Consider the following 70,587-nt stretch of genomic DNA (forward strand, 5'->3'; position numbering starts at 1 on the left):
AACTATTAACACGGCCACCCTGGAGTAACCCACATGAGCTCAGCATTGCATCGAATAGTTGGAGTGCAAGGCTACAACCAGAAACTTGTACCCCAGATTGAGTAGGAATCGTGGAACAAGGGATGTTCTCGTTGCCGAGGACGAAGATGGCCCTACCAAGCCGATCACCATCGCCTGCCCGTCGAAGACGGAGTTTGTGAACCATATGATTGTGAGAAAACTAGAATTGTATTCTGATTTCATTAAAAAAATAAGGATTACATTAAATTGTTTATATACACTTGTAATAATATAGCTATACAAATGACAGCTGTACAGTTTGTTAAAGCAAAGCTAAACAGAAATTAACAACTCTGTGATGAAAGGCTAGGATTAGATGTGGAGATATCTCTATCAGCCCCCCTCAAGCTGAAGGTAGTGTCACAAACGGAAAGCTTGGATCGAAGACACACAAATCGAGAGGAAGATAGAGACTTTGTAAAAATGTCAGCAAGCTGATTAGAAGAACAAACATAGTGAAGTCTGAGAGAACCATTTTGCACTAGTTCTCGTGTGAAGTGATAATCAACTTCCACGTTTTTTGTCCTGGCATGAAGCACAGGATTAGAAGCCAAAGAAATAGCAGATTGATTGTCCACCCATAGAAGAGGAGGAGTGCCTAGAAAGAAGCCAATGTCTCTAAACAGTTTAGCGATATAAACCAATTCAGCAGCAGCCAAAGCAACACTGCGATACTCAGCTTCAGTGGAGCTTCTAGCAACTGTAGTTTGCTTCTTAGCAGACCAAGAGAGAAGATTGGGGTCGAGGAAAACACAAAGACCACTTGTAGAAAGTCGATCAATAGGGCAACCTGCCCAATCTGCATCAGAAAAAGCTTGAAGAAGTGGCTGACCCTTTCTAATCCAAAGACCAAGATGAAGAGTGCCTTTAAGATACCGTAGGATCCTCTTTACAGCAGCTAAATGAGATTCTCTGGGGTTGTGCATGTGTTGACAGACCTGATTGACAGCAAAAGCTAAATCAGGTTTGGTCCAAGTAAGATACTGAAGTGCCCCAACGGTAGAACGATAAAAAGTGGGGTCAGAAAGCTCTGGACTATCAAGATCCAACTTAGAAGAACCCAAGGGCGTGGAACAAGGTTTGGCACCAAGAAAGTCAGTCCATTGAAGAAGATCATAGGCGTATTTTGTCTGAGAGAGAGCAAGACCTTGAGAGCTGCGATGAACTTCCAATCCCAAAAAGTAATGCACGGGGCCAAGATCTTTAACGGGAAAAAGAGATCTGAGCTGTTTAATCACTTGTTGACAAGCATGAGAAGAAGGACCAATGACCAAGATATCATCCACATAAACAAGGATAAAAACCAGAGAAGGATCACTTTTAATGAAAAGAGATGAATCTGCCTGTGAAGATCGAAAACCCAACTGCAGCAAAGAATGAAACAGTTCCTCATACCAAGCCCGGGGAGCTTGTTTTAAACCATAGAGAGACCTATTCAACTTGCAGACATAATGAGGTGTTGTAGAGTTAAGAAAACCTGGAGGTTGCTCCATAAAAACATCTTCCTTTAAAAAACCATGAAGGAAGGCATTGCTTACATCTAATTGGTTTAAAAACCAGTCAAATTGAACTGCCAGAGAAAGAAACAGTCTAATGGTTACTGGTTTAGCCACTGGACTAAAGGTTTCAGTGTAGTCCAAACCCTCTTGTTGATGAAATCCTTTCACAACCAGTCGAGCCTTATACCTTTCCACGGAACCATCAGCTGTATGTTTGATGCGATATACCCATTTGCAGCCAACAATATTTTGAGAAGAAGAAGGAGGAACCAAGGTCCATGTATTAGTCTTGAGCAAAGCATCAATTTCAGCTTGCATGGCATCTTGCCATACTTTAGATTTCACAGCCTATTTATATGTAGTAGGTGTGGTGGGTAAGAGAGAGAGATGATCAAGAGAGGAAGAAATAGGATGTTGAGTGGCAAAAAGAGCTTTTGGTTTGGTAATGCCATTTTTGGATCGTGTAACCATAGAATGAGTATTTTGGGGAGCTGGAGCAGTGGAAATTAAAGAGTCAATTGAAGAGGGTAAAGGAGAACCAGGTGGTGAAGGCAAAGAGGAGTTCAATTGTGGTGAGTTGGAAGAAGGAGAGACTGAAGGTAAAGAAGTACATACCTCCCTAGTTGGAGAAGAAGATTGTGGAAAAGTAAGCTCAATAGGAAATGTAAAAGGAGAGGAGGAAGAAGATGGTGGGGAGGAAGAAGAGACGGTAAAAGGAAAGTGGTCCTCATGAAAAATAACATGCCGCGAAGTGAAAACCCTCCCTGTTGCAAGATCTAAGCATCTGTAACCAGAATGATTCAAGCTATAACCAATAAAAATACAGAGTTTACTTTTAGGATGAAGTTTGGATGGAGCATAGGGTTGCAGCCATGGAAAACATGCACAGCCAAAAACCTTGAGGCTATGATAATTGGGAGGAGTTTTAAAGAGAAGCTGCCAAGGAGACATATGACTAGTAGTGTGAGGCAAGCGATTAATGAGATAAGTAGCAGTGAGAAAGGCATCCACCCAATATTTATGAGGGACTCCAGAGGCAGCTAAGAAGGTTCTTGCAAGTTCAACTATGTGGCAGTGTTTCCTCTTAGCACTCCCATTTTGTTGAGGAGTATGGGGACAACTAAATTGATGAATAATGCCTTGTTGGTTAAGGAAAGTTTGAAAACTAGTACTAAGATATTCACCACCTGAGTCACTGCGCAGATACTTAATCTTGGAATTTAAGACATTTTCCATTTTAGCCTTAAAAACTTTGAAAACCTCACAAACATCAGACTTGAATTTAAGAGGAAAAATCCAGCTGTACTTAGTGTAATCGTCCAAGAACAGTACATAGTATCTATAGCCAGTACATGAGTCAATCGGACTCGGTCCCCAAACATCAGAGTGCACCAACTCTAGAGGTGTAGTGGATACAGATGAAGAAGGTGTAAAAGGAAGCTTGGTAGCTTTGCCAAGAATACAATCAGTACAGTAGGGCTTAGAAAGGCTAGAACCCTCTAAGGGAAGTTTATTACTATTTACAACAGTCTTGAGCACAGCAGAATGAGGATGTCCTAACCTCTTGTGCCAAGTGTGAAGAGAAGCCTTACTGACTAAGAAAGCGGTAGGAGATGTGCCAGAGGAGAGAGGTGAAACTTTAACTGATGAGCTGCAGTAGATGGGATATAAACCTTGTTCACAAGGGCCCTGATAGAGCATCCTCTGTGTAGCATTGTCCTTAATAGATACACCAATTTCATCAAAAATCAGGGAACAGTGATTATCACTAACAAATTTGTGCACAAAGAGCAAATTATGAGCAACTTGAGGTACATGGAGAACATTGAGTAGATGAAACTTAGCATTTGAGGTATGCAAAATAGTAGATCCAGTATTAGAGATAGTTAAGGAATTACCATCACCAACACGGAGAGTCTCAGATCCTGTGTATGGAGAGGAGTGACTCAGATTGCTCTTATTGGAGGTAACATGATTCGAAGCACCAGAGTCGGCAAGCCAGAGATTATCAGTAGGCTGAGAAGCTGAGTGAGCATAGTGCGCTGAAGGAGCTTGAAATATGGCAGGAACCACATTAGCATTGTAAGAAAGATTCAACCTCTGGCGACATGTTAGAGCAGAATGACCCTTGCGCTCACAAATTTGACAAGTCATGGAACGATCAGCAGAGAATCCTGAAGAATTGTAGAAGAAACCAGTGGAGTTGGTACCATTGGAGGTGTTGCCAGAAAAAGAAGATGACGGCGTAGGTAAAAGGCCTCGTCCAGAGGAGTTGTTGGTGCCAGTGAAATGATGACCACGAGAATGAAATTGAGAACCAGAATTGGAATGGAACCGACCACGACCACGGCCGCCTCTGAAATTTGAGCGAGAAGAACCAGAAGTAGCAGCGTAAGCATGAAAAGGCTCAGTAGCAACCGCAGTGGTGGATCGAGTTCTGCGTTTGAGAATTGCAGTCTCACGGCTGAGGAGAAGAGCATGTAATTCATCGAGTGTAACAGGTGCAATTCTTGTCTCGATTGAAGTAATGAAAGAGTCATATTCATAGGCAACGAGATCTGATTCCGACAACGATTGACCAGCAGCTGCTAAGCCATCAGCAATTTCCTTCATAGATTGAAGATATGAATCCATAGACAGGTCGCCTTTAGAAATGCTTTGAAGACGAGAACGTAGTTGATGAATATTGGCTCGAGAGACACCAGAAAAACGCCTTTCAAGAAGATTCCACAAATCTTGAGCAGATTCAATACCCACAATATGTGAGAGAAGATCTTCAAAGAGAGTTGAAATAAGCCAGATCATGAGGCTTTGATCGCAATCATACTAGAGATCAAATTGTGGATTCGCAACAACAGCGCCTGTAGAAGAAACGATGGTACGCGGAGGAGAAGGTTCAACGCCATTGATAAGACCAAGAAGTCTGAATTTGCGTAGCACAGGAAGAAAAAGATTCTTCCACAGCAGATAATTTCCAGATTTCAGCTTGATTGGAACCATACCAGCGATGTTCTGAACAGTCACCGAGCTCACAGAGTTTGCAATGGTGAATCAGCAGAAAAATTGGGGGAAGAGGAAGAAGAGGGCGGCGGAAGAGGAGCCGCATCAGAATTGGTCAAAGGAGCCATGAGAAAGTGAAAAAGAAGAGAGAAAGTGATCGAAGAAAGGTGTTTGGCAAGTAAGAAAATCACAAGAAAATTTGTAGAGAGAGGTCGTTAGACTAGAGAGAGAAAAGTCGTTAGACTAGGGCTCGTGATACCATGTGAGAAAACTAGAATTGTATTCTGATTTCATTAAAAAAAAGTAATGATTACATTAAATTGGTTATATACACTTGTAATAATATAGCTGTACAAATGACAGCTGTACAGTTTGTTAAAGCAAAGCTAAACAGAAATTAATAACTCTGTGATGAAAGGCTAGGATTAGATGTGGAGATATCTCTATCAATGATCCTTGGTTCGCAAATGGAGCTGGCTGAGATAGAGGAACTTCCGAAGAGGCTTTTTCGCATCAACAGTTTCAATGCTAATACTTTGTTTATGGCTTAAACAAGGTCATTTGTAGGTTTTGGATTTGTGCAAGTAAAACAATTGAATCGAAGCATAAAAATGACCTTAGTTTCGGACATAAATCGGAAAATGCATAAATTATAAGCAGAGAATCACAACTCCAACCCTCTCCCCACTATAAAAGATGAGCTATAGGTACTGAAAATGCATATGGCTTATACTCATTTTGTTGTGAATTAATGACTAACTCACTGCCCTTAAAGATCTTGTTGTTGATGGACTTTAGACAAAGAACTCAATGATGGATGAGTCTTACACACACACACAGAAATTAACCAAGCACAAATGACACAAGTGTTTATAGAGGTTCAGCAAATTGCCTACATCCTCTTTGGTGATCACCTTGAGAAATTTCACAAATGAAGATAGGTTACAAATTTGGTTTACAAAGGAAACCCCCTTAGAACACTACCCTCACAATCTGTTTCTCTCACACCCTTGATCAACACCTTGATACACTTAGAGAACTCACTTGCTCTCCCCTTGGTTTTCCTGGAAACTCTCACAAGAAAAACTAATCTTGTTTCCAGCTTTTGCCACTACATATGTTCAACATGCTTTCTCCCTTGTGTTATCTTACTTCATCCCATTACCTACACAAGCCAATGGACAAGAGATAGGATATCTGATTGTCCTCCACGTTCTTTCCTTTTAGTCACCACTTAGACTAAGGGTCAGATCAGGTAGGTAATATAATCCCACTCAGCCACCTCCATTAAACCAGACAAATGGAGAGGAGATTATTCAAAATAAGATAACCAATTAGCCATGAGTGCTCTCCCACCTATCCAGCAAGTAGTCAACCCTCTTTTACCTCAGAAGTGACCCACTAAGCCTCTGAAATCTTGTGGAAAGCGATAGCCCTCGAAAACACAGTTGAAAACACGTAAGAAAACGTCACAGCACGACTCGGACGACCGGTCGCCAGTTCCTGGCGACCGGTTGCCAGAATTATTTTCCCTCTAGACTTTGAATCTGCTCTGGACGACCGGTCGCAAATGTCATGCGACCGGTCGCTTGTGCTTCCTGCGACCGGTCGCAAAGAACTAGCGACCGGTCGCTCTTCAGTTTTGCTCCCGACCTCGAATCTGCCAGAAACGACCGGTCGCAACTTCCCAGCGACCGGTCGCTTTTAGGCAGTTTCAAATTCTCTCTTTGAGCGCCAAAACCTTTGTATCCTTTAGGTGAGCCATTTTTTCCAACACATTTCTGTTTTCTGGTTTGTTGAAGTATCCAATAAATGCCAGGGTCCACAAATCCCAACTTTTCAGTTCTCATTTATATATTTTACTGTATGCAAGTGCGACTAAATAAATCAAGTTCAACATGTACTGTGTTTTTTCCTCGGGTTAACGCGGTTGAAGTTTTTTTTACATGTATGAATTTCTTTAGGGACAAGGGTATTTGCAGGCTCTTCTTTAATAAACAATGTAATTCTGTATGGTTTCATTTTATGGGTTGCTGCAAATTTACTTGCAGAGCTTACTTGTTGTAAGCAACTCTTCCTCAAACATTTTGGGAAAAATATTAATTTCATGAAAAGAAATAGTTACTAATTAGACCAACTTAAATCTAGCTTAGCTCAACTTAAATCGAATTCGCAGTGGCAATTACTGTTGTTAATATTATGTTAACTCGCAATTGTACGGGGCAATTAGTAGTATAGCAAGACAAGTACGAGGTCGTACCCACGAAGACTGAGAAGTTAAAACTAGTTATGTACTTAGATTACCAAATTCAAGAAAGTAGGAGGTTATGTCTAAAACAGAATTTAAAACAAGAGTGGTTGTGATTGTTGAACAAAAGAAGCAAAATGAAATTGCAAACAAAAACAAGTAAACAAATGTAACAAAGAGTGGTTTTAAGAGTTGGAAAACAGATTTTGAGACTAGGGCATTCGAATCACCATAACAATTCAATTCTGGGTTATAAAGATTCAAGTAACAAGTCTAATTCAGATTCAAAGATTGATTCTAGCTAAAGTATGATTAGGCCATGGTGTTTGGTCCTAACCTTGTGTTCCTAATTCCCTAATTTGATCATTTGTTGTCTAACCTAAAATTAAGCATTAGGAACCCATTAAGCATAGAAGAACATTTTAAACAACCAAGTATGTATCTAATCCCTGTTGTCGAATGTCCATACATACTCTTCCTATTCATAGTTCAATTCGAATTAAAGCATGGTGTATACTCTTAATTCAAACCAAGATAGTTAACAAACAAGTTCTAATGGTGATCAATCATTCAAACAAGCATGTTAACTTATAAGCATAATGAATAAGAACATGAATCATGAATCAAACTTGAAACTCCAAACTTATAAACCCAGAATATTCATGTTAGGTTACATCGAAGCCCTAGTTATGGATTTAGCTACTCATAATGGAAAAGAGACTTGAACAGAAATGAGAAAACATAATGAATACAATAAGAGTAGAAAAACCCTTTTTCTGAAGTTCTTGTGGTGTCCAAGGCTTCTCCAAGTGCTTCTCCACTTCTAATGCTTCTCCAAGAGCTTCCCCACTTCTAGAAAGATGTATGAAGGATATGGAGGTGATTTGGGATGAGTTTGAGTGAGTGGTGATGGCTAAGGAAGATGAAATTCGTAGGGAAATGGAAGAGAGGTTTGCTGGAGTTGTTTTGGTGATTGTTGGAGTGTTTGGGATTTTGAGAGTGTTTGAGGATGGTTGGAGTGAATTGTGGGGGTTGTGAATCTCAGGATTTGTTGTTTTTTTGAATGTGGAATGGATGTGGTATTTATAGGGAGAGGGGAGTGACAAATCTGAATTCAATATGGCTAATGCATACAACACTTGCATTATAAAAGATGAATTGGTTGATGCACTTCACTAATGCATACAACACTTGCATTATAAAATCTGAATTGGTTGATGCACTTCACCAATAGATCCCACCAGCAGCCCTAGCTCATCTTCATGTCACCATGACCAAGCTTCCAACCAGAAATGATAGCTCATACCTAGCTCACCATGACCAAGCATCCAACCAGCACATGCTGAGGTCAGCATAACCAGCAACTTCAAGGGCTTACAACTTGGGCTTCTCTTAATCAAATTAGGACTTTAAGCACTCGAAATTGAAGTTCAGAATGTCTTCTTTCCAGCCATATGTCATTTGGGCCAATCCAAGGTCGGAGGAGGAAGTTAAGGCCAAAACAAATTGCTAACTCATTTTGCGCGCTGATAAAATCCATCCTGAGCATGGCTCTGTGTTTGCTAGGTAACAGACTCCATATTTATCCAATGGGGCTGAATTTTGGATATGTTATAGTACACACCCATTGGAACAACTTTCATGAAGAATGCTGCCTCATCCGAGCTGTGTAGGTTGCTGAAACAAAGCTTGCAATATGACCTACGGAACTGGACTGGCAGGGGGCTGTAGCCAAAATGAGTTTGTCTTTTAAGCTCTTCTTCCATTCATCCAAATTAGGCCTTAACATGCTTGAATTGCATGAATTATGCTCTCTTGCTCTATTGGCCTACAAAACACACAAAGGGAGGGAAATAACTTAGAATTATAGGAACTAAGCAAAAGAAGTAAGTAAATTGGGCATGTATATGTATGAAATTATGAGCTTAACAATTACCAGTTAGACCAAGAAATCCAGAAAGTTTAAGATGATCGATTGTATGTCAGACAAAGACAATACTTGTGAAATGCATTGGATTTATTGACATGTTACAGTATATAGTGTGGAATAAACGAAAAATTGACACTTTTTGTTGCTTACGGGTACTTGTATTAACACATGAAGTTTTCCTCTGGCTCATATTGGCATTTTGCTCTGTTTATTTTTTATATTACGCTCCAAATTTGTATCAGTAGAACAAAAATGGTCATGTGCTTCTAATTTTATGGTCTCCAGACGCAGACATTGACAGTCATATTCTTATGTTCTTCATTTAAACCCAACTCATCATAGCTTGAGCAACTGCTTTCAATAACATCTCCTTACCTGCCATTCGGCAAAATGGCAAAATTATTTTTCTTTTATTTCAAAGAAGATACCATGCAAGTCCAAAAAAAATTTCAAATTTTCCATAAAAGAAAACCCTTCTATTTGATTACCTCAAATCTTGTGTACCTTATAAGAACTCTAATCACATTTCTATTTACTATCTTTTATAAATATAATAGAGAGAGAGAGACTAAGGGCCTGTTTCGTATCCTACTTAGATCCAATTTTATAAACTCAAAATCAGATTTTAAGTACAAAGCCACAAAAAACCGTTTGGTAGGTTGATTTTTAAAAACTCAAACCCAAGAAAAACTAAAAAACACCCCACTATTACAAACAAAACAAATGAGATTTATAGTTTTTTTTTTCCTCTCTCTCTCTCTCTCTCTCTCTCTCTCTCCTTTTCTTTTGTTAATTTCAATTTGGGAATCTAGGGTTTCGGATTTTCTGATTTTAATTTCTGTATTTTTTAGATCTTAAAAATAGTTTGGAGTTCAAATATAAAATTTATGTACTCAAAATACAGTAAAATAAATAAGGAATCCAAATATATAAGCGGCATCCAGACTTGGTACTCAGTCCGCAGTTTTTGTCAGGAATAGCATTGATTTACATTTTCAATGCTAATGCTATGTTTACATTTTCAGTTCTCACTAATTTGTTTTACTGTACCCAAATCAAGTTGAGCATGTACGGGTTTATTAAATTTTTTTTTTCTTAACGTACGTACGTGGTTTAAGTCTCATGAATGTAGTTGAATTTCTTCTGTGCACAAGGGTAAATTTGCAGCTTACTTGTTGGAAGCAACTCTTTCCTCAAAAACTTTGCGAAAATCTTAATTTGATGGAAATAAATAATTACGGATTAGACCAGCTTAATCTATGCAAGGCTCAACTTAAATCGAATTCGCAGTGGCAATTACCAGTTACACCAAGAAATCCAAAAAGTTTCAGATGATCAATTGTATATATGTCAGCCCAAGTATATATCTAGACAAAGACAATATTCTCAACCCAACTGAAAGCTCTTATAATAACTTGAGCTAAAATTCAGCCCCAATATCAGTTCAAAAACACTATAGAACTGTACTGCGGAGCATTAATTTGGTTTCGTTTTTGTCTTTGAGAACATAACGTTAACATTACTTTTGCTTAAATATGATGCATAGGTGAAACTTCCAAATATTTCAACCCTTGAAATCTATATTTGATATTTCACGATCTAACTTCTTTATGCCTACGAAGGATATGGCCAGTTGAGAGCTCAATCAATTTCAATGAACTAACTATCTTGGAATGGATTTGAAATGACTATATGCAATGAGTTACAGGGTCGACCTTGACTTTTGAATGACATATGCTAGAATTTAAAATGAGGCACATTTCCCTTTGTATACAATCACAATTTAACTATAAAAAAAAAAAAAAAAATCATGTACAGGTTCTTTTCTTTTGGCTTATATATGGTAGTTCCATTAAACTAAAACAAACAAAATACATGAATCATAAAACATCAAAAACCCCTAAGGCTAAGGCTGACCCTATTATTCATTTTGTTTTAACTGGAATCCATTTTGTTTTCATCATTTCCCTCTTATCTGGATTTTGGCATACATAGATTGTAGTAGTCTAAACAAAACAATTTAACCTTATAATATTATTTAAATCCTTAAATTTGGAATTACTTCATTCAAATCATGATGAATTACGTGACTCACATTCTTGATATTTTATATGAAAATTTCTCTTCAAGGATGCAAACTCTACTTTACATGTGCATCACATTATTGTTCTTATCGTACCACACTAGCTATCTTTTACATTCTTTTTAGTGAGAAAGAAACTATCCCAAGTATATTAGCCAGTCGTAATATTTATGGCATGCCAATCTTCATGATGAGCAAAACTTTCTCTTTTTATCTGATATGGAGACAAAAAGCTCTCATATTATTAGTGTACTTACTATAAAAATATACACCAATCTTCCCATTCATATAATAAAGTCATTCAACTGTACTTTCCTTCACTGACACTGTCAATATTGTGTCATATATATCCGAGCGTATCAGGCATCTTTCTTCTAAATTACGCTTCTATATTTTCTTCAAGCTCAAGTGATGAATTTCTATGGCGTGTTGTTATATATAGATTTGCATGCCATAACTAGAATTAGTATCTATAGCCACAGATCATTCAGGCCAAACTCTTTTTTTTCCCTTGCAGCACTTCAAAATTAAATGGCCCAGAAAAATGAAAATGTAGTTTCCACGGAGAAGGAGTTGTTTGTGAGGCAAGTCATCACAAGAAGAGGAGGTGGGCAAGTAAGCAGAGGATACCAAGACCAACCTGTAGAAATTGAGCAAACTTCACAGGTGAGTATTACAATCCATGAGGAGGCAATAAAAACTAGTCCTAAGTGTTAAAGATTTCAAAGGGACTGACTCTTGGCTCACCACTAGCAATATCGATATTGTCTCCAACTAAATCACTTATTTAAAAGGTGCGGGGTTTTATACAAAAGGGCTCGATGTTATTAGGAGTAGAGCCATTCGTTATATGAGATTTTCTATTTTGTTAAGTTTCCGATGTGGGACTGTAAGTATTCTTCAACAGGAGGAGAGACTCAACAAATTCAGGGATGCAGTAGCAGCAGCAGCAGAAAATTCAGCAACTCAGACTACCAGACCAAAGATCCAAAAGGTTCCCATCATGCTCCAAGATCACCCAAATTTCAAAAAATACTACGAGCCAAGGGTAGCTGCCATCGGTCCTTTCCACCATGGTAAACCGAAGTACGAGCAGGCAGAGAAAGTCAAGTTTCAATTAGCCGCAAAGTTTGTCATAGACAGTGAGCAGAATGAGACAAGTTTGCTCAAGAAGGTTGAGGAGAACATCAAGGATCTAAGGGAGTACTATGATGAGGAAGCAACAAAGGACCATGAGGATGATTCCCTAGCTTGGATTCTGTTCATTGATGGGTGTTCGACGCTGGAATTCATATACAAATATAAAGAGTTAGAATCTTTTGAGATCAAGAGAGACCAGGTGGCCTTTGCAGAACAGGACATGTTCTTGCTTGAGAACCAACTTCCTTATCAACTCCTCACGCTGTTGATGAGCTCCAGCAGCAAATACGAGGAAGTGAAGAAGTCAATTGAGAGCTTTGTTCAGATGCACGGTGTTACACCAGATGAGAAGCAGAAGCCACCACAACCGGCAGCAGGCGGAGCAAGTGGACACGTAACAATACCCATGGAACCAGAGCCAACTCATCTTCTTGAGCATCTTCTGACAAGAATGCTAGGATATCGACCTAAAAAAAGTGAGCCAAGTGTCAACCTTCATCTCCAATCTTTTCGCAATGTACAAGAGCTTCAGGCAGCCGGGATCCATTTTAGGCAGAGAACAGGGCCAAGCGTATTGGGCAACATATATTTTAAGAGCTATATATGCTGTGGGTTCCTTGATCTTCCCAAAATAAAAGTAGACGACTCGATGGGGCCTAAGTTCATGAATTTGATAGCCTACGAAATGTGTCCTGATTTTCAGAACGATTTCGGGGTCACCTCCTACATAAGCTTCCTCGATTCGCTCATCGATCATCCGGATGATGTGAAGCATCTGAGGAAAAAGCACATACTTCGAAACTTACTTGGGAGTGACGAGGAGGTGGCTCAACTCTTCAATGAGATAGGCACTGACTTGGTGCCTAACAATGCAATTTACAGCAAAGTTAAAAGCAAGATAGAAGATCACTACCAGACCATGTGGAAGAAATGGGTGGCTCAATTCTTTCATGAGCATTTCAGCAGCCCCTGGACTATCCTGGCTTTCACTGGTGCTCTCTTAGGGCTTTGGATGACCGCTGTTCAGACGTGGTACACCGTCAATTCTGATACCCCTCCATGTGAAGCCTTACTTGAGTACCTGAAAGCGCGCGGGCACTAAAAGACTACGAGCATGACAATTATAATGTAATATGCGTCCGTAAGTTTTTCAGGTACTAAAAATACATTTGCTGCTTTGCAATTTGTGTGTTGTATACGGTTCCGTACGTCCCCCCAATTACGAATTCTTCTAGAGGTTTTCACAAGTCATAGCTTCTCAAGGGTCCTCTTTCCATTTGGTATTTATACTGTCACTGTCAGCAGATGTGACTAAAATAAGGCAAGTTGAACATGTGTGCTTTTTTCTTAATTTGGTGGAACTTTTTGTTTGATTTTAGTTGAAGCTTATTGTAAGTGATCATTTGACAAAAAGCTCTCATATGATTAGTGTACTTACTAATAAAAACATATACCAATCTTCCCATTTACATAAAGTCATTCAAGTGTAAGTGAGGAATTTCTGTGGCATATACATCCAAACATCAAGCTGTCTTCTAAATAAAGCTTCTATTTTCTTGAAGCCCAAGTGATGAATTTCTGTGGCATGTTGTGCTGTATATAAATATGCATGGCATCCACAGATTATTCAGGCCAAACCAAAAAGAAAAAAAGAAAAGAAAAGAATATCCACAAATCTTCATTTCAACAAGCAGCAGTTTGAAATTAAATGGCCCAAACAAATGAAAATGTAGTTTCCATGGAGAAGGAGCTGCTTGTGAGGCAGCAGGTCACAAGAAGAGGAGGAGGCCAAGACCAACCTGCAGAAATTGAGCAAACTTCAAAGGTGAGTATTACAATCCAATAGGTATTCAAATTCCTTTAAGCAAAGCTTTACATTTAACTAAGCCTAAAGTCCAACTAATAACCCTCTCTCATTTCAGCCACCTGCCATGTTCTTCTTCTTCTCTCTCTCTCTCATATCAGCAGAGCATTAAAATGCCTGATTCTGTGGAGCAGGGAGTTAATAAACTGAGGGACGCAGAAAGAAGACTTGTTCCAGCTCCCGATGACAATTCAGCTAGAAGCTCAAGATCGAAGATCCAAAGTGTTCCTAGAATTGTCGGAAGTCACAGTAATTTGGATAAATACTTTAAGCCAAGAGTCCTAGCAATGGGTCCTATCCATCATGATAAGTGCATTGAAGCAGAGAAACTCAAATACGCATTGGCAGCAGACTTTATCAAGGATTCCGGCTGCACCTACGACCAGTTGTACAAGCAGATTCTGGACTGCATCGCTGAAATAAAGGACTGCTACAATGATGATGAGACACTCACCTGGATGTTGTTCATAGATGGATGTTCAACCTTGCAATTCATGCACAAAATTGATCGCTTGGAAGAGTTTGGGATGAACAGAACCCAAGCTGCCTTTGCACGGCTCGACTTGTTCCTGCTAGAGAACCAACTCCCTTATCAAGTCCTTGAGGAGTTGATGATCTCAGCCTCAAAAAACCAGGAGCTGTTCAGAAGTATACAGAGTTTTGTTGAACTGCAGATTATTGCAGCAGAAAAGCCACCGGACAGGCTATTATTGGAAGTGCAAGCCATCAGGGCCTATTTATATGAAGCAGCCGGTCATCATCTTCCTCGTTATGGTCACCCCACTTATCATCTTCTTGATTTTCTTCGGGAAAGAATGCTAGGTCCATCACCAGAGGTTCCCAAAGATGATCATCGCAAAGAAGACAATTCACCATCTTTTCGCAATGCACAGGAGCTTAAGGCAGCGGGGGTTCATTTTAGGCGCAGCAAAACTAGCTCCTTGTGGGACATATCTTTTACTTCTGTAGGCTTTGTAGGATTTCTTAATCTTCCTCCAATAAACGAAGACGCAATGCCTTTGTTCTTGAATTTGATAGCCTACGAAATGTGTCCTGATTTCCCAAATAATTTTGGTGTCACCTCTTACTTCAGCTTCCTCAGTTCACTCATTGCTCATCCCGACGATGCTAAGCAGTTACGGTCAGCCCGCATACTTTGCAACTTGCGTGGGAGCGACGAAGCCCTCGCCGACCTCTTTCATGAGATAGGCCCTGATTTGGTGCTTGCCCATCCCATGTACAACTTTATCAATGCCAAATTAGAAAAACACTACAAGACCAAGTGGAAGGCATGGTTCGCTCAATTTTTCGAAGATCATTTCAGTAGCCCCTGGGTCATGCTTGCTTTCATTGGAGCTCTAACAGCGCTTGTCTTAAGCGGCATCCAGACTTGGTACACAGTCCTCAGTTTTTATCAGAAATAGGGTTCCCTATTTACATTTTCAATCCTAATGATGTGTTTATGGCAGAGACAACGTCATTTTAAGGTTTAGGATTTCTCCTCCCTTCTAATCTGTACAAGAATCAAACCAATCTAGTATACATTTTTTTTATCCTCTGTTTCCTTCAAGCCCAGTTAATCCAATGAACAATCAAATATTTCATTAAAGCCAACAAGCAGCAAAACAGAGCAGGAAATCCACAAGCCACAAGCTGCACATTTTGTCAAACAAGTAATATGCATTCAACTATCTCACACTTCTCATACAAACCTTATCATTCCAAAATTCAGTACAACACCAGGAGATATCTCCAACAACGAACCACATAATCACATCAATGAACAATTTAAATTCTTAATTATGCAATTGCATATGAACCTTTTCATGATTGGGTCATGGTCTCCATGAAATCCTTTGGTGGGAAGTCCCAATATTGAATTCTCAAGTCCTCAAAATGGGCTATGGTATTCGTCCTTGGAGATAGTCAGCGAATAGAGATAGAGCACCAGAAGTGGTGTTGCATTGAAACTTAGGGCTTGAGAGTTCAGAGACGTGGTTGGGTAGGGCTTGAGAGTTGACAGGCGAGAGGATGCTCCAGATTATTTTGGAGTTTTTTATTTTTTATTTTTTTAAAGGAAAATAAAATAAGTTAACAGAGTTAATTTTCTGTTAAATGGTAGGACACGCGGCAAACATTTAAAAAGGGGAAATGGAGGGCACACAAAGGCAGCGGATCCGCTGCCCATTATGTCTGTTCAACTAGAAACTTACTGAAGATCCAGAATTCTCTCAAGTCACATACCTTATAGCATCTCCGTTGTTAAAGACCAAATTTTTCAACCCTTGAAATCTATATTTGATATTTCACGATCTAACTTCTTATGCCTACGAAGGATAGTATACGGCCAGTTGAGAGCTCAATCAATTTCAATGAACTAATCTGTTTTGGAAACTCTGATGAGAGAGAGAGGAGGGAGATGAGGTTTTTTCTATTTTATAAATAAATTTGGTTATTTCCCTTCAATTAAACTAATGAATTACATTTGTAATAAATTTGAAATGATAATATGCAAGGAATTACTTCAGGGACTGGGGTTGGGTTTGGTTGCCTTTTTTTATTCTTACGATCTTATTTTTATTACTAAATAATATAAAAGAAATAATATAAAAGTGAAGTAAAAAGAATTTAATGCAAAATAATGGTAAAATAGGAAAGAGAAAGAATAAAAAAGAATAAAATTCATTAAAAAGTATTAAAAAACAAAAGGGAGTGTAAGTGGAGAAAAGGGGAGTGGGAAAATTAGCTCCCATATAATATACATATACATATATTATAATTATAATATACCCCATTTTCTCAAAGAAAATGTTTACCGTATTTATAATATATTTTTCTTTGTATATATACATATATAATGTTTACAGTATTTATCATATATAATATTATTATAATATAAATGTATACATGTATATACACATATATGTTATATATATTTATATATATATGGTATATATATATATGGAAAAATATAAAAATCTAATCGTAGTCGTGCCAAGACAATCGTGTGTAACAAACGAGTTCTTGTATTCTTAAAGATTTGAAGTATTTTTATTTGGGCCCTTGTATTTTTAAACTCACAAGAAATGCCTTTTAATATGGGCCTAAGCAATTATATATATACATATGCAAAAAGTTTTGAGCGCCCCCTTGATCCGAGGCCCTGGGCAATCACCCTCGGAGCCTAGGCCTAAGGCCGGCCTTGAGGAGTTATTTGGAATCCATTTTGTTTTCGTCATTTCTTTTTTATTCAGATTTCAGCAATACATAAATTGTAATAGTCTAAACAAACAATTTAACCTTTGAATGTTATTCAAATCCCTAAATTTGGAATCACTTCATCCAAATCCTAATGACACTACTACAAAAAGGGCAAAAGACGACCAGTAAACAACGACGGTAGATCAAAAAACCGTCGTTGTTTTTTAAAAGACGACGGTAATAGAAACCCGTCGTAGAAACATACTTTAAACACCTAAAAAACGGCAAATGTATAGATATTTTGAAACCACGACGCACCAAATTAAAAAAGCGTCGTCTTATTACAAAGGTATTTTCAGAGTTAAAATCTGAACCTAAAAACAACGACTGCATCTATGAAATCACCGCCGTAGAAAGTAAAGACGACGATATAAAAATAAGACGCCGTGTTAATTAATTAATAAACACGACCCAATTTTCTTAGTCAGCGACGCATAAATTCAAAGGAATCTACGACGGTTAATTACAAAAAAAATCGCCGCTTTAAATTAAGTTACCACGACTGTAAATATAAATTTATCGACTTTTTAATTATAATATACTACGACGGTATCCATAACTCTACTGTCGCATAATTGTACTAACCACGACGGTTTGTTAAATTAACTACGTACAAATTTTATGCAATTATTCGTCTATCATTACCAGAATGAACTCTGTTCCTCATCATAATCGAACCAGAATGAACAAAGGCAATGTTTTAGAAGTGGATGATGTGCCAATTACTCTCACAAGGAGTTTGAGGGCAAGAAGCTTGTCTCAGCCGCCAAGGAAGGTCTCAAGCTTGATGAGAGTGAAGACGAGGCAAAGAAGAAGGAAGAGTTAAAGGAGAAGTTTGAGGGACTCTGCAAGGTTGTGAAGGATGTTTTGGGTGACAGAGTGGAGAAGGTTGTGGTGTCTGACCGTCTGACCGTGCTGGACTGCCAACATGGAAAGAATCATGAAGGCTCAGGCCTTGAGGGATAACAGAGCGGCTGGGTACATGCCGAGCAAGAAGACCATGGAGATCAACCCAGAGAACCCCATCATGGAGGAGCTGAGAAAGAGGGCTGATGCAGACCTTGTTCTCCTTCTGTGCAGAAAGACAATTTTTTAGATGATGTGTGCGTGTTTGTGTCTTTCAGATACACAAACGCGCCCACACATCAACATCCAAACTGAAAAATGAAAGCGAGATGAGACAGAGAGGTGATGTGCCTCCAGAGAATTGAGAAAAAGTTGAAACCCTAATTGAAAAATGAAGACGACAGAAAGACAGAAAACCCATTATTTATAAACAAATCTTATATACCACGTCGGTGTTTTAAAATATCGACGTTTATATATAACATACACGTCCTTTAAATTTAAAATAAGGTCGTATAAATTATTTAACAACGACGCTATATAAAAACGACGTTGTAATTTTTTGGAAAATTAATTTATTGTGTAATTAAAAAAATTACACGTCGGTATGAGTAATTAAAACGACGTGGTATTAATTTTTAACGTCGTTATTATTGAATATAAGGTCGTTTGGTAAATTGGAAAATGACGATTCATCTTTTTTGAAGAAACATGCGTCGTGTAATTCGATTTCAAAACGTCGTTTCATTAAAACATACCGTCGTTGAAAGTAATATTATAGGGCAGTGTTAACAATAGCGCCGTATAATGTATCATACTAGGGCGCATACTATTAATAGCGTCGTTGTTATGAAAAGGTTTTTTATTATTTTAAACTTTTCGCCCTCCTGACCCATACTTGCATTGGTTCCAAACCCGAGAAAAACTTTCAAGCTTTTCTCATTTTTCATTCTCCAAGAACTGTTTCAAACTTTCAAGCTTATCTCCTCTTCGTCTTCATCTCTGAACTGAAACACCAAACTCCAGAAGAAAGCTTTCATCGCAAGCAAAGGGTAAGCATTTCTGGAAGGATTTTTGTTCCTGTTTTGCATGCGCATATCATTTTCGTTTTTTTTAAATCTTTTTACATTTTTTCTTTCCAAGTTTGATAAAATTTGCAGACAAAGACGAAAAGTTTCCAAGTTTGAACACTACTCTGGTTCTTTTACTTCAACTAAATAAGACGACGGTGGCTTATTATTTACGTGGTTAGATTTATAGACCACGACGGTTCGTCAGTCACCCTAGCGTCGTGTGAAAGTGTTCGTCGTTGTTTTTTAAAATGATATCCTTTTTTTGTTTTTGATTTTTAAGGATATCATTTTAAGTTTCCAAGCTTTCATCGCATGTTTGATTTCTCTGAACAATGGTTTTTGTTTCGAAAATCTTTTTAATTATTTTTCTGCTGAAAATATTTTACGTTGTTCCTAATTTGTTTTTGTGGTATAGACGACGGTATATTAATATTTACGTCGTTTTATTTTCAATACCACGGCGAATGTTTATTATTAACGTCGTTGTAATATTTAATACTCTGTTTTTATTATATCATAAGACGTCGGTTGTTTATTATTGACGTCGTTGTAATATTTTATCACGTCGGTGATTAATTACCGTCGTGTAAATTTATTATTACGTCGTTTATTTTGTTCTTACGTCGTTTGAAATATTATAATACGTCGTAGTTTATAAATAATCGTCGTGGTTTTTCTTAATTTCACTGATATATTTTCACTTGCAGGTTTAATTTGTCTGTAACCATGGTTTCTCAATCCCAAAGTAAGGAGTCTGGTTTGAAAAAAAATGAATCCTCGAAGAAGGAGCTTAGAGTTGTAAATCCTCAAACCAAGGCCTCGAAGAAGATGAAGTTTGTTTCATCTTCTGAGACAGAACCAGCCAGCACGGCAACTATTTCTGAGGAGGCAAAGTCAGGTCGGGGTATGAGCACAATGCCCCGTGTTGTGCAGAGAAAAATTCAGAAAATCAAGCTTGTTGTTGAGTACAATGAAGAAGGGAAACCTTATGGCCGTGCACATAATGAGATGCAGTCCTACATTGGTGTGTTGGCACGCTCCAGAGTCCCACTTGTGGACAAGAAATGGGTTCAAATATCCAAGGATATAAAAGAGCAGATTTGGGAAGCCGTTGACATGGCTTTTGTGGTTGGTAAAGGGGGCAAGCAAATGGTGCTATCTTCTGCCGCCAAGAAATGGAAAGATTTCAAGTCCACACTAACGAGGTTTCATATCCTTCCATTCATCAAGGAGCAGGATAGATTAAGGCAGCCCCCTGAAACATACAAATTCATAGAGAAATCTCAATGGGATGCCTTTGTAGCTTCAAGGTTATCTAAAGAATTTGAGGCTGTGCATGAAGAACAATCACAGAGGAGGGAGAAACTCGAGTACAATCATCGATTGTCTCGAAAAGGATATGTTGGTTTTAAGGAGGACTTGAAGGAAATCATGCTTGGGGTAGATATTGATCGATCTACCTTATGGAAAAAAGCAAGGGAAGACAAACATGGTAACATCCCGGATCCAAAGACTGCAGAGAAAGCAAAATTAATTGTAAGCCTACTCACTCTGTTTTAAAATTTTTATTACGTCTGCTGTTATATTTTTCCGTCGTGTGAAAAGTTTTACTACGTCGAAATATTTTAAAAGGCGACGTTAAAGGTCTGAATCTGGAATCCATGCTCTGTTTTTTGTAATTATATCATAAGACGTCGGTGGATTATTATTGACGTCGTGTTAATATATTAATAACGTCGGTATTTAGTTAGCGTCGTCTTAAATATTATATTACGTCGATTGTTATGTTATTGAGTCGTGTGAAATATTATATTACGTCTATTTTTTATACATAACCGTCGTTTGTTTCCTTATTTTGACTTTTTATTATGTCTTTTTGTTAGGATGATTTGCAAAAGCAAGTCTCTGAAGGCACAATTTCTCTGTCAGGATCCAATGATGTTTTGACAATGGCTTTGGGTCCCGAGCATCCAGGAAGAGTTAGAGGTGTAGGGGCTGGGGTTTTCCCTAAGCAATACTTCAACTTACCTAGACAACAGAAGGTTAGGTTTGCTGATCAATTGAAGGAAAGTGTAAGACTTGTCCTTCAAGAAGAGACTTTGAAAATGGAGGCTAGATCAAGGGAAGAGAGTTTAAAGATGGAGGCTAGATCAAGGGAAGAGAGTTTAAAGATGGAGGCTAGGACGAAGCAATTGGTAGAAGCTGAGAGGGAAAATTTGCTGAGTCAGCTTTCAAAAATCATCCCCAATTTTGATCCAAGCCTGCTGAAACTGAATACATTGTCCCAAATCCAAGGGCAAAGTCCCAAAAATCCAATGTCTGACAAAGCAAGCTGTTCTGGGGCACTTGATGTTAGAGCCCTACAATTTGAGGAGGATACTGCCAAGAATGGGGAACAGCAGGAGGAAATGGTAACGTCTTTGAACTTTGAATTTTCTGTTTCTCTGTTTATATTTACCGCCGTGTTAAAGTTATACCACGACGCTCTTTATTAAACCGTCGTTTGATGTTATTCAGACTTCTGTAATTATTTCATATCGTCGTCTGTTAATGTTTACCACGACGGTTTATTTATTTGTTTTAATTTTTCTACAATGTCATTTATATATTTCTTTATTTCTTATAACAGAAATCAGGGGAAGTTGAAAAGAGAGTAGAAGGAAAGATACTTGAGATAGTTGAACAGGTAAATTCTCATAACTTTGCTTTTTTCAATAAAGGAATTACCACGACGTTTAATGAATGTTACACGTCTGCAATTATTTAATTGAATGTTTAAATTGTTGTACAAGCTTAGATACCGTCGTAGTATATGAAATACCACGACGTTTATTATTTACCGTCGTGTGATTAAATATACACGTCTGTAATTCTTAAATACCGTCGTTTGTTATTATTACCACGACAGTTTAATTTAATTTTTTTAATTTTTTTTTTTTGCCCTTTTTGTACTATGTCTTATAAATATTGAGTTTATTTCTTATAACAGAAATCTGGGGATCGTGAAAAGATTGAAGAAAAGAAAGATGAAAAGGTAAATTCTCTTAACTTTGCCTTTTTCATTTCTTTTTCAATTTTCAGACGTCTATATTTTCTTTCAACCGTCGTTTGTTTGAATTGAATGTTTAAATTATTGTACAATCTTTCTTATATATATATATATCTCTTTATTTATTAAAACAGCAATCCAGTGTTGGAGAAAAGAAAATTGAAAAGGTAAATTCATTAATTATGAATTTTGCATTTGAATTAGACGTCGGTTTTATTTAAACGACGTAATAAAGTATTCATTACGACGGTATTTTGTTACCGTCGTGTAACTCATTTTAAGACGACGTTTTGTTATTTAAACCGTCGTTGTTATTTATTTACCACGTCACTTATGTTGCTTTGTTTGTTCAAACAGAGTACTGAAGTACCAGATTATACAAAGCTGGAGTTGCCATCTTCTTTACAATCCCTTTGTAGTTATGTTGAATCGACACTAAAGCCTCAGGAGAAGGCTATGAGCTTTATGATTGAGAAGGAGGTGTTTGGCATAGATCGTAACACCTTCGTCTTGCATGAAGATATTACCCAATTTGCTGGCATGGAAGAAATTGGGGCTACTGTCGTTGCAATATATATGAGGTTTGTCCTTATCAAATATTCATTTGACACTCTCCTTTTGTTTAAAAAAAAAACACTCATGGTTTCAATTCATATATTTAGGTGCCTGTTTGATCATCTGAAAGCTGCAAATATGGTGAATATGGTTGGCTTTATAGACCCTGCTCTAGTTAGTGCTGACGCTGGTTCATTAACTGAAAGATCACGTCTCGTAGCCAATCGTCTTCAAAAAACAGATGGTGAACAGATTTTCCTGATGCCTTACAATCCAGGGTTAGTCTCCAAAACAAAAAACAGGATTTTGTTTGTATGATGCTCTGCATATAACACTATTTAACCTTTATATTTATTTTGTGCAGCCGTCATTGGGTCTTGATCATTGTAAGAGCAAAGAAGGAAACCGTATATTTTCTGGATCCACTGCCTGGAAATCGGTTTGTGGATGAGGACGGGAAAAACATTGTGAACTCTGCTCTAAAAATGCATAATACACACATAGGCAGAGTAGGCCGTAAAACACCTCTCTGGAAAACTCTGCCCGGCACTCCAAAGCAACCAAGCAGTGTAGAATGCGGGTATTATGTCATGCGCTTTATGAGAGACATCATAAAGGATACTTCCCTGTAATTTGAGAAGATGGTAAGAAGAAAATTTTCAGATTTATTTTTATGTGGGTTTTTATATTATCAACGACGGTAAATTAAAAATACCGTCGTTGAATATATATACTACGTCGGTAAATGAATAATAGCGTCGTCTGTGAGATTAATCTTTGTTTATGGACTGCAGTTTGCCAAAGGAAAGGATCAAGCGCCATACCCCCAAGCTGCCATTGAAGAAGTTAGGAAAGAATGGGCAGAGTTTGTGTGTGTTCATATGGAGTAGAGGAATTTTAGCATACTTAAACATTTTTATAAAATGTACAAATTTTGTTAGAATTAGACAAGTTTTTGTACAAAATTGGTTAGAATTCGCAAGTTTTTGTTGAAATCAACGTCCCTGTAAATTTGTTGAGGTTTTCATGTTGTGAAAAACCGTAGTTTGTTCAAAAAGACGTTGTATACACATAACAACGTCACAGTTTTTAAAAAAGCGACGTAAGAGGTTTTTCAAACGACGCTCTTGGTTCTATAGACGACGTTGTTTTTTTGATATTAGACGGCGAGAAGTTAAGAGTTGTGGTCGTGGAAAATGTTTTGTACGTCGTTTTATGTGCAAAAATGGTCGTGGTTTAGAATTTAAACGACATTTTATTTTAAAATTAAGTCGTTTATAATAATTTAAAACGTCGTTAATTTATTAACGCCGACGTGGTTTGTGGGTTTTATTCATAATATTTTATTCCATTTCATTCAAATATTCATAATAAATTGAAAATAAATCCAAAAAATGCAACGTCAACTCCTATGAAGTCATTGAGATATTTTCTTCCCCCTTAAGCTTTAAAAAATTAAGTTTGAGTTATACAAATTTAAAATTACCACCAAAAAGAAAAATGTTTTCATGAGTCACAACATCACTTATACTTTAATGGTTTAGGGTTTAGGGTTTAGGGTTTAGGGGGATGAAGGTTTATTTTTGGGGTTTAGGGTTTATGGTTAATATATATTAGGCCCTAAAACCATAAATCCTTTTCTATAATTATTTAAAAATATATATATAATTTATGGTTTATATTTTATGGTTTAGGGTTTAGGGTTTAGGGTATAGATGTCATATTTAACGACGGTTTTATTGTTTTCCGTCGATGATTTACGAAGAGCGCATTTCTAAACCTTGGTTTCTTTAAAATGACGTTGTACACACATAACAACGTCATAGTTTTTACCAAGCGACGTAAAAGGGTTTACAAACCGTCGTATTATAAATTTATAACGACGGTAAATAATTCATAACTGACGTAGTTATCACAACTGCCGAACGACTGTATTTTAATAAACCGACGTGGTTACTTTGGGGTTCTGAAAACGACGTCGTTCTCTTTTTAATACTCGCCAAGTAACTTTTGGATTTCCGATGTAGTTATGACGGCGCTTGTTTATCTAAACGGACGTTGATTATTAAAATATGACGTCGCTATGTATATTAGAACCGACGTTGTACTTATATAATTTGTTTAAATATGATTTTTTCACGCGTTTTTTAACTCTCAGTTTTCAATTAGGGTTGCAGAATGATTCCTCACAAGAAATTGTCTTTCTGAAAGCAAATGGGTTTGCAGAATGATTCCTCACAAGACCAAGCATGGGTTTGCTACATCCTCCTGTGTAGCAAGGGTGGAACCAGCTTTAGAACCTGCATGGGTTTGCAGACGCACAACCCACAACAGGATCTAAGGCTGGTTCCCCCCTGCTACACAGGAGGATTGAAGTTGATCACTGTGGAAAAGGGGACTACAATGTAACCAGGAATCGAGGAGTGAGCTTTTCACGCCGACGTGGTTTGTGGGTTTTATTAATAATATTTTATTCTATTTAATTCGAAATATTTATAATAAATTCAAAATAAATCCAAAAAATGCAACGTCAACTCCTATGAAGTCATTGAGATATTTTCTTCCCCCTTAAGCTTTAAAAAATTAAGTTTGAGTTATACAAATTTAAAATTAAAACCAAAAAGAGAAATGTTTTCATGAGTCACAACATCACTTATACTTTCATGGTTTAGGGTTTATATAAATTTAGAAAAGGGATTAGGGTTTAGGGTTTTATGGACGAGATATTTTAGGACATAAAACCCTAATCCCTTTGGAGAAATTATTTTTAAAAAATATATATATATAATTGTGGTTTTATTTATTAGGGTTTAGGGTTTAGGTTATATTTGTCTATTAGGGTTTAACGACAGTAGTTTGGTTTTGCGTCGTAAGGATATTTACAATGACGTCATTTTTAAAATAAGCGTCATGTTTAGGTTGAACTTTTAACGACGATTGTGTTTTTGTTTCCGTCGATGTTTTTTAAAAAGCGCGCTTTCTAAAAATTTCACCTCGACCTAAAATTTTCAGATTTCGCTCTAACTCTTATACAAGTTGCCAAAATTTCTGTGTCCTAAAACATTTCGCTCCGCTCTCTCACTTCAACTCTAATTCAAAGTTGGTCTCTCCGTCGAATCCAAGTTGGCCAAGTTTACAACTCCGTCGAATCCAAGTTGGCCATAAGCTGTGAGCTCTGCCTACCTGTAAGTGCAAACCCTAATCTCATGCTTGTAAATTCATTGAATGATATTCAGTTCTGTGGTAAAGGGTTTTGTGATGTTTTAATGTTGTCGACGGTATGGGTTAATGGATTTAATGTTTATTGTTTTCATGAATCGGGTTTAGGGTTTAATGTTGTCGGATCTTTTAATACTCTCTGTTATTATGAATCGGGAATGGATTTAATGTTTTCATGCTTAGTATATGTTGGTTTCGTGCTTAGTATTAATGTATATGTTGTGTTCTGAATATATTCTGGGTTCTTGAAAATAAACTGGGATTTCGAAATCTTTTTTATGCATACGACGATGCTTGTTTTAACAAACCGTCGTCTATAAAAATATACCACGACGCTTGTTTTAACTACCGTCGTGGTTCAAGTTCGCTGGCGTCTGTTTCTTGCTAGCATTAGACGACGTTTTTTTAAAACCCGTCGTCTATATATGTGTAAAACGTCTGTTGTTGTTAAAAAACCGTCGTCTGTTTACTATATTATTTGCTATTAAAACCTTATATAATCTGCTATAGTGATAGTCATTGCTTGTCTTTTCACCTTATATATGTTGTGTTCTGAATATATTTTGGGTTCTTGAAAATAAACTGGGATTTCGATATCTTTTTATGCATACGACGACGGTTTTTTTAACAAACCGTCGTTTGTAAATATATACCACGACGCAGTTTTTAACTACCGTCGTGGTTCAAGTTCGCTGGCGTCGTTTCTTGCTAGCATTAGACGACGTTTCTTTTCAAACCCGTCGTCTATATATGTGTAATACATCTGTTATTGTTTAAAAACCGTCGTCTGTTTACTCTATTATTTGCTATTAAAACCTTATATAATCTGCTATAAGTGATAGTCATTGCTTGTCTTTTCACCTTATTATAGATAATAGGATATAGTGTCGGAGATGGATAAGTCATGGATGCACTCGGATAGAAGATCGAAGGCATATGAGTTAGGGGTGGAAGCATTTTTGCAATTTTCTGTAGAAAATCTTCTAACTACAACGCATATCCGTTGTCCATGTGTTAAATGTGCAAATTTGAAATTGTTTGGGGTTGGAATTATAAGGGATCACTTATACTTTAATGGAGTTTACCAAAGCTATAAGAATTGGACATTTCATGGAGAACCTTGGGAACCAATTGCAACTAGTAATGCTAGTAGAAATGTTGAAGAAGATGATGACCATAGTAGGTACAGTTTTGTGTCTGAAGAAATAGAGATGGATGATAATGATTTTGCTAATTTTGGATCCGATCCTTATGAGTTTGCTAATGTGATTGGGGATGGAGATCAACCATTGTACCCTGGTTGTAGAAAGTACACCAAGTTATCGGCATTAGTGAAGTTGTATAATTTGAAGGCAAAACATGGGATGAGTGATGTATGTTTTACAGAATTATTGATACTTCAGGGCGAGTTGCTTCCAGAAGGAAATACAATACCGGCCTCTTTGTATGAGGCAAAAAAGACTTTGTGTGCATTGGGGCTGAGTTATGAGAAAATCCACGCATGCCCCAATGATTGCATCTTGTATAGGAAGGAGTATGAAGATTCAACTAATTGTCCTACTTGTGGTATCTCAAGGTGGAAGGAAACCAAAGATGGATTCTTGAAAGAGGGTGTGGCAGCGAAGGTGTTGTGGTATTTTCCTCCAATTCCAAGGTTTAAAAGGATGTTTCAATCACATGAGACAGCTAAGAATTTGACTTGGCATGCTGCTAGAAAATCAATTGACGGTCAGATGTCTCATCCGGCGGATTCCCCGTCTTGGAAACTTGTTGATGATAAATGGCCCGAGTTTGGTAATGAGCCGAGAAACTTGAGATTGGCTCTTTCATCTGATGGATTCAATCCCCACAGTTCTCTAAGTAGCAGATATAGTTGCTGGCCAGTTATCTTAGTTACATATAATCTCCCACCATGGCTGTGCATGAAACGAAAGTTCATGATGTTGACTTTATTGATTTCCGATCCTAAACAACCCGGAAATGATATAGACGTCTACTTGGAGCCTTTGATTGATGATTTAAAATCTTTGTGGGATGGGATTAGAGGAGTGTATGATGCACACATAGGAGAATATTTTACACTCAGAGCTGCATTACTGTGGACCATTAATGATTTTCCCGCCTATGGAAACTTATCTGGTTGTGTTGTTAAAGGATATAAAGCTTGTCCAATATGCGGTGATGATACACCTAGTCATAGGTTGAAAAATGGCCACAAAATTTGTTACATTGGGCATAGAAAATGGTTACCAATTAATCATCCATATAGAAGGCAACGTGCAGCTTTTAATGGGAAACCTGAATATGGCACGCCTTTGGAGCCATTAAGGGGAGAAGAAGTGCTGCATATGGTTGAAGATATTAATTACATATGGGGATCGAAAAAAGGGGGAGGTGGAGGTGAAAATGATGGTGACAGAGTTTGTTGGAAGAAGAAGTCAAAATTCTTTGATCTTGAGTATTGGAAATACCTTCCAGTGAGGCATGTCCTCGATGTTATGCACATTGAGAAGAATGTTTGTGATAGTATCATTGGTACATTGCTGGAGATCCCTGGAAAAAATAAAGATGGGATTGCTGCTCGGTTAGATTTATTGAACATGGGGGTCAAAACTGATTTGCAACCCGAGTATGGAGAAAGAAGTACTCGTTTGCCTCCAGGGCCTTGGAATTTGTCAAGAGCAGAGAAGAGAGCGGTTTGCAATTCTTTCTATGGTATGAAGGTCCCTGAAGGTTATTCTTCAAATATAAAAAATCTTGTATCTTTACAAGATTCAAGACTTCTTGGCCTTAAATCACATGATTGTCATACCTTAATGCAACAATTGCTCCCTGTGGCAATTCGTTCTGTTTTGGAGAAGCCTGCAAGGTATGCAATAACTCGTTTGTGCTTCTTCTTCAATGCTATATGTGCAAAGATGGTTGATGTTTCCAAGCTAGATAAGTTGGAAGAAGATGTAGTAGTTACTTTGTGTTTGCTTGAAAAATACTTTCCACCTTCATTCTTCGATATCATGGTTCATCTAGTAGTACATCTTGTTAGAGAAGTTCGTCTATGTGGGCCAGTTTATTTTAGATGGATGTATCCGTTCGAAAGATATATGAAAGTTCTAAAGGGGTATGTTCATAACCGTACTCATCCCGAAGGTTGCATTGCGGAGCGTTATATAGCTGAAGAAGCTGTAGAATATTGCACTGAACATTTATCTGATATTAGTACAATTGGAGTGCCATCAAGTCAGAAGATATGAGTTTCAAAGCCATTATCAGGTTGCACAGTGAGCTTAGTTGATCGGGACCTGTTGAACCAAGCACATCTATATGTCTTGGAGAATACGGAGGAAGTTCTACCTTATATCGAGTATGAGTTTTATTCCTTAAGTTTCCATTTTAAATTATTCCTTATGTTTATCTTATATGTTTCGGACCGTAATGCTTGAATTTTTCGTGTCATGTAGGGAACATAGGATCCACATCAAGGCCGCTTATCCAAAATTTAGAAAGAGAACAAAGTGGCTGCAAGATAAGCACAATAGCACTTTCATTCAATGGCTACACTTCAAGGTATATGTTATTCAATAACATATTGGACTTTTAATTTTCTTCTTTCTATGTTAGATTGAATTAAGATATGATTAATTTGCAGGTTCAAAGTGAACTTGATGAGGGAGGCAATCATGGGGTATCAGAAAATTTAAGGTGGCTAGCAGCTGGTCCAAACATGGCAGTGCCATTATATAGGAGTTATCTTATTAAAGGTGTTAAATTTAACATCAAGGCACAAGATGATGTGCGGACAGTTCAAAATAGTGGAGTTTATTTACTTGCACATACCATGCAAGTTGCTAGTGCCAAGGATAAAAACCCAATTCTCTCAAATATGGGTTTTTATGGTGTCATTCAAGAAATTTGGGACCTTGACTACCAAAAGTTTACAATCCCAGCCTTTAGGTGCGATTGGATAGATAGTACTTCCGGCCTTGTAGTCGACGAACTTGGATTTACCCTTGTAGATTTGAGTAAAATTGGACATAGGAATGACCAATTTGTTTTGGCTTCTCAAGTCAAACAAGTATTTTTTGTTGACAACCCGATGCATCATGGTTGGTCGGTAGTGTTATCAGCGCCTAATAGAGAATATAATGATGATGTTATTGGTGTCTTAGGTGATGTGAGAATTGAGTGTGAGCCATTTACTAGAGGGATGCCAAATGTTGAGACATTTGATGAACTAGTGGGTGAGTTTGGGAGTCAAAATATTCGAGATGGGTGTGAAGATATATGGATTGAATGATGCTCTTGTAATTTATGAAATTATTTATGCCCTAAACAGCACTACTGTATGACATTAATTTTGCAATAAATTGTAATGTGTTTTCTTCACTTTCATTATGCAGGTTTTGGACACAAAACAATCAGTACATAAAATACTGGTTCAGTATTATAAAACGACGGTCCTTATAAAACTGTGAAAAACAGACGTCTGTTGCCATAAAATTGTCAATAAAAAACGACGTTTTGGAGCATTCAACGACGGCATTGAATTTACCGACGTCTAAAAGCGAACTAAAAGTGAAAAAAGACGACGTTATTGTGAAACAGTTATTAACGATATCACGTCGGAGAAGGATAAAGAGCCGACATGTAATTACAAATAACACGACTTCAGTACAATAATACCGACGTCTAAAAGGACAGATATTGAACCTGAACGTTACAAAAGACGACGTCTTGGATGGATTAGACGACTATTATTTTACTAAAGACGACGTATAAATAGGGAAACACGGCTGTCTTTTACATGATCACGACGTTGTATATCACATACTACGTCGTTTATAGAAATAAATATGTCGTAAGTCACGAGCCTAACATATTTTCCACGTCGGTTATGTAAATATATAAGACGTAGTAAATATTAATAACGTCGTATTTTATTTATTTAAAGACGTAGTATATACATACACACGACTGCGTTTGTATAAAATAGGTCATCTATTCTTCTAAATGAAAATTTTTTGGTTCATTTTTCAGTATACAGACGTCGGTTGTTTTTGTAAATGACGTTGTTTATTATAACAACGACGGTGATTTACCTTAACCGCTATTTCCACGTCAATATTAATGGAAAAAGTGAAGTAACAATACTATTTCACGACGGTTATATAAATATATTCGACGTCGTATGATTTAATAACGTCATATTTTATTTATTTAAAGACGTAGTGTTTTCTTTTACACGACGAATGTTGTATAAAATAAGTCGTCTATTCTTCTCCATGACAATTTTTTTGTTCATTTTTCAGTGTACAGACGTCGGTTTTTTTTTGTAAATGACGTTATTTGTTATAACAACGACAGTGATTTACCCTAACCGCTATTTCCACGTCAATATTAATGTAAAAAACGAAGTGGCATTACTATTGCACGACGGTTATATAAATACATTAGACGTCGTATGATTTAATAACGTCATATTTTATTTATTTAAAGACGTATTGTATTCTTTTACACGACGGAGGTTGTATAAAATAGGTCGTCTATTCTTCTCCAAGACAATTTTTTGGTTCATTTTTCAGTATACAGACGTCGGTTGTTTGGTTGTTAATGACGTTGTTTGTTATAACAATGACGGTGATTTCGCGTCGTGGTTTTACTTTGCAAAAGACGTCGATCGATTTTACGACGGTTTGAAAACCAAATTCATGACGGTGAATTCCCGTCGTCTTTTGCCTTTTTTGTAGTAGTGTGAATTACGTGACTCACGTTCTTTATATGAAAATTTCTCTTCAAGGATGCAAACTCTACTTTACATGCGTAACACATTATTGGTTCTTATCGTACGTAGGACACTAGCTAGATTTTTCTTCTTTCTTTTTTCGGTATGAAGGACACTAGCTAGATTTTTACTTCTTTTTTTCGGTCTAAAGGACACTAGGTATGTATTATGTCGTGACTCACATTTTTTTTATCATTTTATTTGAAAATTTCTCTTCATGGATGCAAACTCTACTTTACATGCACGTCACATTATTGATTCTTATCCTACTACACTAGCTAGCATTTTCATTCTTTTTAGTGAGAAAGAAACTATCCCAAGTATATTAGCAAGTCGTAATATTTATGGCAAGCCAATCTTCATGATGAGCAAAACTGTCTCTTTTTTCAGAGTGTGGTCCAAAACAACATATATGCTACTGCATGATTAAAGTTACAAGGCAAACAGACTTTTTATCTGATTTGGAGACAAAAAGCTCTCATATGATTAGTGTACTTACTAATAAAAATATATAACAATCTTCCCATTCACATAAAGTCATTCAAGTGTACATCATTAAAGTTCCTTCACTATCAATATTGTGTCATATACATCCAAACATCAAGCATCACTCTTCTAAATTAAGCTTCTATTTTCTTGAAGCCCAAGTGATCGAATTTCTGTGGCATGTTGTGCTATATATAAATATGCATGACATCCACAGATTATTCAGGCCAAACCAAAAAGAACAAAAGAAAAGAAAAGAATAGACACAAATCTTCCTTTCGACAAGCAGCAGTTTGAAATTAAATGGCCCAAAAAAATGAAAATGTAGTTTCTAGGGAGAAGGAGCTGTTAGAGAGGCAAGTCACAAGAAGAGGAGGTGGGCAAGCAAGCAGAGAAGACCAAGACCAACGTGAAGAAATTGAGCAAACTTCAAAGGTGAGCATTCCTATGGAGGAGAGACTCAAAAAATTCAGGGAAGAAGCAGCAGAAGAAGAAAGTGTTGTGAATTGAGCACAAAACTCAACTCACCCTCCCCTAATGATCTTGTTGTTGATGGACTTTGTGACAAACACAATTATGGATGAATCACACACACTACACTTGAGAAACCAACCGAGCACAAAATGACACAAGAATTTATAGAGGTTCAGCAATTGCCTACATCCTCTTGGTGATCCCCTTGAGAAATTCACTAATGAAAGAATAAGTTACAACTTTGGTTTACAAAGAAACCCCCTTAGAACTCTATTCTCTCCCCAAGCTCTCTTTTCTCTCTCACCCCTTGCTCTACACTTTGATACACTAGAGAACTCTTAAGCCATTGTTTTGCTTCTTGCATGCTAAACCCCTTTATATATAGCCAAATATGCAAGAGTGTGAATGCAACCTCACACTATTCAAATGTTGGCTACCAAACTTAACCATGGATGGCTACCAAACATTCCACCATTTTGTGCCACCAAACAAGTCACCTATTTTTGACAAAGATGGCAAGCCAATATTTACTCACATGGGCAACTCCAAAATTCTTCTAGAAATGAGTCAACCATGTCATGGAATTTAGGTAGAAATCCATAGCACACAAAAGAGGACTTTGTATCCTTAGGTGAGCCAAATTTCCAACAATCTCCACCTTGGCGAACCTTAATCACCTCGTGAACCATTGTTATCCTCTAGAACCTCTTCAACCTCTTAGAAATCGTTCTAGTAATTTCCAAAAGCTCCACCATGGCAATTAACCTCTTGCCTCAATGTACCTTTGGTGGAAGGTGCTCTACCCAAGTCTAAACTTGAGTAACTTGGACCTCCTGTGCAGAAGAGAGATCCCCCATGCCAAATTCGTTGCTCCTTGCCTTCTTGGAACCTTGAATCTTGGACATGCCTTGATATGCGAACCACATACCAAACCTTTGTTCACTAAATCCCCACATAGCCAACCTTGCTCTTGGATTTAAGAACACACTTCTTTTCATCAATGCACCTCTCCAACTTTCCCGCTTCATGCTCCCTATAGCACTCTGAAACGTGGCTGGAACTTCTTGGTCCATCCATCCAAAACCTAGGGACAGTTTGATGGATTCCTTGGGCCCGGACCTTGCATTTGATGATGGCTCCACCTCAAGTAGAACCCCTTTGTGAGTTTGTTGTTGTTGCCTTCCTTCTTCAGCCCTTGTGTCAAGCTCCACCTCAAATGGAGTCCCTTCCATGACCACCTTGGCAAGAAGCTTCTCTTCAACAACATCCTCCCCATCATTCCTTGTCTTGATTTTACCTTTGTGGATATTCCTCTCCACACTTTCTGCAGCTTTGAAATCAAGCACCTTTGATGATGAACCGTTAGTCATACAACCTTGACTAACCTTCCTTGCCCAACTTCTCTTGAGCACACTTGCAGCTACATTATGTTGGACCGTCTCCTTGACATTATGACTTGTTGCTTGCTCTTCCTTGGTACAAATCTCTGCACCACCCAAGAGCTTGTATGTGTTGTTTGGTTGAATCTCCCCCCTCATAACCACAACAGAACCTTGTGTGATCATGAGCTTCCCTCCTTTGGCCTTGTAAGAGCAACCTTCTCTATCCAAAGAACCAAGAGAGACTAGATTCGTTCTTAGTGCAGGTACAAACCTTACCTCACTAAGAGTCCAAACTTCACCACCTTGCAACTTGATCTTCACAGTCCCTATGCCCAAAACTTCACATGTAGTTTTGTCTCCCAACATAATCTTGCATGCATCCTTATCCTCATACGTGTCAAACATCAACTTATTTGCACACACATGATATGAGCACCCGGAATCTAAAATCCAACTTGAAGAAGAATTCTTACACGAAGAACTTGCCATGACTTCCCCGTTACTTTCCTCCGTAACCGTCAAGAGTTCATCACATGTGTCCTTATCACACACGTGGGCTGAACTTCCAGCTTTCTTCATCTTGTTCAGCTTCTCCTTCCATACCGGACAATCTCGCCTCCAATGATCCATAGATCCACACTCGAAGCACCCTTCATTGTCCTTGGACTTAGCATTCCTCTCGTTGCTTCTCTTGCCTTCACGCTTGCTTGAACGACTCCTTGCGATCAAACCAGCATCTTGAGAGTTCTCCTCCGAACGTTGAGACATCCTGTGATGCGTCATCACATCTTGCACCACCTCCTCAAAATTCAAAGTACTCTTCCCAAACATAAGTGTCGTTCGGAAATGCTTATAAGACGGAGGCAAGGATGTTAGAAACATGAGTGCCTTATCCTCCGTATTATACAACACGTCCATTCTCTGCAAGTCAGCAACACATCTATTGAAGCTGCTCAAATGCTCCATTAGATTTCCTTCCTCCGCCATCCGAAGATTTAGGAGTTCCTCCTTGAGGAAGAGCTTGTTGGACAGCGACTTCCCTGCAAACATCTCTTCGAGCTTCTCCCATGTTTGCTTCGCTGTATCCTTCAACACGTTGATGAGCACCTCATCGGAGAGGTAGTTTTCGATGGCTCCTCTGGCTAACTCGTCAAGTACACCCCACTCATCATCTGTCATACCTGTTGGCTTCTTTTCCTTGCCCACCAACACAACATGGAGATGTTGTTGTGTAAGGGCTGACTTCATCCTCCTTTGCCAAAGCATGAAGTTCTCCTTCCCTGTGAAGGGCTTTAACTCCACCTTCATGTTGACAGATTGTGGCAGCCTCTGCAGCATAGAGCTACTTTCACCTTCAGCTTCCTTGTCACCTGCCATCTTCAACACTCTTGCAACTTGCTGCTCCAACACAGCTCTGATACCACTTGTTGTGAATTGAGCACAAAACTCAACTCACCCTCCCCTAATGATCTTGTTGTTGATGGACTTTGTGACAAACACAATTATGGATGAATCACACACACTACACTTGAGAAACCAACCGAGCACAAAATGACACAAGAATTTATAGAGGTTCAGCAATTGCCTACATCCTCTTGGTGATCCCCTTGAGAAATTCACTAATGAAAGAATAAGTTACAACTTTGGTTTACAAAGAAACCCCCTTAGAACTCTATTCTCTCCCCAAGCTCTCTTTTCTCTCTCACCCCTTGCTCTACACTTTGATACACTAGAGAACTCTTAAGCCATTGTTTTGCTTCTTGCATGCTAAACCCCTTTATATATAGCCAAATATGCAAGAGTGTGAATGCAACCTCACACTATTCAAATGTTGGCTACCAAACTTAACCATGGATGGCTACCAAACATTCCACCATTTTGTGCCACCAAACAAGTCACCTATTTTTGACAAAGATGGCAAGCCAATATTTACTCACATGGGCAACTCCAAAATTCTTCTAGAAATGAGTCAACCATGTCATGGAATTTAGGTAGAAATCCATAGCACACAAAAGAGGACTTTGTATCCTTAGGTGAGCCAAATTTCCAACAGAAAGGTCATCAACTCAGGCTCAAAATATCAAACCAAAGATCCAAAGGGTTCCCTTCATGCTCCGAGAGTACAAAAATTTCGACAAATACTACGAGCCAAGGGTAGCTGCCATCGGTCCTTTCCACCATGGTAACCCAAAGTACGAGCAGGCAGAGAAAGTCAAGCGTTACTTAGCTGCGAAATTTGTCAAAGACAGTGAACAGAGTGATGAAGATTTCCTCAAGAAGGTTGAGGAGAACATCAAGGAACTAAGGGAGTGCTATGATGAGGAAGCAACAAAGAAATATGACGACGATTCCCTCACGTGGATGCTGTTCATTGATGGGTGCTCGACTCTGGAATTCATATACAAATATGAAGAGTTAGAATCTTTTAAGATCAAGAGAGACCAGGTGGCCTTTGCAGAACAGGACATGTTCTTGCTAGAGAACCAACTTCCTTATCAACTCCTCAAGCTGCTGATGCTGGTGCTCTCGAGCAGCAAACATGAGCACTTGAAGGAGTCAATCGAGAGCTTTGTTCAGATGCACGGCGTTGCACCAAGTGAGAATCAGAAGCCACAACAAGGTGCACGAAAACTGGAAGAGAAGCCACCACAACCGGGAGCAGGCGGAGCACAAAACACGCAACCGCGTGCTGATCAAGTAAGAGTAAGCGTGGAACCAGAGCCAACTCATCTTCTTGAGCTTCTTCTGACAAGAATGCTAGGATATCCACCTAAGAAAAGTGAGACAAGTGCAAGTGCCCAACCGGAAGCAGTCGGAGCACGAAACACGCAACCTCATCTTCTTAAGAATCTTCGGACAAAAATGAAAGGATATCTACCTAAGAAAAAAAGAAAGTCACGTGCCCAATCTTTTCGCAATGTACAAGAGCTTCAGGCAGCCGGGATCCATTTTAGGCATAGCAAGGAGGGCAACTTTTTGGGCAACATATATTTTAAGAGCTATATATGCTGTGGGTTCCTTTATATTCCTAAAATAAAAGTAGACGATTCTATGGGGCCTAAATTCATGAACTTGATAGCCTATGAAATGTGTCCCGATTTCCAGAACGATTTCGGGGTCACCTCTTACATAAGCTTCCTCGATTCGCTCATCGATCATCCGGATGATGTGAAGCATCTGAGGAAAAAGCACATACTTCGAAACTTACTTGGGAGTGACGAGGAGGTGGCTCAACTCTTCAATGAGATAGGCACTGACTTGGTGCCTAACAATGCAATTTACAGCAAAGTTAAACGCGACATAGAAAAACACTACATGACCAAGTGGAAGAAATGGGTGGCTCAATTCTTTCATGAGCATTTCAGCAGCCCCTGGACTATCCTGGCTTTCATTGGTGCTCTCTTAGGGCTTTGGATGACCGCGGTTCAGACGTGGTACACCGTCAATTCTGATACCCCTCCATGTGAGGCCTTACTTGAGTACCTGAAAGCGCGCGGGCACTAAAAGGACTACGAGCATGATAATTATAATGTAATATGCGTACGTAAGTTTGTTGTGATCCCTTCAGCCTTTTTTCAGGTACTAAAAATACATTTGCTGCTTTGCAATTTGTGTGCTACATGGTTCTGTACGTCCCCCCAATTACGACTTCTTCTAGAGGTTTTCACAAGTCATAGCTTCTCAAGGGTCCTCTTTCCATTTGGTATTTTACTGTCACTGTCAGCAGATGTGACTAAAATAAGGCAAGTTGAACATGTGTGCTTTTTTCTTAATTTGGTGGAACTTTTTGTTTGATTTTAGTTGAAGTTTGTGTGTAACATGCTTATTGTAAGTTGTCATTTCATAATCGATGTGATTCTCGGAAAATAAATAAATAAATAAAATAAACAATTTGTGATCATGTGTGGCCTTTGTTGTAATTAATCCCTAAATTAATCATGCAGATTACATGTTGGAAGCCTCTTGTTTGTTTTATAGCATTTCCAAACTTTAAAATATTATGCGAGAGTCAATGTGTCTATTAATGCAATAAGTTGACACTACTGGACATATAATATCAAAGAATACTGTGTTCATTCTGGTAAATCTCTTCACAAAATTGAGTCAGGTGAGTTAATACAACCTTCGATTACATCAAATTTGGAACTTTTTAGAACGATAAAGCACATTCAAACATTATGGCTTAGGTGACTTTGCTTTGGCTTTTGGCGCACGTATTTATGTGTAATCCTAATGAATTACGTGACTCGCGTTCTTTACATGAAAATTTCTCTTCAAGGATGCAAACTCTACTTTACACGCATATCACATTATTGGTTCTTATCGTACGTAGGACACTAGCTAGATTTTTTCTTCTTTTTCTTTTGGTCTGAAGGACACTAGCTGGATTTTATTTATTTTTGGTCTAAAGGACACTAGCTATATATTACATGACTCACGTTTTTTATCATTTTATTTGAAAATTTCTCTTCACAGATGCAAACTCTACTTTACATGCTACTGCATGATTAAAGTTACAAGGCAAACAAACTTTTTATCTGATGGAGACAAAAAAGCTCTCATATGATCTTTCTTTGGCCTACAAACTTTTTAGTGTACTTACTAATAAAAACATATACCAATCTTCCCATTCACATAAAGTCATTCAAGTGTACATGTTCCAAACATGAAGCATCAGTCTTCTAAATTAAGCTTCTATTTTCTTGAAGCCCAAGTGATGAATTTATGTGGCATGTTGTGCTATATATAAATATGCATGGCATCCACAGATTATTCAGGCCAAACCAAAAAGAAAAAAAGAAAAGAAAAGAATAGCCACAAATCTTCATTTCGACAAGCAGCAGTTTGAAATTAAATGGCCCAAACAAATGAAAATGTAGTTTCCATGGAGAAGGAGCTGTTTGTGAGGCAAGTCACAAGAAGAGGAGACCAAGACCAACCTGCAGAAATTGAGCAAACTTCAAAGGTGAGTATTACAATCCAATAGGTATTCAAATTCCTTTAAGCAAAGCTTTACAATTAACGACACCTAAAGTCCAACTAATAACCCTCTCTCATTTCAGCCGCCTGCCTTCTTCTTCTTCTTCTCTCTCTCTCTCTCTCTCTCTCTCTCTCTCTCTCTCTCTCTCTCTCTCTCTCTCTCTCTCAACTGCACCTAATCAAACAAAAAAACAATCCCCTTCGATTGAATGTTTTTCTTAATCGGATCTGATATCCGACCCATTTACAAGTCTAATTTTTGCTCATCTGTGGAGCAGAGCATTAAAATGCCTGATTCTGTGGAGCAGGGAGTTAACAAACTGAGGGACGCAGAAAGAAGACTTGTTCCAGCTCCGGATGACAATTCAGCTAGAAGCTCAAGATCGAAGATCCAAAGTGTTCCTAGAATTCTCCGAAGTCACAGAAGTTTGGATAAATACTTTGAGCCAAGAGTACTAGCAATGGGTCCTATCCATCATGATAAGTGCATTGAAGCAGAGAAACTCAAATACACATTGGCAGCAGACTTTATCAAGGATTCCGGCTGCACCCACTACCAGTTATACGAGCAGATTCTGGACCGCATCGCTGAAATAAAGGACTGCTACGATAACGAAGCAACAAAGTGCTACGATGATGATGAGACACTCGCCTGGATGTTGTTCATAGATGGATGTTCAACCTTGCAATTCATGCACAAAATTGATCGTTTGGAAGAGTTTGGGATGAACAGAACCCAAGCTGCCTTTGCACGGCTCGACTTGTTCCTGCTAGAGAACCAACTCCCTTATCAAGTCCTCGAGCTGTTGATGAGCTCAAACACAAAAAAAGAGGAGCTGTTCAGCAGTATACAGAGTTTGTTGAACTGCAGATTATTGCAGCAGAAAAGCCATTAGACAGGCTACAAATGGAGAAGCAAGAGGCACTATTGACGCTTAGATCTCACGCGCAAGCCATTAGGGCAGGCTATTTATTTAAAGAAATTGCTGCAGATTTTCTTCGGCCCACTTTTCATCTTCCTGATTATGGTTGATCGGTTCATAATTGTATATTATTTCTTACCCTTCTAGCTTATGATTTGGTTATGTTTTTGAGTTAAACTTGTGCTTTTAATCCTTTTTGTGTTTATCTTTCAGTTAATTGAGCTTTAGGTAACAATGATGGCTTTGGAGAACATAATTCATGCAATTCAAGCATGTTAAGGCCTAATTTGGATGAATTGATGAAGAGCTTAAAGACAAATTCATTATGGCTACAGCCCCCTGCCAGTCCAGTTCCGTAGGTCATATTGCAAGCTTTGTTTCAGCAACCTACATAGCTCGGATGAGGCCACATTCTTCATGAAAGTTGCTCCAATTGGTGGGTACTATAACATATCCAAAATTCAGCCCCATTGGATAAATCTGGAGTCCGTTACCTAGCAAACACAGAACCATGCTCAGGATGGATCTTATCAGCGCGGAAAATGAGTTAGCAATTTGTTTCGGCCTTAACTTCTTCCTCCGACCTTGGATTGGCCCAAATAACATATGGCTGGAAAGAAGACATTCTGAACTTCAATTTCGAGTGCTTAAAGTCCTAATTTGATTAAGAGAAGCCCAAGTTGTAAGCCCTTGAAGTTGCTGGTCATGCTGACCTCAGCATGTGCTGGTTGGATGCTTGGTCATGGTGAGCTAGGTATGAGCTATCATTTCTGGTTGGAAGCTTGGTCATGGTGACATGAAGATGAGCTAGGGCTGCTGGTGGGATTTAGTGGTGAAGTGCATCAACCAATTCAAGATTTTCTAATACAAGTGCATCACCCATTTCAGATTTTCTAATACAAGTGCATCAACCATTTCAGATTTTATAATTCAAGTGTTGTATGCATTAGTCTTATTGAATTCTGATTTTCACTTCCCCTAGGCCTATAAATAGGGAAGTTCTCTAAGCTTGTAAACACACCCCAAGGGGGGGAGCTCTCAAACACTTCTCTAGAGCTCCCTTCCCTTCTCTCCCTCAAATTCTCTTAGTTTCCCTTTGTAGTTCTCAATTGTTGTAATAAGATCATTCTATTAAATTTTCTTTGTACTAAATATCAAACACTTTTCCTTTCTCTTCTTCTAATTCTCTAAAGCTTTCAAACACATGTTCTTCCAAAATCCTCAAAGTTCTCAAACATCTCTCTACTTCCCTTCTCTTCCAAAAGTCTCCATGTCTCAAATACTTCACAAACACATTTCTCTTCCTTCCCTAAGTTCTCAAATTCTCCAAGTTCACAAACATCCTCCAAGTTCTCAACCACTCTCTTCCAAAATCCACAAAGCTCTCAAAACACCTCTCTACTTTCTTCTCCAAATCCTCCAAGTTCTTAAACACTTTCTTCTCCCTCCTCAAAGTTCTCAAACACTTCCTTTCTTCCTCAAAGTTCTCTTAGTTTCCTTGATGTTTTCTTAGTTGTAATTTATTTTTCTTTGTTATGTAAATTCTTTTCTTAAGTTTTCAAGTTGAATTAGTTTCCAAGTTTCAATTATGGTTTTTGTTCTTATTCATTATGCTTATAAGTTAATATGCTAGTTTGAATGATTGATCACCATTTAGGCTTGCATGTTAGCTATCTTGGTTTGAATTAAGAGTATACACCATGCTTTAATTCGAATTGAACTATGAATAGGAAGAGTATGTATGGACATTCGACAACAGGGATTAGATACATACTTGGTTGTTTAAAATGTTCTTCTATGCTTAATGGGTTCCTAATGCTTAATTTTAGGTTAGACAACAAATGATCAAATTAGGGAATTAGGAACACAAGGTTATGACCACACACCATGGCTTAATCATACTTTAGCTAGAATCAATCCATTAATCTAAATTGAACTTGGGAACTTATTTGCTTGAGTTACTTATTTCTTTCTTCCTTGTTTTATGTTCTTTGTTTTTGTTTCTATTTTGTGTAGGGAAACTAAATTGTATCATTCAATCACCAATCCCTGTGGAATCGACCTCGCACTTACATATGCTATACTACCAACGGTTCGTGCACTTGCGAGTATCACAAGTTGAGGATGCAGCTTAATCCATTTTGGTGGAGCTAAATCTACGCAACAAGTTTTTGGCGCCGTTGCCGGGGATTGGCAACATAGTTTGGTTCTATTTCTTTTCCCTACTTGTTTTATTTTTATTTTTCATTTTCATGTTTTTCTAGACAATTTCAAGTTTTAAAGTTAATGACGTTAATGGACAAGTTGTGTTTGTAGTCCAACAGAAAAGGACAATTGCCCAACAAGCAAGAGAACTGGGTTTAAGTCCCAGCTTACACAACCCATTGGTGCTTGTTGCTTTGAAGCATGGAATTGGACGTGTGTTGATTTTTCCTTTTCATTTTTAGTTTTTTTTTTTATATTTCGTAATCCTTTAATTCTGTTTCAAGTTTTTTGTGTTCGTTTTAGCAATTTATGATAGCTTAATAAAAATGGAGAGAGATGGCAACCTCAATCATAAGAATGGGGAGTGTGGAGCAGTGGGAGAAGTCGCGACCTCCAAATGCATCATGCTCGACCTAATCGCTTCAAGGGGGAGTATTCCAATCCTTTCTCTTTAGTTGTTTTGTTATTACTTCAGTAATTTTAATTTTCTATTTCTTTTATTAAAAAAAAATTTTTTATATTAGCTGACTCGTGGTAACTCCAGTGAGCATCTCCGTCAATACAGTGTCTAGGAGTTCTTTAGGCGACACCTTCGGTGTCTAAGAAGTTTGGGTTTTAAGTGGGACCTTTGTGACCCCTCCAACCTTCCCGGATCCCCTGGCTGTGTTTTCTGAGGCCCTTAACTGGTCATCCATGAGTTGCTTGTATATTTGTGTGTTTTTTTTCAAAAAAAAACAAAACAAAACAAAACAAAAAAAAAAAAATTAAAAAAATTAAAAATTAAAAAATTAAAAAGTTTAAAAAAAAAAATTGAAATTTGAGTTTTTATTTAATTTTCCTTGTAAATTGCAATTTGGAACTTCTTTGTTGTTTTTTTTTTTCTTTGTGTGGTCAGTTAGTTGTAAATAATAATAAATTTAAAAAAAAAAAAAATCAATTTGGAAGTTCTTTGTTTTCTTTTATGTTCTTTTTTTTGTTAGGTTAGTTTATTTATTTACGTGGTGTGGTTAGTTAGTTTATTTCTGAGTGTTAAAAACACATTTTTATTTCATTTCAAACATTACAAACAAAGAAAAAAAAAAGTAAAAACAAAAAAACAAAAAAAAACAAAAAAACAAAAAAAACATTCAAGTAAATTAAAAATAAAAACAACTTCTTCATCTTCATCTTCATCTTCATGGCATGCCTCTATTGTCTCTTACTTGCAGAATCTGCAGCAGCTCCACATGGTCCTCATTTTTTCTCTGCAGTGCTTCCACGTGCTGATTGGCACAGTAGAGCCGCTTCTGCAAGTCCGCCACCATAGCCTTCAAGGAAGTTATTTCCTCGCTCATCGCGGCACACTCCCGTGTTCTCGCCAGCAATCGCATACCCAAATTGGTAGCCGAGACCGCATGGAGAACAGTTAAATTATTGGACTCCTCCACCGCTGCTTTGTCAGACCTCTGTGCCACATGCAGATGATCTGTCGGTGTGAGCTTGCTGCCAATCATGCCTCCAAGCAGCGCTGCTCTGTTCGGCATTGCCTCAGAAAAGTTCGGTATTACCTCAGCAAAGTTTGAGGCCGTACCGTGATGATATGTGGAGTTTGGGAAGACATGGTTTTGAGGAGCCCTTATCTGCGCATTCGGTGGTGCAAGGGACAGTTCAAGGCTAAGATCATCAAGGTGAGTGCATGAGGATGCCATTGTTTTGTTTTTGGATTTTTTGATGTTTTCTCTAAATTTGCAGGAAGAAATGCGGGGTGCTCTTCTACTTCACCGAGATGAGTTTAAATAGACTTATGCAGATGAGGGAGCCGAAAGCACTTCGGATCTCGAGGGTGCTATCCTGTGCTCTTTTCTCTCGGATCCCTTCATTTCTGGCGCAAATTGCGAGCACGTTCTTTTTTTTAAAAGGGAGCATGTCTACACTTTCACTTACTTTTGCCTCCCTGTTTTCTGATGTTTGTGTTTTTGCTTTTTCAGTTTTTATTTTATTTTATTTTATTTTATTTTATTTTCAATTATTTTCTTCTTGTTTGACTGGTTTCTTAATAATGTAGTTGGAAGAAGAGACAAAATTAAAGATGCGTCTTGGACACCTGGTGCAAGAATCCCAACTCTTCTTTTAAATTATTGTTTGAATTGCGTGTTTATTTCAGTTTATTTATTTATTTATTTATTTTGTTTTTTATTTAATTAGGTAGTATAATTTAAAACTCATAGGATATTCTTTGAAGGAGCTAAATTTTTGGTAACTCCAGTAAGCAACCGCAGTCTATACAGTGTCTAGGAGTTCTTTAAGGCGACACCTTCGGTGTCTAAGAAGTTAGGGTTTTAAGCGGGACCATTGTGACCCCTCCAACCTTCCCGGAACCCCTGGCTGTGTTTTCTGAGGCCCTTAACTGGTCATCCTTAAGTTTTTCTCTTAAAAGAAGAAGCAGCATCCATACTGGTGCTACTGCTTGGCCTCGTGTCTGAGTCGGTGGAGCTAGGTTGAGATCTAACGAAAAGGGGTAGGAAGAAGCCATTTGATTTCTCACTTTTTTTTTCTTTTTCTTGCTTCTTTTCTCTTTTGTGTTTCTGAGTTTGTGTGTTTTTTGTTTTTTTGTTTTTTTCCCTTCTTTTTCCTTCTTATAGATGTAGTCTTTGACAAACAAACCCTAGCCGTTGCAGCGTCTAAGCGTTTTCTGAATATCCAGCGTTCCTCGAGTCCCACAACCTTCTCACTTTCCAACCGTTTCCAACTCATTTGTCACGACTTGCTTTGTCTGAACGGACACGTTCAGCAAAGTCGTCGTGCCTTTCCATGAGCCCGTAATTTTCGCTTGTGGATCTGCGGCGCCTCTATGCGTCGACACGTGGCTCCTGCTTTCTGCCCGTGACTATCCATGAAACGACATCAGGGACCACATTCCCTCTTTTTAGAAATCCCGCTTTGCGCTCATAATTCACGTTTTATCTTTTTAAGAAAAAATTAAATTTAAACGTGTGGGCTTCAGATTTCATGTTGGGTCGGGTTTTACCGTTGTTGGGTTAATTTCATTTTGGGTTGGGCTTTCAATTGTTTGGGTTTCAGTTTGTGTAAGACTATCTGTTAGGGCTTACTGTTTTGAGTGTTTTACTGTTTCGTGTCTTTTTATTTATTTATTTTATTTTATTTTATTTGATTGTTTGTTTTGTAATTTTTATTTTGTAATTGTTTTATTTTATTTTTGTATGTTTTGTGATTTTTATTTGCTTTAATACCCTTCATTTGTTGTTATGACATTGGTTGTGGCTAATTTTTAAACATTGAGGACAATGTTCATTTCTAGGTTTGGGGGTATTGGAGTTTAGCAAGTAAATTTGGTTTTTCTTAAAATTAAAAAAAATAATAATTGAAAAAAAAAAATATTTTTTTTTTTTGCTTGTTTTTATTTTAAGTATTGTTTTGTTTTGTTTTTGTTTTGAGTCACTTTCCGAACACTTATGATGAGATAGTGATAAATGTTTGCATGACTTAAATAAAAATTGGATTTCATTTTATTTTAGTGTTTTTTTTTCTTTATTAAAAAAAAAAAAAAAAATTTGGCATTGTTCTAGCATGATATGTTTGAAACCTTCTTTACACTTGCCATTTGTTTCATAATTTTCCAATTAAAGGATTTGCATGACCCAAAGAATTGTATCAAGCACAAATTAGACTTATATAACCATATAAAGTGAGCTTTTGAGCCTTGTACTTCAATTCATGAGTGTTATATACATACTCTTATTTTCTTGTCATCAAAGTTGTTGTTTGATCTCATTATTTATTGATTTGGTTGAACACTTAAAAGTCATTCATTCTTATGCAATTTGACTTCACGACATTTAAGAAGTGATATTAAGGCCCTCTTTGGATCGTTTGTGCCTTTCAAGCTAACCTTATGCATGCTTAAGCATGATTTTCCATTGTTAACCATTTTGAGCATACATGTAAACCTTTTCTTTCATTTAACCAATTATATTTCCTTGCCTTAGCCTGAAAAACAAATATTTACCTTTCTAAAGAACTCATGAGCTTTAATTGGGATGTGTTTTTCATACTAAGTTTGGGAATTTCGAAGAAAAAAAAAGAAAATCACACAATTGGTGAAAGAAAAGAAAAGAAAAAAGTTATGATTAAGTGGTGGTTGAATGAAATTTCATTTTTGGGCCTTCAAAATAAATTGGTGGTTGTTCAGGAAAGGAGTGAATCAATGTAAATGAAGGGTATAAGGAGTTTTGATCAGGTAAAAGAAAAAAATCTAATCGTGATGATTCGAAGTCTTGTAAACAATTATTTTATGCTCTTGCATTGCGAGTTCCTTGGACTTTGTATTATCCATATCCTTCATTTCTTACTCACCTTACACCCTTGGCCCCATTACAACCCATGTTAAAGACCTAAATTGATCTTAAATGTCATGTGGTTGAAATGCATTCATTTTTCTACTTTTAAGTGTTTGACATCCTTCTTGAGATCATATTAATGCAAGTTCTTCATATTTCTATTGCGAGTTAAGTCCCTTATGGTTTAACTCTATTCTCATGTTTATAACTGAGTGTGCATTATAGCCCTCTTCTGAGTGATTCATTTGTGAGAGGACAACTTTGGTGAGATTTGAAGTTGAACTTATGCTTTGTATGATTTTTGAAATTGTGTGAAAACTAAGATTGGGGAATTTGTTGCATTTGGCTATCACACTACTACACTTTGAGCATATTGTGTTTAGAACTTTGCCGCTTTGTAAATAATGTCTAAAAATTGAGCTTTTATTGTTAAAACGTTTAAGTCATGTGCATGAGTCATTTCTCTTCAGAAAATGTTCGGAAAAATTGTTTTAAGTTCTTTGTGTTTTTGTGTTTGTTTTTGTTTTTGGTTTTGCTTAAGGACTAACAATCTTTAAGTTTTCTAATTACTTTGTTTTACAGAGTCAGTAAAACGTTTGTGGGTATCGTATCTGTTAAACCCTCAGGAGACACAACTCCTCCTACTAGGGATGCCTAGAGGTTTAAAGGCTTGTTGCATATGCTAAATGCAATCGAGTTACCTACGAAAGTGGTTTAGTTAACTTCTAGTTTTGTTTTTAACTTTGTTTTGTGTTGTTTTGCTCGAGGACTAGCAAAATCTAGGTTTGGGGGTATTTGATCGGTTCATAATTGTATATTATTTCTTACCCTTCTAGCTTATGATTTGGTTATGTTTTTGAGTTAAACTTGTGCTTTTAATCCTTTTTGTGTTTATCTTTCAGTTAATTGAGCTTTAGGTAACAATGATGGCTTTGGAGAACATAATTCATGCAATTCAAGCATGTTAAGGCCTAATTTGGATGAATTGATGAAGAGCTTAAAGACAAATTCATTATGGCTACAGCCCCCTGCCAGTCCAGTTCCGTAGGTCATATTGCAAGCTTTGTTTCAGCAACCTACATAGCTCGGATGAGGCCACATTCTTCATGAAAGTTGCTCCAATTGGTGTGTACTATAACATATCCAAAATTCAGCCCCATTGGATAAATCTGGAGTCCGTTACCTAGCAAACACAGAACCATGCTCAGGATGGATCTTATCAGCGCGGAAAATGAGTTAGCAATTTGTTTCGGCCTTAACTTCTTCCTCCGACCTTGGATTGGCCCAAATAACATATGGCTGGAAAGAAGACATTCTGAACTTCAATTTCAAGTGCTTAAAGTCCTAATTTGATTAAGAGAAGCCCAAGTTGTAAGCCCTTGAAGTTGCTGGTCATGCTGACCTCAGCATGTGCTGGTTGGATGCTTGGTCATGGTGAGCTAGGTATGAGCTATCATTTCTGGTTGGAAGCTTGGTCATGGTGACATGAAGATGAGCTAGGGCTGCTGGTGGGATTTAGTGGTGAAGTGCATCAACCAATTCAAGATTTTCTAATACAAGTGCATCACCCATTTCAGATTTTCTAATACAAGTGCATCAACCATTTCAGATTTTATAATTCAAGTGTTGTATGCATTAGTCTTATTGAATTCTGATTTTCACTTCCCCTAGGCCTATAAATAGGGAAGTTCTCTAAGCTTGTAAACACACCCCAAGGGGGGGAGCTCTCAAACACTTCTCTAGAGCTCCCTTCCCTTCTCTCCCTCAAATTCTCTTAGTTTCCCTTTGTAGTTCTCAATTGTTGTAATAAGATCATTCTATTAAATTTTCTTTGTACTAAATATCAAACACTTTTCCTTTCTCTTCTTCTAATTCTCTAAAGCTTTCAAACACATGTTCTTCCAAAATCCTCAAAGTTCTCAAACATCTCTCTACTTCCCTTCTCTTCCAAAAGTCTCCATGTCTCAAATACTTCACAAACACATTTCTCTTCCTTCCCTAAGTTCTCAAATTCTCCAAGTTCACAAACATCCTCCAAGTTCTCAACCACTCTCTTCCAAAATCCACAAAGCTCTCAAAACACCTCTCTACTTTCTTCTCCAAATCCTCCAAGTTCTTAAACACTTTCTTCTCCCTCCTCAAAGTTCTCAAACACTTCCTTTCTTCCTCAAAGTTCTCTTAGTTTCCTTGATGTTTTCTTAGTTGTAATTTATTTTTCTTTGTTATGTAAATTCTTTTCTTAAGTTTTCAAGTTGAATTAGTTTCCAAGTTTCAATTATGGTTTTTGTTCTTATTCATTATGCTTATAAGTTAATATGCTAGTTTGAATGATTGATCACCATTTAGGCTTGCATGTTAGCTATCTTGGTTTGAATTAAGAGTATACACCATGCTTTAATTCGAATTGAACTATGAATAGGAAGAGTATGTATGGACATTCGACAACAGGGATTAGATACATACTTGGTTGTTTAAAATGTTCTTCTATGCTTAATGGGTTCCTAATGCTTAATTTTAGGTTAGACAACAAATGATCAAATTAGGGAATTAGGAACACAAGGTTATGACCACACACCATGGCTTAATCATACTTTAGCTAGAATCAATCCATTAATCTAAATTGAACTTGGGAACTTATTTGCTTGAGTTACTTATTTCTTTCTTCCTTGTTTTATGTTCTTTGTTTTTGTTTCTATTTTGTGTAGGGAAACTAAATTGTATCATTCAATCACCAATCCCTGTGGAATCGACCTCGCACTTACATATGCTATACTACCAACGGTTCGTGCACTTGCGAGTATCACAAGTTGAGGATGCAGCTTAATCCATTTTGGTGCAGCTAAATCTACGCAACAATGGTCACCCCACTTATCATCTTCTTGATTTTCTTCGGGAAAGAATGCTAGGTCCACCACCAAAGGTTCCTAAAGATCAAGGACGGACCTAGGATTTCAAATTAGGGTGGGCTAGATTTACCTTACGTACAAGCAATGAAGGGAGGAACATAATCAATGAAATCGACGTGTATAGATTTCCATTTTTTTTTAAAACACAAAACCTATATTAATTAACCAAAACAAAAACTCACACTAACCAACAAAAGGAATAAACTCATACTAATTAAACAATTACTAATGTAGAAGCTATTTTTTTTCTTTCCAAAAATGTAGAAATTATTAGGATTAAGGGTTTATGGCGTAAAACATGAATGATTATAATTACAAATATATTGGAATTTTAGGGGACTATAAGGGGCTGACCTACTTTCATTTGTATATTTTTAATTACAAAACCTGTACAATCAAATGTTTTGGCCAAGCCAAAAAAATAAATTACATAGAATTTTTTTACATAAAAATTGTAAATCCCTAATTGATACTTCATAAACTCTAAAAAGTCCCAAATTTCAACATCAACAAATTAAGACAATAAAAGAAGATTAATAATTGAAGATTAATTTGGTTTGCTTTAATTAAGCTTTGAAGGGCGTGTAACAGGAGAGATGATTGGCTCTTTCTTCAATTTGTTTTTTCTCTGCGTGCATTAGCTAAGGGTTTGTGGGGGTTTTCTTGGGTGGGTTGGGAGTATTACTATAGGCTATGACAAATCAAGACACCTGGGCTATAGCCCAGGTTAGCCTGGGAATGGGTCCGTGATCATCGCAAAGAAGACAATTCACCATCTTTTCGCAATGCACAGGAGCTTAAGGCAGCGGGGGTTCATTTTAGGCGCAGCAAAACTAGCTCCTTGTGGGACATATCTTTTACTTCTCTAGGGTTTGTTGGATTTCTTAGTCTTCCTCCAATAAACGAAGACGCAATGCCTTTGTTCTTGAATTTGATAGCCTACGAAATGTGTCCTGATTTCCCAAATAATTTTGGTGTCACCTCTTACTTCAGCTTCCTCAGTTCACTCATTGCTCATCCCGACGATGCTAAGCAGCTACGGTCAGCCCGCATACTTTGCAACTTGCGTGGGAGCGACGAAGCACTCGCGAACCTCTTTCACGAGATAGGCCCTGATTTGGTGCTTGCCCATCCCATGTACAACTTTATCAATGCCAAATTAGAAAAACACTACAAGACCAAGTGGAAGGCATGGTTCGCTCAATTTTTCGAAGATCATTTCAGTAGCCCCTTGGTCATGCTTGCTTTCATTGGAGCTCTAACAGCGCTTGTCTTAAGCGGCATCCAGACTTGGTACACAGTCCTCAGTTTTTATCAGAAATAGGGTTCCCTATTTACATTTTCAATCCTAATGATGTGTTTATGGCAGAGACAACGTCATTTTTAATCCTCTGTTTCCTTCAAGCCCAGTTAATCAAATGAACAATTTAAATTCTTGTGTATACCTTTGTTCAATCAAATACTTCATTAAAGCCAACAAGCAGCAAAACAGAGCAGGAAATCCACAATATGTGATTCTCGGAAAAAAAAAAAAAACAATAAATAAATTAACAATATGTGATCATGTGTGGCCTTTGTTGTAATTAATCCCTAAATTAATCATGCAGATTACATGTTTTTTTTTTTTTATCAAATAGAAAGATTCATTCAACCGTAGCACCAACCAATGATAACGTTTACAAATGAACGGAGAGCGTTAGTGTGGCCTCATTAAAACCTTGCCATCCAAAACCCCCAATGGATGTTGGAAGCCTCTTGTTTGTTTCATAGCATTTCCAAACTTATAAATAATAATAATAATAATAAAAAGATATTTCAAGAGGGATCTCATATCCTGTCAAATTTAACTGATAATATTATGTGAGAGCCAATGTGTCTATTACTGCAACAAGTTGACACTACTGGCCATATAATATCAAAGAATATTGTGTTTACTCAGGTAAATATTTTCACAAAATTGAGTCAGGAGAGTTAAATACAATCTTCGCTTACATTAAATTTGGAACTTTTTAGGACGATAAAGCACTTTCAAATATTATGGCTCAGGTGACTTTACTTTGCTTTTTGGCGCACGTATTTATGTGTAATAATAAATTATACTTTTCAGCAAATTTTGTTTTGAATGTCTAACATTCATGGCTCAAGAATCTAGTTCATGGCTCAAGAATCTAGTTCAGTTAAAAAACCAATGTTTGGAGTAATTTTTGAGTGTTCCGGGTACACCACGTGGCTGGTGTACCATCCAATAGACAGAAGACATATGAAATATTTTCAATGCAGCCCGCCACATGTCATAAAAAGAAATGCAATAAGTTGGACAATAATTCCACATGTCCTATGTTTATTGGATGGTACACCATCCAATGTTTGAGAGTAAAGAAGAATTGTGATTTTATGAACAAAGAGCTTGGTATCCGTTGAATCTTGGCCTTTAGATTATTGTATCCGTTGAATTTGGCTAAAAGAATATAGTTGTTGGTTTGTCAGAGTGAAAATTGGACCCTTTGATCAACTAGCCGTTGGACCAGATTTCAAGCCGTTTGTTTTTTATTAAAAAAAAACCACATCAATTCATTTTGCAATGTAGCCGTTGGTGATGACATCAAATAAACTATAATTGACGCGGGCCCCACATATAAACTTTGTCTAGCAACTACCCTATAGGCGCGCGTCTTGGACAAGTGGATTTACTTTCGGCCTTTTTGCTGCACACTCTTGTCCACCCTCCCTCATTTCAGCCGCCTGCCATCTTCTTCTTCTTCTTCTCTCTCTCTCTCTCTCTCTCTCTCTCTCTCTCTAATCAAACAAAAAAACAACAATCCCCTCGGATTGAATGTTTTTCTTAATCGGATCTGATATCCGACCCATTTACAAGTCTAATTTTTGCTCATATGTGGAGTCAGATTATGTAAGAGGGAACTAACTGCCGCGCAAAAGGAAGACAAATTAATCAGGAAGCGAAATTTGGTTCCAATCAGCAGAGCATTAAAATGCCTGATTCTGTGGAGCAGGGAGTTAATAAACTGAGGGACGCAGAAAGAAGACTTGTTCCAGCTCCCGATTACAATTCAGCTAGAAGCTCAAGATCGAAGATCCAAAGTGTTCCTAGAATTCTCCGAAGTCACAGTAGTTTGGATAAATACTTTGAGCCAAGAGTACTAGCAATGGGTCCCATCCATCATGATAAGTGCATTGAAGCAGAGAAACTCAAATACACATTGGCAGCAGACTTTATCAAGGATTCCGGCTGCACCTTCTACCAGTTGTACGAGAAGATTCTGGACCGCATCGCTGAAATAAAGGACTGCTACGATAACGAAGCAACAAAGTGCTACGATGATGATGAGACACTCGCCTGGATGTTGTTCATAGATGGATGTTCAACCTTGCAATTCATGCACAAAATTGATCGCTTGGAAGAGTTTGGGATGAACAGAACCCAAGCTGTCTTTGCACGGCTCGACTTGTTCCTGCTAGAGAACCAACTCCCTTATCAAGTCCTCGAGCTGTTGATGAGCTCAACCACAAAAAGAGAGGAGCTGTTCAGCAGTATACAGAGTTTTGTTGGAATGCAGATTATTGCAGCAGAAAAGCCACTGGAGTACAGTCGAGAAAGGGAGAAGCAAGAGATGCTATTGAAGATTCGAGCTCATGAGCAAGCCATCAGGGCAGCCTATTTATTTAAAGAAGCCGCTGGTCATCCTTCTGATTATCTTCGGCCCACTCATCATCTTCCTGATTATGGTCACCCCACTTATCATCTTCTTGATTTTCTTCGGGAAAGAATGCTAGGTCCATCACCAGAGGTTCCCAAAGATGATCATCGCAAAGAAGACAATTCACCATCTTTTCGCAATGCACAGGAGCTTAAGGCAGCGGGGGTTCATTTTAGGCGCAGCAAAACTAGCTCCTTGTGGGACATATCTTTTACTTCTCTAGGCTTTGTTGGATTTCTTAATCTTCCTCCAATAAACGAAGAAGAAATGCCTTTGTTCTTGAATTTGATAGCCTACGAAATGTGTCCTGATTTCCTAAATAATTTTGGTGTCACCTCTTACTTCAGCTTCCTCAGTTCACTCATTGCTCATCCCAACGATGCTAAGCAGCTGCGGTCAGCCCGCATACTTTGCAACTTGCGTGGGAGCGACCAAGCCCTCGCCGGCCTCTTTCACGAGATAGGCCCTGATTTGGTGCTTGCCCATCCCAAGTACAACTTTATCAATGCCAAATTAGAAAAACACTACAAGACCAAGTGGAAGGCATGGTTCGCTCAATTTTTCGAAGATCATTTCAGTAGCCCCTTGGTCATGCTTGCTTTCATTGGAGCTCTAACAGCGCTTGTCTTAAGCGGCATCCAGACTTGGTACACAGTCCTCAGTTTTTATCAGAAATAGGGTTCCCTATTTACATTTTCAATCCTAATGATGTGTTTATGGCAGAGACAACGTCATTTTAAGGTTTAGGATTTCTCCTCCTTTCTGATCTCTACAAGAATCAAACCAATCTAGTACACATTTTTTTTATCCTCTGTTTCCTTCAAGCCCAGTTAATGCAATGAACAATCAAATATTTCATTAAAGCCAACAAGCAGCAAAACAGAGCAGGAAATCCACAAGCCACAAGCTGCACATTTTGTCAAACAAGTAATATGCATTCAACTATCTCACACTTCTCATACAAACCTTATCATTCCAAATTTCAGTACAACACCAGGAGATATCTCCAACAACGAACCACATAATCACATCAATGAACAATTTAAATTCTTAATTATGCATTTGCATATGAACCTTTTCATGATTGGGTCATGGTCTCAATGAAAGCCTTTGATGGGATGGGAAGTCCCAATATTGAATTCTCAAGTCCTCAAAATGGGCAGTGGTATTCGTCCTTGGAGATGGTCAGCGAATAGCGATAGAGCACCAGAGGTGTTGTTGCATTGAAACTTAGGGCTTGAGAGTTCAGAGACGTGGTTGGGTAGGGCTTGAGAGTTGACAGGCCAGAGGATGCTCCAGAGTCCAGACTATTTTGGAGTTTTTAATTTTTAATTTTTTTAAAGCAAAAAAGAAGTTAACAGATTTAATTCTCTGTTCGGAAAAAACCAGATTTAATTCTCTGTTAAATGGTAGGACATGTGTCAAACATTTAAAGAGGGGATCCGCTACTGAAGATCCAGAGTGCTCCTAGAATTCTCTCAAGTCACATACGTTATAGCATTTCCGTTGTTAAAGACCAAGCAATTTTATTTGGCCCTTTTATTTTTAAACTTTCAATAAACTAGTCTCTTTGCACGCGCTTTCACACCTATAATAAGTTTTTTTTTTAATTTAAAATTTATTTTGGAATTAAAAAAGTTAATGGATAGTTATATTCCATAAAAATAAGATCCATGATTTGATTTTTCTTTTAATTTTAAAATTTTTTAATATAAAAAAGTGTGAATTTACCATATTATCTTTATTTAATTAATATTTTGCATTAATCAAGGGCATTTTCTGGTATTTTGAATGTTTTACCATTCTCTACCTTTTGCTTTATATATATTGATATCTTGTAGCGCCTAAATAATTATATATATATAAAGTTTTGAGGCCCCTTGATTCGAGGCCTTTGGTGATCACCCTCGAAGCCCAAGCCTAAGGCCGACCATCAGGAGTTATTTGGAGTCCATTTGTTTTCGTCATTTTCTTCTTATCCAAATTTTAGCATGCATGGATTGTAGTAGTCTAAACAAACAATTTGATATTATAATTTTATTCAAATCCTTATATTGGAATTACTCCATGTAAATCCTAATGAATTATGTGACTCGCGTTCTTGATCATTTTATTTGAAAATTTCTCTTCATGGATGCAAACTCTACTTTACGTGCGCATCACATTATTGATTCTTATCGTTCGAGACTAGCTAGCTTTTTCATTCTTTTTTTAATGAAAGAAACAATCCCAGGTAAGTATTTTAGCAAGTCGTAATATTTATGCCAAGCCAATATTCATGATGAGCAAAACCTTCTCTTTTTTCAAGAGTGTGGTCCAAGATAACATATATGCCACAGCATGATTAAAGTTACAGGCAAACAGAATTTTTATTTTATCCGGTGGAGAAAAAAACAACTTCTTTATGATTGGTGTACTTACTAATAAAATATATACCAATCTTCCGATTTATATAAAGTCATGCAAGTGTACTTATTCCTTCACGAACACTATCAATATTGTGTCATCCAAGTATATCAAGGATCTCTCTTCTGAATTAAGCTTCTATTTTCTTGAAGCTCAAGTGATGAATTTCTGTGGCATGTTGCTATATATATATATATGCATGCCATAATAGCCACAGATCATTCAGGCCAAATCACGAAAGAAAAAAAAAAAGAATAGCCACCTATCTTCATTTCGACTAGCAGCACTTTGAAATTACATGGCCCAGAAGGAGCTGTTTGACAGGCAAGTTACCAAAAGAGGAGGTGGACAAGTAAGCAGAGGAGATCAAGACCAAACTGCAGAAATTGAGCAAACTGTGAGTATTTACAATCCCTGAGGAGGCAATAAAAATTAGGGAGATTCACTATTATACCCAATATAGGAGCCCAAATTATATAAATACCCTATATGAAATGGACTTTAAAAACACACCCAAAACTCATTTACAACATAACAAAAAGGCTTTTAACTTTTTATAAATTGCAAAATTGTCATCACAACCCCAAAACCTCATAAACAAACCCAAAATACTCAATAGGGCATCAAAATAATTTAATAATCAAAATTAAATTAAATAGAGCCAGTTGTTATTTTTTGGGTTTTTTTTGGTTTGTTTATAGAAATTAAATGGTATAGGGGTTATTTATATTTTTTGTGCTAAGAATGGGTATATGACTAAATATCTCTAAAAACTATTCCTGGCTAGAAGAGACTCAAAATATTCAGGGAAGTAGCAGCAACAGAAGAGGCAATAAGGTCATCTCGGTATCAAAATATTAATGGCAAACCAAAGATCCAAAGGGTTCCCGTCATGTTCCGAGATCACTCAAATTTCAGAGGATACTTCGAGCCAACGGTAATTGCCATCGGTCCTATCCACCATGGTAAACTAAGGTACGAGTGGGGAGAGGAACTCAAGCTTCAATTAGCGGTAAATTTTGTCAGAGACAGTGAGCAGAATGAAGCACGTTTACTCAAGAAGGTTGACGAGTACATCAAGGAACTAAGGGAGTGCTATGACAAGGAAGCAATAGAGAACTATGACAACGATTCCCTCGCATTGATGTTGTTCGTTGATGGGTGTTCGACGCTGGAATTCATATACAAATATGATGACTTGGAATCTTTTCAGATCAAGAAAGACCGGGTGGTCTTTGCAGAACGGGACATGTTCTTGCTAGAGAACCAACTTCCTTATCAACTCCTCAAGCTGTTGATGAGCTCCAGCAACATACATGAGGCCTTGAAGGACTCAATCGAGAGGTTTGTTCAGATGCACGGGGTTGCACCAGGTGCAACTAAGCAGCATCCTCAACACGAAACAATACCCATGGAACCAGAGCCAACTCATCTTCTTGAGTATCTTCTGACAACAATGCTAGGATATCCACCTAAGAGAAAAAGTGAGACAAGAGCAAGTGCCCAATCTATTTGCAATGTACAAGAGCTTCAGGCAGCCGGGATCCATTTTAGGCAGAGAAAGGGGCCAAGCGTATTGAGCGACATATATTTTAAGAGCTATATATGCTGTGGGTTCCTTTATCTTCCCAAAATAAAAGTAGACGACTTGATGCGGCTTAAGTTCATGAATTTGATAGCCTACGAAATGTGTCCCGATTTCCAGAATGATTTCGGGGTCGCCTCTTACATAAGCTTCCTCAATTCACTCATCGATCATCAGGATGATGTGAAGCATCTGAGGAAAAAGCACATACTTCGAAACTTACTTGGGAGTGACGAGGAGGTGGTTCGACTCTTCAATGAGATGGACACTATCGTGGTGCCTAACAATCAATTTTCCGACAAGGTTAAAAGCATGATAGAAGCTCACTGCAACGCCACGTGGAAGATATGGATAGCTCAATTCTTTCACGACCATTTCAGCAAGCCCTGGGTTTTGGGTTCCATTGGTATTCTCTCAGGGCTTGGGATGATCGCTGTTCAGACGTGGTACACCGTCAATTCTGATAACCCTTCATCTCCATGTAAGGCCTTACTTGAGTACCTGAAAGCGCGAGGGTACTAAAAGGACAACGTACTTTAGCTAAAAGCATAGTCTGGCAGCATATGATGTGGTAATTAACATATACGAACTTGATATTATAATTAATGTAATAAGTACACATCAATTGCGCTTAAGTTTGTTGTGATTCCTTCAGCCTTTTTCAGGTACTAAAAAGACATTTGCTGCTTTGCAATTTGTGTGCTGCATGGTTCTATACGTCCCCCCAATTACGACGTCTTCTAGAGGTTTTCACAAGTCATGGCTTCTCAAGGGTCCTCTCTCCATTTGGTATTTTACTGTCAGCAGATGTTACTAAAATAAGGCAAGTTGAAAATTGTGCCTTTTTCTTAATTTGGTGGAATTTTTTTATTTATTTATATATTTTAGTTGAAGTTTGTGTGTAACATTCTTATTGTAAGTTGTCATTTCATAATCGATGTGATTCTCAAAAAATATATAAACAATAAATAAATAAACAATTTGTGATCATGTGTGGCCTTTGTTGTAATTAATTCCTAGATTAATCATGCAGATTACATGTTGGAAGCCTCTTGTTTGTTTTATAGCATTTCCAAACTTTAAAGAAAAGAAAAAAGATATTGCAAGAGGGATCTCATATTCTGTCAAATTTAACTAATAATATTATGTGAGAGTCAATGTGTCTATTAATGCAACAAGTTGACACTACTGACCATATAATATCAAAGAATATTGTGTTTACTCTGGTAAATCATTTCACAAAATTGAGTCAGGAGAGTTAAATACAACCTTCGCTTACATCAAATTTGGAACTTTTTAGGACGATAAAGCACATTCAAACATTATGGCTTAAGTGACTTTGCTTTGCTTTTTGGCGCATGTATTTATGTATAATAATAAACTATACTTTTCAGCATATTTTGTTTTGAATGTCTAAATTCATGGCACAAGAATCTAGTTTAGTTATCTAGTGATTTTTTAGGGGATAATTGTATCTAAATTGAAGATTTTACCGGTCCAATAGATAGAAAATTGATGAAATTTGAAGGAAAAGTAAAAATTGGACATGCGCCATAATTGGAGGACCAAAATGATTCAAAAATGAGTTGGAGATCAATATAAAACTCGAGTATAAGTTTATAGACCATTACAAATAGATACCATTTAAATAAAGAAACTCTCGAAACCAAATGGAATGATAATAAGCTAGCCTGATTTAAGTGATGCTATTTTATGATTTTAGTAGATGCATCTGCAAGATGGGTTTTCACCTTGTGAACTCGTAATGCATTTACTAGACTTCTTATCAAGTAATTAAATTACTCGTAATGTGAGCACAATTCCTCGCCCTCCTACGTTTACTTTCCAAAACTTTTTATAACTATTGCATTATCACTTGGGCATTGATGTTGAGTATCCAATTCCCCATATCCATGTCCAAAATGGCTTAGCAAGAGTTTTTATTAAGCGTCTTGCTTGCACTTTGCTTTTGAGAACAAAGCCGCCAATTTTGGAGACATATGCAGCATCATACTTACGATTGAGAACCGTTGCCAGCCATCAATATTCACTTTTACAATCAGACTATGTAGCTCTTGAGTGTCTTAATGCTTTTGGTTAATCATCTTAATGCTTTTGGTGCCTCTCTGTGTTAATACAGAGTATCAAATTGGTTGTGATGACTAGTTTTTTTCTTTTGCTGTGGCAAATAAGCTTCTGCTTCCTGTGATGAGTTGTGAGTTTAAAGTTTTTTGTTGGACCCCAAGCATATAACCAGCTGTTCCTTTTGTAGAGTTTTTACAGAACTTGCTTAGATACGAGAATAAAGTTGCAAGCAACAACTTTTAAGTTTTCCCAAACAGCACTTCTTCCATATACAATGATTGGCGTATATGCTAAACTTGTGATGAAGTTAAAGTCACTATCAAATGTGTGAATTTCAAGAAATCATTCGAAGCCTCCCATGCAAATAAAGTCATTATATTTGCCTTTTCCTTTTGGCCTGGAAAGCCACAAGATGTACTTGCTCAATAGCAAAGTGCATATCCAAATATATTTGAATAATAAGGGTGACGGATCCTATATTCTTAGTTAAATTTCAAGTGCCTAAAACCTATGGTTTACTATAAAATGCAGAAACTAGGGAATATCAAAGCTTTGCTTTGTTTAGACGAGCACCTAGAAAATTAGCCTGAGATTGGAAGTGAAAAAACCATAGTTTCCATGGGGGAGGCAAGGGAAATTCGTCAGAAGAGATTCAAAGAATTGAGGGATGCACCAAAAAGTCCAATACACAGCTCGCAACCGAAGATCCAAAAGGTTCCCTTCATGCTCCGGGATCACAAAAATTTCGAGAAATACTATGTGCCAAGGGCAGTAGCAATTGGCCCTTTCCATCATGATAATCCAAGGTGCAAGCTGGCACAAAAATACAAGCTTATGTTGACATCAAAGTTTGCCCAATTTGTTGGCCAGACAGATGAAGATTTGTATAAGAAGATTGAGGAGAAGATCAAAGAACTAAGGGAATGCTACGTCAAGGAAGAAATAGAGGACATTGATGATGATACCCTCGCCTGGATGTTGTTCTTAGATGGGTGTTCAACCTTACAATTCATATACTCCCTTATGCACGAGCATGAAGAGTTTGAAAAATTGTTTGAAATAAAAAGAGACCAGGTAGCCTTTGCACAGCAAGACTTATTCTTGCTGGAGAATCAAATCCCATATCAAGTCCTCGAGCTGTTGATGAGCTCAAGCAACAGACGTGAGGATTTGAGACGCGCAATCGAGAATTTTGTTCGGATGCACATTATTGTACCCACAGAGAAGCAATCAAAAGGGCAGGAACAGAAGCACCAACCAGGAATAACAGAAAACAGGGAACAGAAGCAAGAACCAGACACGACAGCAAGCATGGAACAGAAGGTAGACATAACAGAAAACACAGAAACAAAGCAACAACCAGGAGTAACAACAGATGCGAATCAGAAGCAACAACCAGGCGTAACAACAGATGCGAATCAGAAGCAACAACCAAGCGTACCAATACCCATGGAGAAAGAGCCCATTCATCTTCTTGACCTTCTGCGCAAAAGAATTATAGGTTCACCAAAAGAGGATGTTCCGAAGAAAGGAGTTGGAGAGTTCTCTAAACAAACTTTTCGCAATGTGCAGGAGCTTAGTGCAGCCGGGATACATTTTCAGCCCAGTAAGAGTAACTTCTTGGGGGACATATCTTTTAAGTCTCATTGCTTTGCAGGATTCCTTAGTCTTCCTCCAATATCAGTAGACGACTCAACAGGGCCTAAGTTCATGAATTTGATAGCCTATGAAATGTGTCCTGATTTCCAAAATGATTACGGGGTTACCTCTTACATAGGTTTCCTCGATGCACTCATTGATCATGCTGAAGATGTTAAGAAGCTAAGGTCAGCGTCTGTGCTGTTCAACTTTCTTGGGAGTGATAAGGAGGTGGCTAAACTCTTCAATGAGATAGGCACTGACTTGGTACCTAACACTGCCATATACCTCAGTGTTAAAGCCGAATTAGAAAAGCACTACAAAACCAAGTGGAAGACCTGGATGTCTCAGTTCTGTCACGATCACTTCAGTAGCCCCTGGACTATCCTGGCTTTCCTTGGGGTCTTATCAGCACTTGGGTTAAGCGGCATCCAGACTTGGTACACAGTCCATCCTTAACCCTCTCTCTGTGAGGCTGTATGCCAGTACTTGAAAACACGGCTACACATAGCCTGAGAGATACATATAGGTACTAAAAGACATGCTTCGGTTGTTTTTACATGCATTTCTTCTTTCTGGTTTGTTTGGCTACATGGTTTTATACCTTCTAGTTGCCGGTGCCAGTTTTGTGAGGGTCCTCTCCATCTGGTAATTCCAACCTATCAGATCTCATTTATATTTCTGTGTGTGCAGGTGTGACTATAATAAGCCAAGTTGTCTTAATTGGTTGAGGTGTTTATCAGAATGTAATTTAATTTTGTGTGGCCAATGTGTTTGCAAGTTTTCGTTTAAGCAACCAAGTGATTCCATATGTTGCCTATTTTATGAGTTTCAGTAAACTAACCAGCATGTTACATGTTGCAAGAAACATTTCCCAAACATTTCCAAAGCCTCTTGACAAAATTGGTCAGGTGCACAGCAACCTCAGCTTAAATCGAATTTTCTGTTCAAATTGACAAAACCAAATGCAACCACCCAAAAAGCTCAGCTGAAATCGAATTTGGAGTTGCATTTTAAGTTCTAACCGACCCCAATTAGACCAACTTGACAAAAAGATTAGTCCAAACAAAATCAGATGAGGTGTAAACATGATTAGTCCAAACAATTTTAGAAAATCATTGAGATTTGAGTTACTTGTTGTGACCCTATGAATTCTGCATCAACTTCAATTAACTTTTCCATCTTCAAAACCTGGCCTATACAACTCATGATTTAGAGGTATTGTCTCAGCAATGCAACAGTAACCATTATTCTTTTTTGTTCGTTTTCTTTTTTCTTACAAACCAAAATGGGTAAACCAACAGGACAAGAAAACTAACCTTTATTGATTTGATTGCACAGCATAAAATATTAAATAATTAATTAATTAAACAAATTGACTTGCAAGTAAGAACACAGCTAGGTAAATTATTTGAAATTTAAAATGATTAAAGCCATGTTCAACAACAAGAGTTTCTAAGTATTGTACATATAATAATAAGGGAGGATTACTTTTTCTTCCTTTTTTTTTCCTTTTTGTTATAAAGAAAGAGTAGTTGATTCATAATGATTTGCTGACAACTATTAGCAATTGTATGTATTTTCAAGATGCAAATTTATCGACGCAAATTGCATAATACAAATAATATCAGTCCTAATCTCTATCCTGTATCAAGTTGTTGATCATCTTTACCAAAGGAAGAGTCCCCTTTGCCATAATTTCTATTCTACTAGCATTAGAAGCATGAGAAAACAGTGAAAGCCCAAAAAATACAAGATCAGGTAGAAAGAGTCGAGATGACAAGAATCCGTGCCAATAACGGGGTTCTAGATCAAAGAATGCATTGAAAAACCTCCGAGTACTTTTCAAATCAAGCTTAAGCAGAATAGCCATACCAAAACAGAAAAACTCCCTTTGTCTCCTCCTTTCTATGGGCCATAAATCTTTCCAAACTTCTGCAGACAGTTCATTTCCTGAAAGAATTCGATCAGAACCAAGGTACTGAACTATCGCATTTGCAACAATAGGAGCCGCTGCCAGAGTCCTTGCAACCATATAACCAGTTGAAGGATGCACCATCCCAGCTGTACCACCAATTCCAACAACTCTTTGAGGGAGCACTGGAAGGGGGCCCCCCATTGGAATGACACAATGCTCATCCTCTTCAATGCTCTTAATTTTAATGCCTAGGTGCCTTAACCTAGCAACCATTCTATCCTGGATATCTTTCATAGGTACTCCAGGCCGAGCTACCAGGGAAGTTTCTTCAAGAAATATCCTGTTGGATGAAAAAGGCATTGCATATAGAAAAGTAGGGATCCTAGCATTTCTCTCCTTCAGTTCGATATTATTGTTCAAGTGTGAGTCTCTCCAATCCATAAAAACCATCTTATCTACATCAAATGGATGCTCTTCAACCTCCGCCAAAATCCCATAAGCCACTTGGTAACCTGGATTGTAGGGCTTATCATACTGTACAAGGCATCTTGAAAAACCAGTTGCATCAAGAACCACAGCAGCTTGAATAGTGACACCATCATTGCAAATCAACAGTGATTTTTCCTCCTCGTGAATAACCTTATTTACTTTAGCTTGGTGAAATTTGACACCATTCGATATGCATTTTTGCAGCATCTTGGACTTAAGCTGCTTCCTGTTAACCCTTCCATAAGGTCTGTCAAGATCCTTTTTCGTCTGCTCATCTATGAACACAACAGCACCAGACCAGGTAGTGTCCAGGCAATCAAGCAAATCCATGGCCTCAAATTCATCCACCCAAACACCATAATTATTGGGCCAAATTAATTTGGGAGACGGGTCAATCGAGCAAACAGAAAGCCCTGCTGCTGAGACTTGCTGTGCCACGGCAAGTCCTGCAGGGCCGCCGCCCACAACTGCAAGGTCCACCACAAGACCCTTTGATGGGTCATACATGGGAAGCTCAAAGTCAAGACTCTCCTTCTTGGTTTCTGGAACAAGCTCCAGAAGAGCACTGCTACTAGCCTTAACAAGACCAGTCCGGCTCAATTTCATATGAGACTTTCTAAGACCACATCTCAGCTCCTGGTTTTGAAGCTTCGAAGAATTCAAATTACTCACTTTCTCTGAAAACCCATGAAGCGGGTGCAAAAATTCAAGCTTGTTATGAGTTTTAAGTAATGTATCCATGAATTCCCAACACTTTTCCCAGATATCTCGCTAAAACTCAAACTGGGTAGCCTGAAGTTCCTGAAACTACAGTCTGGGCGTGAAGAATTCTCGCAGTTCTCAACTGAGAACTCAAAATTTCCGAGATGGGTTCTCTTTAGGAAATTTAATTTTCACACATACATAAAGAAAACAGCAACTGGAGCACTAGCATTAAAGCCAGAACAATCCTTTCAATCCTGAAAAGATTTTTCTGGGAATTTAGAAGAACAGATGTACAAAAATCTACAAGGAAGGAAGCTCACAGTGAATTAAAGTAGAGAATTTATTGCTTACCAGAGAGCTCAGAGATATGAGAAAGAAAGAAGAAATCATTTTGCAGCCCAAACTCTCCGAGTGACCCAAAGAGATTTGCAAAGGTGAAGCTTGTGTGGCCTGTTCTTGACGACGACAAACTCAAGTGGTATGTGGTGGAAGTCTACTGTGTCCTCCGTGTCATGAAGTGGCCCGCAGTTCCTCGTCCCAGTTGAGACACGTGTCAACGTGATCATCATTGTGCTTGTGTTCTTTCTTTGTGAACCAATAATGGAGGTTTGAGTCACATCATTTAGGCGACCAATTTTTCTGGTAAGTTGCCGTTTTTCCTTAGTGCAAATTTACCTCTTAAACTTTTCTTTTTCAGCTAATTAAAGACGTCATCTTGATTGGTTCTCTTCTCCTTATATCACTGGTGTAGCGAAAGCTAGATTAATTTGTCCTGTTTCTTTGTAGTTGTTGTTGTGTTCGGGGTTTTTCCCCTCTAGTCTACCAAAAAAGAAAAAAAAAGACGTCATCTTGAAGATACTATGCAAATGAGCTGGGCAAATATGTAATTCAACAATTTAGGTGACATGTTGTTTATACATTCGTAAAGCCGATCACTCCAATCAACTTGAGAATATTGTTGTATTAACTATTATTTTATTATTTATTTTTTTATATTTTACATTTACTTTTCTCTTTTATGAAAAGTAGATGGGAGGGAGGAAATGATATTTTGTTATAAAATATTGGTGGGACTTAATGTATATATTGCTTTTGAGGTGGGCAACAATCCTTTATTAGAGGGATAGGTAAATTTTGTCACCTTGAATGTCTACTCCATTTTGGCAAGAAGAAAAAGAAATGTGTACTCCATTGGAGGATAAAAATGTTTATGTGCCAATGCTTGTTTACTCTTTTGTACATGTTTTGAGGTCCTGTTTAGTTTGCGGAAAAAATTTGATGGGAAATAATTTCCCATGTCTTTCCCAAGGGTTGAGAAATGGAAGATTCATTTTCCATGTTTGGTAATCCTGGGAAAGTAACCAAGAAATACCACTTTATTTCCTTTCACATGTTTGGTTTGTGTATGAATGTAAAACAAAGTTTGTTTAATTTTTCAATTATACCCATATGAAATCAAATTAAAAAATGCATTTAATGCTATATTGTAATTCTAAATTGTTCATGAGGACAAAATGGTCATGAAAAATGTGCATTTAATGTTGGTTCATTTTCCCAAACTTTCCCATAAGGAGGAAAACAAAACCCAAGGGGGGAGGAGGACTTCATTTTCCCCCCTACTTTCCTATGTGCCAGACAACCATTTCCTATACGTGGACTTACCAAACATGAGAAAGCAATGGATTTCTCAACCCCAAGCCTCCTTTCCAATGAACCAAACTGGACCTTGGATTCTACAAAAAATATAGCCAATATAATCCTTGTTATTAGGGTGGCAAATGATAATTTACTTTTTTTTATGTTACCAAAATAAATGTGGATAAAGAAATGAGTAAGGGTACAACATATTATCTCAACTTCTTTTTTAATACAAGCAATATAGGTGAAGGAGGGTTCAAATACAGGACCTCCGTTGCAAGGAAATGTTCTTAACGACTTGAGCTAGAAGTCTTTTACATATTATCCAAACTTTTTAGTATCAACTGATGTGGAACATATGAAATCGTGTCTCAGAGAGAGTAAATAGACAACCGGAATATGATTGGACAAGGATTTCAATCCCAAATCTAACTAATAAAATCTTGCAGCAGAAGTAAATTAACACAAGGATTTTTGTACCCAATGGTACGAGGAAAAAACCCAACCGGGAAAAACCTCTAGAAATCCACTAAGAATGGACTATTACAAGACTCAAGAAGATAAACTCTAAACAAGAATCTATCCAATACTTTTGTCTTGCCTTACTCAGTCCTTGCTTGAACTCTCTCGAATCGATGATCCTCACGAACAAGCATGCCCACACACAGCTTCCAATATGGAATATGAAATATGAAGATGCAAACTAGAATTAAAAAGCTTCACAAAGTTGCTTTATCATTCTAATTTTTCATGAACTCACCTTTGCTTCTCTTAATATATCTCAAATCAATTTTTGTAGAAGTAAGTAACAAAGGTCTTCAAGCTTTGTTTTATATCAATAGAAATCACGTTCCCAAAAAGAGTAGGAAAAAGTAGAATTGGTTTTAAAGTGAAAAAGAGGCAAACAATTTTGCTAATTGATTTCATTATGAATTTCATTCCTAATAAAACTAAATCACAAAAATATAGTTTTCCTAATATGATATGCAAATGCAAATTACCTTGTAGACATAGTCAACCCTTGATCTGCTCAATCTGGATAAGTCTTGTGGCCCAAGTTAATTTGCCTAAAAATTAGGCCTAAATCTACACAACGAGGACACAATTACAAGTCTAGGAAATTAAGCCAATTCCTAAGTAAATTCACATTTACAATCTCCCCCTTTGGCATTTCCTAGACAAAACCCCAACACAAGGAAAAAAAAAACCCACCCAATCTCAACTTGATCAAAGATTCGACTCTGCACAAGTAAATTAGATAGCATATAGTTGTTAGAGTATCACAACCACAAGTACTCCCCCTCGATATAACCACTTATGCAGAACCAAGGCTCCCCCTTAATCATAGCAGAACAAAACTCCCCCTTAATCACAGCAAAGTGACCAATTAACGTAGGGTTTGCACTAATCTCCCCCTTTTTGGAAAGGAAAGCCAAAGATGTATGACCATCACCTGTATCTGGACAACTCTGCACACTTGCACAAGAATCATGAAAAGCGTTCATACCCAGACAAACACATGCAATAGATGAACCAGAAGAATGAATGTAAATGAATGCTGAACAGATAATCAGGGTAGCAAGACACAAGCAAAACAAATTTGTGGGGGGAAACAAGTAGAGTGTCGCAACAAGTTATTTGGCGTGATACAAGCATAGCATTTCAGACATACTCAACATGGATGTTCATAAACCACAAATAATAATGAGATTAAAAACCAAAGACATGGAACAGGAGTTGAGATGGCCAAGTTAGAGAGCAAAGTGCTTAGATTCAATTAAGAAGATTAAAAAAAAAAAAGCAAGGCCTAACGAAGACAACGTGTGTCTCACTTGGTCTCAATGAATTCTGCACAGGGCACACACCAAGAATATTGACAGAGTGCAGGAAGAATTTTTATGGGTTGTGTTTGTGCCTGATGAATCTCGGCCATGAGCTGGCCGAAGGAGCCCTTTCTCTCGGCCTTGGCACTTGTTCGCAGAGGCTGAAACGCAGCGTTTCGCCAGGGCATTGCGCTTTCTTTAAAAATAAAAGAGGAAATGCCAAGGCATAATCATCTCGGCCTCAAGCATAGGCCGAGGCCGAGGTCGAACAAAATCGCGGCCAAGACATTAAAGGCAAATCATCACATGACAGCAGGGCCCCAGGCTTCATTTAATGAAGTAGTGCCTGTTTAATGCAGCAAACCCATTGGCCACAAAGTAGCATTTAATGCTTAAGGGAAGGTGGGAAGTGACTGAAGTCAGGATTTGGTGATGAAGATCAGAGTGATTAGACATAGACATTCTCACAAGGATTCTGACAGCTTGAGATGTTGGTTCACCAGCTATCCAGGCCATAAATGCGTCTCCACGGCCAGAGGTTCAGAACCCACGATTGAGAGCGGCGGCCGAGATTCACCGGGATTTCTGGAGTCTCACCACCATACTTCACGATCCCAAATGTCGATTGGACTGCCCACTTGCGCTAATCAGACTCCACTATGCGTAAATTCAGCCTCGATTACTCATCCAGGAACTCTTCCTATAAATACAAGACTCAAGCTACATTCAAAGGGTTCAAACACCAAAACAAGCCTCCCACGGAGCAACTTATTTTTCTCTGTAATGCACTATCAATATCTTTACTTGCTTTCCTAGGAGTAGTGTTAGGTTGTAAGCAGAATCCATTCATCAATATATCATACGACCCTTGATTTTCAAGGCGCCGGAGCACCATCTCTATTTGTTCGTTCACTCACCCCATATATCACACGACCGTCGCTCCCTGAGCAGCGCGCCGGAGCACCGCCCAAAACCCACCACCAACACCATCACTCGACGGCCTTGTAGTTCAGGCCGTGAACCTAACAGCTGAGACCAGTTCCTCTCTCGGCTACAATCGTTTGACCAGGAAGACAGATCAAACAGGCGCACCATTCATCCATCCAAAACTCATCGAAACATCAACGCACGGTAAACCGTGCTGGCACGCCCGCGCACAACCGCACCGCACCCAAAAGCAGGAAACCCCGTGTTAACGCACATCCCCTCGGCCCGGAACTCCAGGCCGTGAGATTTGCGCGGCAGACAGGTTGTCAATCTAAGCACTCAGCAGAAGGACCATTTTAACCACTAATCTCAAAGGTTCAATCTCAATAGTATTCACAGTTGTAAAACACATTAGAAAGAGAGATGTCAATCTAAGATCAAGTAAACACGAAGCAATTCCAAGAGAGTTTAGCTCATTTCCCAACAAGCCGTAAAGAACACCAATCAAAACAAAGGCAAAATATATAGAAAAAAGTTTTAAGATTTTTTTTTATAAAAAAATGAAAAATAAAATAAAATGCAATTTTTACACAATGAGATGCATTTGAGACAGTAGCCTTGCTGTTCAAAAGATAGTACAAATGCCAATGGACTTTCGGAGGTGTTCAAATCTAGTAGTATCTAAGGGTTTTGTAAAATATCAGCAAGTTAATTGTCACTATTCACATAATCAAGTCGAAGAGCCCCATCTTCAACCAACTCACGAATAAAATGATGTCGGATATCAATATGCTTGGTTCGGGAATGCTCAACAGGATTCTGAGAAATATTTATGGCACTTTGATTATCACAGAAAATGAGCAGCTTACCTTGATTAAAGCCATAATCACACAACATTTGCTTCATCCACAAAACTTGAGTACAACAACTCCCAGCTGCGATGTACTCAGCTTTAGCTGTGGAAAGTGATACACAGTTTTGTTTCTTACTGTGCCATGAAACCATATTGTTTCCACGATAAAAACAGCCACCATATGTGCTTTTTGATCATCAATATTTCCAGCCCAGTCTGCATCTGAATAACCTGCAATTTCAATGTTGGAATCAGATGAGTAATAAATTCCCTATTTGAGAGTACCACTTACATATCTAATGATTCTTTTAACATCGAGTAAATGAGATTCTTTTGGACAAGACTGAAATCATGCACAAACACCAACAAAAAATGATATATCAAGTCTACTAGCAGTTAAGTAGAGTAAACTCCCTATCATGCTCTTGTAAAGTGTCTGGTCAACATCTTTTCCAGTTAGATCTTTATGAAGCTTGGTAGTGGTTGCTCATGGGATTTGTGACTGGCTTTGCACTTTCCAATCCAAACTTTGAAACCAAGTCCTTCGCATACTTAGTTTGAGATAGAAACATCCCATCTTTTAATTGTTGTACTTGTAATCCAAGGAAGTAAGTTTGTTCACCACTCATACTCATTTCAAATTCATTTTGCATGACGTCAGTAAATTCAGAAACAAAGGCATTTGAAGTTGAACCAAAAACAATATCATCCACATATATTTGTGCAACCATTAGATCATGATCAACCCTTTTGACAAACAAGGTTTTGTCAATTGTGCCCATGGTGTAACCCTTTAGCAACAAATGAGAGGATAATCTCTCATACCAAGCTCGAGGAGCTTGTTTTAAGCCATACAAAGCCTTTCTGAGCCGATACACATGATCAGGATGAAAAGGTTCTTTAAATCCTGCAGGTTGTTCAACATACACCTCTTCCTTGAGCAAGCCATTTAGAAATGCACTTTTGACATCCATTTGATACAACTTGAACTTTAGATGACAAGCAACAGCCAGCAACAATCTAACCGATTCCAAGCAAACAACTGGAGCAAATGTTTCATCGAAATCAATGCCTTCAACTTGAGTATATCCTAGAGCAGAATTTCTCACAACATTTCCCTTCTCATCTGTCTTGTTTCTGAAGATCCATTTTGTACCAATGACATTGGTGTTAGTTGGTCTCTGAACAAGATACCAAACATCATTTCTAGTGAATTGATTGAGCTCCTCTTGCATAGCTAAGATCCATTCATTGTCCACAACAGCCTCTTTGACATTTTTTGGTTCGAGATGAGATACATAGCATAAATAGCTTATCTCTTCTGTAAGTTGAGCCTTTTGACTTCGAGTCATTCTTTGAGCATTGGGATCACCAATGATATCTATAACCTGATGATCTCGTTGAACTTGTTTGACTCCTGGACGTTGAACTTGTGAACTTGTATTACTGGTCTCAACGATTGTGGCAATGTGGTCTTGAATGTCAATGTCACTATGATCAGTTGT

At 37.8% G+C, this 70,587-nt stretch overlaps 8 protein-coding genes across 11 annotated transcripts; 7 read left to right on the forward strand and 1 right to left on the reverse strand.

Moving 5' to 3' along the window:
- The first annotated feature begins 11,240 nt into the window (after positions 1–11,240).
- Positions 11,241–13,158, forward strand: LOC110745692 (UPF0481 protein At3g47200-like). 2 transcript variants are annotated; one of them, XM_088255808.1, is made up of 2 exons: positions 11,241–11,510; positions 11,734–13,158. In XM_088255808.1, exons 1-2 carry the CDS (start codon positions 11,352–11,354, stop codon positions 13,060–13,062), a joined length of 1,488 nt encoding a protein of 495 aa, XP_088111934.1. In that variant the 5' UTR covers positions 11,241–11,351; the 3' UTR covers positions 13,063–13,158. The 2 variants fall into 2 exon arrangements, with proteins under 2 accessions (XP_088111934.1, XP_021801505.2); XM_021945813.2 differs by having other exon boundaries at positions 11,241–11,486; positions 11,728–13,158.
- Positions 13,159–13,910: 752 nt separating this feature from the next.
- LOC110745689 (UPF0481 protein At3g47200-like) lies at positions 13,911–15,276 on the forward strand. Its single transcript, XM_021945810.2, has one exon. The coding sequence runs from the start codon at positions 13,938–13,940 to the stop codon at positions 15,246–15,248; it is 1,311 nt and encodes a 436-aa protein (XP_021801502.2). The 5' UTR covers positions 13,911–13,937; the 3' UTR covers positions 15,249–15,276.
- Positions 15,277–36,005: 20,729 nt separating this feature from the next.
- On the forward strand, positions 36,006–37,774 carry LOC110770283 (UPF0481 protein At3g47200-like). Its single transcript, XM_021974388.2, has one exon. It carries the CDS (start codon positions 36,058–36,060, stop codon positions 37,450–37,452), a length of 1,395 nt encoding a protein of 464 aa, XP_021830080.2. The 5' UTR covers positions 36,006–36,057; the 3' UTR covers positions 37,453–37,774.
- Positions 37,775–38,683: 909 nt separating this feature from the next.
- LOC110770277 (uncharacterized) lies at positions 38,684–39,952 on the forward strand. The gene is made up of 2 exons (XM_021974378.2): positions 38,684–38,914; positions 39,207–39,952. The coding sequence occupies exons 1-2, from the start codon at positions 38,804–38,806 to the stop codon at positions 39,822–39,824; spliced, it is 729 nt and encodes a 242-aa protein (XP_021830070.1). The 5' UTR covers positions 38,684–38,803; the 3' UTR covers positions 39,825–39,952.
- Positions 39,953–52,062: 12,110 nt separating this feature from the next.
- On the forward strand, positions 52,063–53,782 carry LOC110770263 (UPF0481 protein At3g47200-like). Its single transcript, XM_021974361.2, has one exon. It carries the CDS (start codon positions 52,290–52,292, stop codon positions 53,691–53,693), a length of 1,404 nt encoding a protein of 467 aa, XP_021830053.2. The 5' UTR covers positions 52,063–52,289; the 3' UTR covers positions 53,694–53,782.
- Positions 53,783–55,567: 1,785 nt separating this feature from the next.
- On the forward strand, positions 55,568–57,986 carry LOC110770276 (UPF0481 protein At3g47200-like). Of its 3 annotated transcripts, none has more exons than XM_021974376.2 (3): positions 55,568–55,818; positions 56,209–57,577; positions 57,662–57,986. In XM_021974376.2, the coding sequence occupies exons 1-2, from the start codon at positions 55,720–55,722 to the stop codon at positions 57,526–57,528; spliced, it is 1,419 nt and encodes a 472-aa protein (XP_021830068.2). In that variant the 5' UTR covers positions 55,568–55,719; the 3' UTR covers positions 57,529–57,577; positions 57,662–57,986. The 3 variants fall into 3 exon arrangements, with proteins under 3 accessions (XP_021830068.2, XP_021830067.2, XP_021830069.2); XM_021974375.2 differs by having other exon boundaries at positions 55,569–55,818; positions 57,672–57,986; XM_021974377.2 differs by having other exon boundaries at positions 55,571–55,818; positions 56,212–57,577; positions 57,672–57,986.
- Positions 57,987–59,469: 1,483 nt separating this feature from the next.
- On the forward strand, positions 59,470–61,573 carry LOC110770241 (putative UPF0481 protein At3g02645). Its single transcript, XM_088244250.1, has 2 exons — positions 59,470–61,258; positions 61,423–61,573. The coding sequence occupies exon 1, from the start codon at positions 59,710–59,712 to the stop codon at positions 61,186–61,188; it is 1,479 nt and encodes a 492-aa protein (XP_088100376.1). The 5' UTR covers positions 59,470–59,709; the 3' UTR covers positions 61,189–61,258; positions 61,423–61,573.
- Positions 61,574–62,264: 691 nt separating this feature from the next.
- Positions 62,265–64,350, reverse strand: LYC (lycopene cyclase). Its single transcript, XM_021974374.2, has 2 exons — positions 64,193–64,350; positions 62,265–64,095 (listed from the first exon to the last, which is right to left on the reverse strand). Exon 2 carries the CDS (start codon positions 63,875–63,877, stop codon positions 62,363–62,365), a length of 1,515 nt encoding a protein of 504 aa, XP_021830066.1. The 5' UTR covers positions 63,878–64,095; positions 64,193–64,350; the 3' UTR covers positions 62,265–62,362.
- Positions 64,351–70,587: the final 6,237 nt, after the last annotated feature.

Source organism: Prunus avium, chromosome 7, assembly GCF_965620075.1.
Source record: "Prunus avium chromosome 7, drPruAviu1.hap1.1, whole genome shotgun sequence".
NCBI lineage: Eukaryota > Viridiplantae > Streptophyta > Magnoliopsida > Rosales > Rosaceae > Prunus > Prunus avium.

Bases quoted from the DNA above. Each gene is read 5' to 3' on its own strand.
- LOC110745689 (XM_021945810.2), top strand. From the start codon at position 13,938: ATGCCTGATTCTGTGGAGCAGGGAGTTAATAAACTGAGGGACGCAGAA.
- LYC (XM_021974374.2), bottom strand. From the start codon at position 63,877: ATGGATACATTACTTAAAACTCATAACAAGCTTGAATTTTTGCACCCG.
- LOC110770241 (XM_088244250.1), top strand. From the start codon at position 59,710: ATGGGGGAGGCAAGGGAAATTCGTCAGAAGAGATTCAAAGAATTGAGG.
- LOC110770277 (XM_021974378.2), top strand. From the start codon at position 38,804: ATGGCCCAAACAAATGAAAATGTAGTTTCCATGGAGAAGGAGCTGTTT. The intron at 38,915-39,206 runs GTGAGTATTACA...TCTGTGGAGCAG, and splicing joins AAATTGAGCAAACTTCAAAG to AGCATTAAAATGCCTGATTC.
- LOC110770283 (XM_021974388.2), top strand. From the start codon at position 36,058: ATGCTCCGAGAGTACAAAAATTTCGACAAATACTACGAGCCAAGGGTA.
- LOC110745692 (XM_088255808.1), top strand. From the start codon at position 11,352: ATGGCCCAGAAAAATGAAAATGTAGTTTCCACGGAGAAGGAGTTGTTT. The intron at 11,511-11,733 runs GCAATAAAAACT...CAACAGGAGGAG, and splicing joins GTATTACAATCCATGAGGAG to AGACTCAACAAATTCAGGGA.
- LOC110770276 (XM_021974376.2), top strand. From the start codon at position 55,720: ATGGCCCAGAAGGAGCTGTTTGACAGGCAAGTTACCAAAAGAGGAGGT. The intron at 55,819-56,208 runs GTGAGTATTTAC...ATTCCTGGCTAG, and splicing joins CTGCAGAAATTGAGCAAACT to AAGAGACTCAAAATATTCAG.
- LOC110770263 (XM_021974361.2), top strand. From the start codon at position 52,290: ATGCCTGATTCTGTGGAGCAGGGAGTTAATAAACTGAGGGACGCAGAA.